Source organism: Gymnoscopelus braueri (genome assembly GCF_963280865.1).
Source record: "Gymnoscopelus braueri genome assembly, chromosome: 18".
NCBI classification, from domain to species: domain Eukaryota; kingdom Metazoa; phylum Chordata; class Actinopteri; order Myctophiformes; family Myctophidae; genus Gymnoscopelus; species Gymnoscopelus braueri.
In genome coordinates, this window is record NC_137618.1 from 31,783,201 (window position 1) to 31,844,148 (window position 60,948).

Sequence of the window (60,948 nt, forward strand, 5' to 3'; positions counted from 1 at the left end):
ATATAGCACATTGAATATTGTTGTTGTGCAATGATGCAGCACTAGATTGCATTGCTCGTCACACAAACTATGCATAGACACTTCTACACAGGATTCAGACAACAACACATGAATATTCTTACACTCCCAGATTTGTCAGACGGTGTGTTTTGGCTTTAGATTCAACATACTAATTAGCCCCAAGGAGATCCATCGAACAGTTTGCAATTTTTTCCCCTGATTTTTAATCAGTCTAATTTCTCTCTCCGACACACAGGCACGTTCACAGCCGCACACACAAACCCCCTTGTTTGCATAATGTGCTCTCTGTCTGTCCCTGTGAGACTATGCAGTGTTTGTGCATACATGCAGCTATCATTCTGTGTGTACTGCTGTCTCTGTGTATTTGTGTGGATGTACGCGCACGTCTGTGTGCGTGTTTGTATGTTGTGTGTGTGCACGTGCAGTTGTTCATGTTTATTTGTATGTGTGTTTTGGAATATAGAGGGTTCAAAACACACCCACCACTCTCCTTAGAGTATTGTCCTTGCTGTGGCAAAACCATGATTGCTCTGACAATTCAACAGGAAAAGAAAAAAACTAAACAAAAAAAGAAACACCTTCTGCCAGACTGTTTTCCTCCGTTCTGTTATGGAAATGAGATTTTCCATCTCACTTCATCCTCAGTACTTAAATGCTTCTTTGGTGGGTGTAGGACTGTCTAGCCTGTTAACACTTTTCCTCCTATTTAAGTACTCTGTTGTACTGAAAAGCTTAGTCGAAATCCTTGCTTTTGTTACCTGGGGGGGGGGGGGGGGGCTGTCTACAAATCACTTAAAGTGCAAAGTGTCATGTGAATCATTGTTATAAATCTTTGTTGCCAGGGTAGACCTGATGTCAGAGCTCTGAACTTGTATTTCCCTAAGCTCCCCTTTTCCCATTACATTTAGGCTACGTTTACACTGTCGTGAGGTTAGATCAAGACTCAAATTTCAACTATCAAGGGAAAGAATCCTCTTCGGGTTGAGCATTGTCAGGCAACAACAAAACATGCATGCTACTCTGACCAATTTGTGAAATACTATATCACTGAGCCACTATGTGAAATTAATTCCATACTTTAAAAATCAATTAAGCTCATTTGCCCTTTTCAGCAAACAAAGACATGGGAAATGTAGCCGCAGAGCTGGAGAGAGAATTTCTTAATCTCAGATAATTAATAAGTTGGCCTCCACAAAAACGTTCTGTTAGTTTTGCTCCGGAGAACCACAGCTCTCTATAAATGTACAGCAACAGCCTTCTTTATCGGCTCTTGTTCCATGAAAGCGCAGAGAGGAGATTCATTTTAACGAGAGCTTACAGCATTCTATTCATAGGGCCTTTTAGAAATAACTGTCGTTCATAATGGTCCTGGGATCTGATTAACCTCCTCACTTGCCAGCACAATGGCATGGCTACCCTGAGACTCGGTCTCGTAATGGAGTCCGCTATCACCAGGCGCACTCCAAACATTTCTCGCTCCACAGGAACTCGACCAGATTGGAATCCCTCAGCACCTCTTTGCACCAGACACACAGTGGGAGACAAAACATGCTCTAAGCTGATGCCCCTCAACATTAATCTATCTCTCCACTCTACACATACAGATTCTTGCACACAGTAAAATCCTCAGTTTTCATTCAACCACATGAACCCTAGCATCCCTATACTTTGTGGGTGATCAGTCGCCAAAAAATAACCGATCTACAAGCTTACAATCCGTTGCCGAGGTGATTTGGTGTCGACGGAAAAACGTGTGAACCAAATATAGACCCCTTGACCCCTGGTCAACAAAATATATGCGGTTTAAGTTGTTAAGAGTTACAAATTAACACTGAGGATTTCACGCACGCATGCGCGCTGCGCACACACACACACACACACACACACACACACACACCACACCACACCACACACTAGTCATTCTCTTTTCTTTTGCTTGTTTGTTCAATCTTATTGTCTCTCTTGACTTCCCAAGATATGAAATCCATAACTGTTCCCTGTGAATCTCCTCACCTCAATGTTGCCATCTCCTGGCCTAGCAGGATTAAGCAAGTGGATCACATATTAGGCCTTGTTTATTGTTGGGAAAATGGATCACTTTGTGCCAAATATGTCAGAGGGAGTGATTACACCCCTCAGAGGCCAGTTGGCCCAACAGTCTGCCCCCAGTGGCCAGCCCTGTGGGAGCTGTCAAGTCCAGGCACACTGGGAATTGGTAAGGAGCCAGTCCAGGGTTTAAGAGCCAAGTCCTACCTAGTCTAAGTGTCATCTGCCCCTGCCAATGGGAAGCGGTTCTCACACCCATCAGATAATGGCTGAGAGGAAATTGCTTCAAGGAGGCAACATTCTAGGATTGGAATATGGAGATACAAAATATATTCAAGGAGGAGAGGAACCTGGGTCCTTGAAAAGATACAAATTAGTATTCATGCACATGTGCGTGCATGTGTGCACGTGCGCACACACACGCAAGCACGTACACACATACATACACACAAGCAAGCTATACTTTATCTTTCCTGCTTTGAATAATACAACCGTCCCACAGAGAATACAATTTATTCACAGCCCGGACTACCCGGCAAATTTTGATTTACCTGCCTGATATAGTAACTGCCAACAAGCCACAGGAATATGAATCGCTAGTGAACATTTTAGCGGTAGACATATAAGCACATTGAAAACAAGGAGGTTGGCAATATTCTGAAATACATAATGACGATTTCATTGGAGACATGGGAAATCTGAATTAAATTGAAATTAGGATGGGGATGTCGTGTCATGTGACATACGTTCCTGCAGTCAACACGTGCGTAGCCTAATTCAGAATATTGCTGGAGGTAGAGGGAAACAAATATGTATGGCGCTGATTTTCAGGGTCCTTATCCATATAGCTTGGGGTGATGAAATTCAATATAGACCATGAAATGTAAAGTAGTCATCATAATTGGACTGAAACCCTTAGTGCAATGCTATACGGAAAGAAAGTGAAAAGCACACAGCAAGGCCCCACGCTCTGCTCCAAGAGTGGAGCTGATTTCAAAAGGAGCCCCACTGTTTTATCACATGATTTTGAGGTTGCCATGCAGTCTCCATTCTAATTAGCCCGTTCCATCCTCTGCCAGGACAAGATGTTCCCTCAGACAGGTGCTTCAAACACTTGTTTATCATTCATCAGCGTGGGTGGTGGTGGTGGGGGGAGGGGGGTATTGATCTGAGACTGTGTGGAACATACTATTAAATAGTGCACTTGCTCTGAGGATTTGTTATAGCTCTAAGCCAGCGTGTCATTGGATGATAATGTGGTTTTGTCCTGTAGATGGCACTCTCATCTCTGGTTTCAAAATCTGTTCAGCTCTCAGCCTGTTGAGATAATCTCTTCCCTTACACTGTAATATAAGGTTGTTTTGTCTTGCTTGTTGATGAGCATGTGGTTCTATCAGCATATGTATATATCACATAGGTGAAGGCAAGAGATGCAAGGTTGTCCCTTGGCGTTTACCTTATTGAATGATTAACATTTGCAGCTTAATGTATGCATCTTGTTTGCATACCATTTTCTATGGTTTGAAGCTGAATCAAACTGCTTAATGCATATTGGAGAGTATGTATCGACTGTTGTGAGTGAGATCTTTCGGAGGCAGAGAGTGTTAGTTCCGCAGTAGGGGAAATGACTGGAGTTGAGTGTGGGGCACACACAGGAACCTCAGCCAAACATGATTTGTCTCAGAATGCTAATGCCTCTTTGATCTGCTGCAGTTTTCAGGAGATTTAAACAACAAAAACAGTTTCTTAATAGCTTTTGTGCCCCACATGAACAAATCCTAGAAACATGTTTCCACTACATGCATATTAATGTTCTGGATTTGTCTGAAACATGTTACGTCCACTGAGATCTAATTACACAGAAACCCTTCATCGTTCATGTGGTCCTAATAGACTAATTAATTTGTCATAAAAATAATGCGATTTCGGAAAGATATTCTTATGTTATGCATCTAATTACTGAAACTGATCTTTGTTTTACAAATATCTATTAAAGTTATCCTTCACATGTCCTAAATTTGGAGTTTGCAAGAGAGATGTCCTCCCACCAGATCTGAATGCATTCAGAGCTGAGCCAAAAGAAAAAAACAATTAGACCCAATAACATCAAGGCTTGTGACTTTTATATGTCTCTTAAAGCCATTTAGGAGCACATGCAGTAAAATACTCAGTGTTCATTTATCCAGTTGTAACTCAGAGGGTATAAACATGTAACCAATGGACCCCTTTGGTTTCATTTTGTATACACTCTCAGAGTTAAACTAACACCGAGGATTTGACTGTGTACGCCAAACATTTGGCCAGTTGTAATCAGTTGGAGGTCTGTGAGGATGAGCTGAGATGGTGGGGTTAACTGGTCACTGTAGCACGTGGAAGGTGCCAAAAGCACCACTAGCCCAGGCTCTGGCACCTTCACAGCTGCTGCTCACACGATTCCTCCCTCTTGTCTCACCATGGGCTAATACCAAGAGCATGATAATCTTGTTTTATCTGCCTCTCAGACAGCCCACATGCCAGATTAACCCACCCTGTGACCCCCAACAGCCTGATCCGTGACATGTATACCCCCGCCCCCTGTTTATTGTTTTTTTCAAGTAAGTTGAGGAAACTGACCAGGGAGATGGACTGAAAATGACACGTACATAAACCGTCGATGCATGTGTATTTTATGTTTTATGTTGTTAATACACTTTCTTTCCTTGTCTAAAGAATCTCAAAAAGGTTCATATTTTCACGTGCTGTAGACTTGTCATAAGCATACAATAAAACTAAATTGGTTCCATGAAACAAAACAACAATTATTTCTTATGAGAACATAACACATGAGGAAAACTAGAAAAAGTGCTCCTCGGAGCACAGGTCTCCGCCAGGTCAGGTACGTTATTGTGGCCTCCTGGTGGCGCTATAATAGGCCAATGTGAAAAGGGTGCCATTTATTCTTAGGCCTTTCATGGCAATCGGACAGTGCATTCATGATTTGAGGCATTTTGTTCCAAAAATGTGTTTTGCTAAATTAGACCTGCTGGTGGCGCTATAACAGGGCAATGTGAAAAGGGTGGCATTTCTTCCTCAGCCTAGTGGGAATGTGCATGTGAAATTTCATGCAAATCGCAAGCTGCGTTCATGATTTGAGGCATTTTGTTCAAAACGGACCAATCCTGCAAACTTTGGAAGCCAACCTTAGCCAATGAGGATGGCATATGGGAAATCGGACAGATCCGTGTTGATCACATGACTATAGAGATACTGTGTACCGATTGGCATGATGTTTGGATAAAATCTGTATAGGAGTAATATAAAACAATGGGTTTTGCACAAATCAGCCTCCTGGTGGCGCTAAAACAGGCCCATGCCCATGTGGCAGAGGTTCTGAATTGGCATCCAGGGAGTGTGTGTGCACAGTTTCGCAACGACCGGGCCAACGGTGCCAGAGATTAGCTGGGCACGGACGGACAGGACACACGGACGGACGGACAGGGTGCAAAACATACTCTCTCGCCAGGCCGAAACAATAAGAATTGGGTGTTGGTTATCTGACACTGGCCATCATAGTTGTTGTCCAAAAGGTGCTTCTGAGACATTTGCTCCCAGTGGCATATGCTAGGATTACTCCTCCCAGAGCCACCAAAAGCTTTCACTGGCTGTCACCTTGCTGTTTGGAAGGTGGGGTGGGGGACATACTTTTGCTGCCTGTGCTCAAATCTTCCACAAATAGCCTTTATTATAGCCACATGTAAAAGGCATGACATGAGTCTGATTTCTGACCATCTACTGTGATTAACGTGGTATGGACTGCCTGGCCAAGATTAACATTATTCTAACAGTTAATTAAAATCATCTCAGTAAGGGAACAGATGGCCAAAGCCATTAATCTTGCGTAATGCTCCCGCTGTCACCACACACGTCTTAATCAAGCTGTGATCTGCATTAATCACCTAACTTAAGTGACAAACAAGTATCACTCCAGCGTTAGCCAGGCTTTGCTCTGTGGTGCAAACTTTATTGGTGAAATTATAATCATTTGCTGATGACAAATATACCTTGCTTATGTTATGGCAGTTACTTTGAGTTAGGGTGCAGTCCAACTCATCTAATCAATTTAATCAATTCTCAAAAGAATAATTTTTAATACATTTATAAATGGTTAAAAATACCACAAATTGCAGATTTATAAGCTCACTGTGTGTCGCATTGTGACACATTGTGAGCTTATAGATGGGCTATTTTGCTAGTTTTACGTGACACTGTTGTACGGCAAAGTATAAAATATGGCTTACGTGGTTAACCAGACTAGTCGATTTAGTTGATTACTAAAACCTTTTTCAAGTTGCTTCATTGATATATAAAGTAAAAATCTCGCTTGTTGATAATCTTTGAGAAGATAATCAATATAGTTGCAGCCCTAGTTCATGAAGGAAATAACAATCAAATAAATAAATCATGACGATAAACTATACATGTGTGATTGAATTGACTCATAGCATCCATCATAATTATATTTAAAATAAAATATTTTAAAATGTTGTAACTTTAGTGGTCAATACAGTCTCAAAATGAAGTGTCAAATGCGTGGGATATTTGATAAGATTAAACCTTAAACCTCTTGGTAGCAAGCAACTTAATCTGTCCAATCATTCTGTTACCTACTGACTCCTCATGCCTATAAAATGCACTCTGTCAGCATGGGGGTTGCTGTGTGGGAGGCTTTGCATGTGTATTTGATACTAAGAACATATCCTAATGATGTTTTAATACACATCCCTAGTGGCAGTAACTATATGGTTATGCTGTGAGAGGAGGTTGAACAATGGTATATGTGCCTTGGAGTGCTAAACCCCCTCATGTGTGATGGTGGTATGTCAGGTCCTTTGAGCTATTCAAATATGTTAGACTCACTGCCCAGTTAAGAGCATTATTAAGGTCTGTTTCATGCAAACTGACACGATAATGGCTTGTAGAATCAATGAACGCCCACTTGTTGATTTAATAAGTGGTATATTTCAGTGCAAAAACAGATTTCACACCTCCGAGGTTAGGATGTGAAGTGAACGAGTGACAAAGTTAGGCAAAATTTATTTTCTTTCTTCTTTTTTGTTGCAGAAATATAAAACATTGGCCTACTCAGTTAAGAGCTTTGTGATGCCATCCTGTATACACTATGGACACATTTTCTAGACAAATGTAGCTCTTGGAAAACCACAGTGGACCACCCCATACAGAAACACTCCATTTGCGCTTTTCCGTTTATCGTATGAAGTATAATAATAATAATCAATTTGGACTTGTATAGCTATTTTAATCTGGTATTTCAAAGCACCTTATCACCTTTAGCAGACTGACACATTCCAAGTGCCCCCGGCACACTCTCTGGCCCATTTTTATTGTGTGTGGTTTTTAACACCTTCCTGTATGGATGGCTCAGACACATTTAGCCCAAACTTGTGCTAGGTGTCAAGAGCTATTAGAGGGAAAGACACCGCTTTGAATCAACCATTGCACTTCTATGCTCAACAAAAACTGATAATAATAAATGCTGTCTTTTGTTGTCACGCCATATGCGGCATATTGTTAGTGGTGTTTTTTTATTTTATCTTTACCGCGCATGCTGCGGGGGTGGGGTCAGGGGTCATTTTAGAACAGCCTGTAATTGGGTGTACAAGAAAAGCATGCATGGTTTGCTCTCTCAGACCTTTAATTACAATTCAATTTAGCTTTCAAGTTATGTGGCTTTTAACAGGTTTTTATTTTTTATGTCGGAAAGGGTGGGATGTTATGACAGTTCAGATCATGGCCCCTATAGCTAAAAAGACAAAGCAAATGCTATGTTTTTATAATGTTTTTTTGCTCCATTTGTATGTAAATGATCTCCTTACATCACACCTAACATCAAACAGCATATCTCACGGTACATCAGAAGGAAAGGCATTTAGCTCCAGACTGAGGAAGTTATATTTATATTGTTTTTAGTGAAGACACTGTGGAGAGTTCAAATGAGAGTAATATTAGGCTATGTAATATGTGAAATAATACATGATGATAAGTATAACATATATTATAAGTATCACACAGAATAGCATTTCAGGGATCTTATTTCTGAGGATGATTCCAGAGTGACTGTCATAATGGTTTCCATCATGCATTATTCGTAATCTATACTCTGATGAAAGCCTAACTGAGCAAAGCTGTGTGCACTAATATGAATAGGCTACTGCACCGATCAACTAGCAGGCAATATGTTTTTCAGCACAATGATTGCTGTATTACTTCTTAAATAATGTAACTCTGTGGGGTTATTATGATGACTGTGAGAGACACACTAATCAGTTTCCCAGCCTTTGAAAAGGTAATGCCTGAGGTAGCCTACTTCTGAAGTGAGACAGGGCCAATTGAAATGTAAATGTTAACTTTAGATCCATTCATTAATGAATTGCCAGTCTGCCGACTGGGTAATAGTATTACCAATGTGATTAACGGTCTTCAGTAAGTTTATCTTAGGAGCCATTTGTATCCTAGTCACGGGCAGACAGTGGCAATTTGCTACTGAACCAAACGTGCCCCGTTTGGTCGACCACTGGCTGGCCATTGGTCGAGAGGGTAACTTATTTGCATAGACCAGGGCTTATAGGTCACCAGCAAAGTCCAGAAGGCTAAACCAGTTGTGCATCGACCTCACACAACAGAAGTACTTTGGCTGCAGCATTGATGAGGTTTTTTCTTTAGCAAGTAACCAATACCATTCAAAATGGGATTTAGTCAGAATAGAGGAGTTGGGCACTGCGCGGTCATTGTTCTGTTCTTATACACAGTTCAGTGTACAACCACAAGGTATTTCACGTATGAAGAGGATGCGCCCGGGACAGAGATTGGACATTTGTCCCAAGACCTAAAGATTGATCCAGCTGACGACCCTGAGACCTCTTTCCGCTTCATGCAAGTGACTAACTCGTCTGTGGTCGTAATGAGGGAGAACGATGGACTTTTGAGCGTCGGGGAAACAATTGACCGGGAGCAGCTCTGTCCCCGCTCACCGCGCTGCTTCATCACCTTTGACATTGTGGCCTTCTCCAGGGGAAAGTTTCAACTCATTCATGTTGAGATTGAGGTCAGAGACATCAACGACAACTCGCCCGTGTTCCCTCACAACGAGACGCATCTGCAGATTCTGGAGAATGTCCCGCTTGGCTCCAGATTCCCGTTGGAAGTTGCTCTCGACCAGGACGTGGGCTACAACTATATTCAAAACTACACGCTGTCTCCCTCCAGTCATTTCACGATTGAAGTGCGCGACAGAGAGGATGGGGTTAAATCTGCTGAACTCGTGCTGGTCAAAGAGTTGGACAGAGAAGTGGAGGATTCCTACACGGTCGAAGTGACAGCAAGTGACGGCGGAGAGCCACCAAAATCGGGCTCTATGAGTGTGAATATAAAAGTGCTGGACTTCAACGACAACAGCCCGACGTTTGAACACGACGCGCTGAAGGTCGAACTCTACGAGGATTCTCCGGTCGGCCACCGTGTCCTGAAAGTGCACGCCTTTGACCCGGACCACGGCGTGAACGGCGAGGTGGTGTACGCGTTCGTCGACGGCTCGTCTTCGGAGGCAACGCGCACCTTCAACATCGACCCCTACACCGGAGACGTGACTCTGAAAGCGCTGGTCGATTTCGAGCAGAAGAGATCCTACGAGCTGAACATCAGAGCCTCTGACCTGGGCACGAACTCTCTCCCGTCGACCTGCAGGGTGTTGGTGGACGTGGTGGACGTCAACGACAACGCACCCGAGATCAACATCAAACCGATGACATCCAGCAGTGACGGGGTCGCCTACATCACCGAGGCCGCGGCGTCGGAGAGTTTCGTGGCCCTGATCAGCACCTCGGACAGAGACTCGGGTCCCAACGGCTTTGTGCGCAGCAGCCTCCACGGGCACAGGCATTTCAAGCTGCAGCAGGCCTACGGGGACACTTTCATGATCGTCACGACCACCGCCCTGGACAGAGAGAGGATCCCAGAGTACAACCTCACGGTGGTCGCAGAGGACCATGGCACTCCACCCTACAAAACCATCAGGCAGTATACTATTCGCGTGACGGATGAGAACGACAACCCCCCTTTCTTTAGTAAGCCAGTCTATGAAGTTTCAGTTATGGAAAATAACATTCCGGGTTCTTATGTAACCACTGTCATCGCACGTGATCCTGACATGGGAAAGAATGCTAAAGTGTCCTACAAAGTCTTAGATTCAGAAATACCCGGCGGGGGTTCAATGTCAACTTATGTTTCTATAGATCCACTTTCGGGGTCATTGTATACTTTGAGATCTTTTGATTATGAGCATCGTCAGGAGATTGAATTGACCATCCAGGCAGAAGACAAAGGTTCCCCTCCACAATCAAGCACATCAACAATCAAAATCAGAGTTGTTGATCAAAATGACAACTATCCACGTTTCACTTTCCCCATCCTACAAAATGACTCTTCTGATGTCCCCCTGCTTTACAATGCACCAGTGGGGTATCTGGCGCTTTGTGTCAAGGCTGAAGACGAGGATGAAGGCATGAATGGAGAGCTCTCCTACAGAATCGTACAAGGTGACCCAAAGCTTTTTACAATGAATAAAGACACCGGAGAGATTGCCTTACAACAATGGCTGACAGCTGAAATTGGAGACGTGTTAGAAATGAAAATTGCTGTGAGTGACAATGGCAGGTCCCCTCTCTCTACAAGTGCAACTATTAGGTTTGTCGTTTCAGACATGCAGCCCTCTGAAGACCAAGTTGTTATTGTGTTACTACCAAGTGGTGACGAAAACTCCAGCTTGGATGGCTCACTAATAGTCATTATTATGCTCAGTGGGGGATGTGCATTGTTGCTGATTGCAATAGTGATTGTTGCCATCACGTGCATGCTCAACCAAGGAGAGCAAAACCACGACTCTAAGGATGCTGAGGTGTCACATGGACTTTTTGACAGGAGGTCTGTTTCAACACAGGGCTCGACAGAGCCAAACCTTTACAGTGGCCACGGAGGTTTCTTCCACGAGAGGACTTCCTCATCTCTCGATGACTCTTGCCTGTATGAGGAGAAGAGTGAAGACTCAGAGACAAAGGTGTGTACACTGCTGCAGATTCAGAATGTATTTAAATAGGCTTGTGATGTTTTTCAAGTGCTGCCCTGTTAGTGCCAGAAATGGAAAATAACCCCCTGTTGCCATTTTGTTTGTTCCCTCAGATGTTCCTGCCCTCCAAGCAATTCCGACCAACATCTGTGTGGCAAGGTGACAAATACTGCTTGCAAGTGAGGTAAGAACACAGACAAATATTATTTCTTGTCTCTGGTGGGAGGCGATTTATTCACAGTCACTGCCCTCAGTTCTGCATGGAGGGTACTTGACATGCACTAGGCATACATACAGTATAATTGTGGTTGTCCTCTGGTGTGTGGAGGGGGGCGGGGGGTAGTGTCAGACAGGCCTCATAAGTGGAAAAAAAGGAAACATCAATAATCAACCTAGAGTGGTGCAGTGGTTGATAATATGTGTTGATTGTGTTCACAGTGGCATCGGGAACACTGACCAGTCGAGCGTGAAGGACAGCGGCAAAGGGGACAGTGACTTCAATGACAGTGACTCTGACATTAGTGGCGATGGAGGCAAGAAGAACTTCAGTACCTTCCAGCCTGGGCCAAAAAGTACGTTCACCAGATTGTATTCTATCATACTGTAACTGTACATGTTGCACAATGCTATGTACTGTATAAACTGTTATGTTTATGCAAGAAATCAGTTTCTATGAAATATTGTTTCTTCTATTTATACTTGTGTCTATCTCTGTTTCAGCTTCATCCAATACCGCTAGCACCGTTTCTGAGGACTCGCACAGCACTTACTGTGTGATACCAAGCCAGAGCTTCAAGGCCCCGAGAGACAATGCATACACAATAGGCTTTTCTTCAGTACCAGTCTACAACAATCCCAATGCAAATCCCCACGCTTGGAAACTCTGTAGTTATGGCACAAATCTTCCCAAATCTAGGAGCACAATGCAGACCTTCTCCAGGACAGGGACCCTCCCTTCCTACTTCTCCCATCAACAGCGAGAGGTTGGCATTGGAGCGAGTGAAATAAGCAAGCAGAACACAAATATTGTGACAGTGGCAAATGCATTTGAAATCGCAACCATGTTTTAATTCACACAATATTGTGGTGTTGATAAGATAATACAGATGTCAACACAAATATGTAAATATTATTTGTAAATAATTGGTTGTTGCCGCATGGTCAGCAGATGTACATTTTCTCTTGAAGTGAATTGTATATATATCATCGCTTATTTAATTCTTATTATTTGACTGCCAGAATCACTGATGTAAATCTTCACTGTTGATATATGAAAAATAATGAAATTGTCTGAAAGAAAAATGACCAAAGTGAAAACATAATTTTGTAAGTTCTTTTTTTATACACCCAATTAAATCAAACAAATGTATTCCTTGTGTTTCTTGTGCATTTCATTTCCACTTTAGGAACTTACGTTATACAGCAAGTCAGTGTGAGCAGTAACATGTTCCATCAATATTTGTAAATGGGAACGAGTCTCTTCATTATCTAGAAACAAGATAATCGAGACTCCAGTAAGTGATGTCAACTAGTCATGAAGACTACTAATTCATACAGATTGTTTATTTTGCACATAAATTACAAAGCAGTATAGGTTCTGCACTATAACTTGTGTGCACCCCTGCAACATCAACCTATGGATACAACTGAGTCCAACTTTAACAGTGGTTATGCATGACAGGTCAGGCTATAGAGCAAACTCTTCTCCCCTAATAATGAGAAAAAACTATTTCAAACTGACATCCCTATTTTGGGCACATATTTATAGGCCAAAATTGTCCCAAGTTGTTTTAAAACGTTTTAAATATATATATCGTGAAAAATAACAGATCAACAAGCTTACAATGCATTGGCACACGTTGTGAGCTTGTAGATCAGCTATTTCAACACTGCAACCTGTACAACACATTTTAAGATAAGGCTTAAGTTAAATGTTTTACCTGTTCAAACTTCTCCAAGCTAGTCAGTGGTTATAAAATGTACAAAGGCTGGAATAGTGCTATTCTATAAATAGTCAGTTATATGCTTTGACATGAACAAGATGCTTGCCTGAATGCATTGTCCTTATCACATTTCATCATGGTACCAGTTCAATTCAAGCATGAATAGATGGCGCTGCTATCATAGATGGAGCTGTGTCTGCCCCTGGGCGATGTATTGATGTTGTAAAAGTGATTGATATACAGTGCACACACGCACACGCACATATATATATATATATATATATATATATATATATATATATATATATATATATATATATATATATATATATACTTAAAAACATATTTTTGTCAACATTTTAAAATGTCAAAATAAGACTCAATAACTGTTTATTTTGTGCATGCTGCTCAAGTCTTTCTTCGCTCTGTTTAGGGCGAACTTCAAACATACCAAATGAGGAAGGAATATATGCACAACAAATTAATAGTAGCTAGCTAAGGTTCATCCCAAAGGAGAAAACCGTTTCCACTGCTGTCAAGAAACTTCAGCGGTGATAGCTGAAGTTGGTATACGGTTTATAATCTAATTCATGAAAGGATTTCTTTTCTATTTAGTTGCAGGGAAAAGGGCAGGGAAAAAATGTATACTTACTGTAAATGTTGGCCTCTGCTTGAAGTGAGGAGCACTTGCAAAGAGTGGGTTAGATGTCTATTGAGAAGAATACTTAACTTGCAACTTACTACAGGACACAATGCACCCTCTTGAATAGAGGACAATTTACTTTGCCCATATCCTCTGATTATGGTGACGTGACCACCTTTGAATATCTTGTCCTTGTCATTTACAACAGAGCTACTGCAGACAAATTGTACAGTCAGAAATTCCACATTCTACAAATTCAAGAGTGTGCTGAACAACGGGAAAGCATTAAGAAGGAAGGTCATACTTTTGGAAATGTGCAGTGCCATGACAGATATCCAATTGAACATAGAGGGGAAAATGCATTTATCAATCAATACAATATTGCTTCTTTCATCACAGCTTTATATTTTCCTTGTAGGTCAAACAGCTACTCATTGACCCGATAACTTATGCCACAAGGTATGTTTTCATTTGCAGAGTTTGTGAGACGATGTCTGTTACAAAACCACATTGTAGGTCAATGTGTTCATTCGTGAGCAAAATGTCCAAATGGTCTTCCTTTTAATGACTTAGCAACAGGCTCCCTCCCATTACAATTTTGAATTCCCATTTTAGCTGATTTCACTCATGCTTTCTCCCTAGGCGATGGAAAATGAGGTGTTATAAAGTCAGTGCTCTGTTGTCGACAAAAGCGAGATCGGAGAAAGTCATTTAAAGCCTCAGCACCCGATGGGTTTGTTTGACAGATGGCTAATTTTGTGGTAATGTTTGTGTTATAATCACCTCTTGTCGTCATTACAAATCCCCTGAAGATGGAGGCTTTCTGCACTAATGTCATGTAGCCCTTCATCGCCATCCCACAATGCAATGCAACCTTTACTATATGTCTTCTTCCCCGGTGTGAAAGTTGGCATTTTTTAATGTTTTTGTATTGCCAGGCTGGGTTGAAAAAAGGCCACCAGGAAGCCAATATCATTACACTGTAAAATCATGAGAGTTAAATTAACTTTGAGAGTGAGAGTGTACAAATTCAACCAAGTGGACCCTTACAGGTCCAGGAGGTTCCATTTGTACACTCTCAGAGTTAAACTAACACTCAGGTTTTTATTGTGCATGTACCATTTCCACTGTGTCAGATAAGGCTTCATAAAGTGTCTGACCTTATTAGAGCTGACTGACATAGAAATTGTTATGGTTTTGGCCCCTCACTGGAAGCATGATAATGACTTTACTTGTCCATCCCCTCCTTATTATGACTCTCATTTTTACTCTATTACTTATACCTTTATTTACTATCAAATATTTATGTGCGTCATCTTAAATGTGCATTAAGACGGACAGTCCCCACATCAACGCCTGATGCTTTGATCTGTAGCATAAGAATATTTGTACACTAAAGCTTGATTTAAAATGTGCTATTTATACTTTAATAATTTATGCAAAAATATCAGATCTACAAGTTCATAACGTGCCGCAGATGTGACGTGTTGTGAGCTTGGCTATTTTCGGTGTGTGACACCATCGTACGACAAAGTATAAATCGGGCTTCAGATGAAGGCAAAAGCAGCACATTTTAGTGATGATAGGCCTATGATGTTATCAGCGGCGGGTTGTCATTCTTAAGTAATTAATATTCAGACCAGGTGCTGCGCCACTGTCCCAAGCCTGTTTGTACTTCGTTGTATTTGATCACCTCCTCATCATACAATATTTCTATACTCTGAAGCTTTTGGGGTGCATTCAATTACTGATAAGCTGACAGGCTGCTCTATATTTCAGTGCACTCTCTGAAAGCCAGTGGGGACTTTTAGGAATGTGGAGAGAATGTGGATTTTAAGGAGAGTGGAGGCCCGATCTTCAGAGACTGACTTATCAAAGAATCAAGGTTACCATTTTTGTCACACACAAATTAGGTATTTCACCGACGTTTGAAGCAGCATTGATATTCTGGCCTTCACTCTCCATGGCTTAAATAGTTTTAATTAGATAAATCGATAGCTTAAGGGTTGTCGGTGTGTCAAAAGAAGCCATTATGCCCGAAGTTGTTGAATAAACCAGAGTCTAGCGCTGACCACAGCTGCAAAGCTATATATCCACTGCAGTGGCCACTGGACCTGGTCCAGTTAACGTGTATGATTACAGTAAATAGACCAAGGGTTCTCAGACTTTTTTATACCGGGACCCCATTTTATGGGGGAACGTTTTTGGCGACCCCACACTTGATTTATAGTGCAATTTCAAAGTTGAAATAAAGCGTATTTAAAAAATAAAGCATAAATTGGTTTGGTACATTGGTAGCATTGGTAGCCTTGAATAGGAATATTTATTAGAAAATGCATTTACAGCGCTGTGATTCCCACTGATATGGTATCTTATCAATGTAGTTCAAAAGCTACGGAAAGGTGTTTCTGTGTACATTTGTAAATGGAAGCATAGTGTGCATTCAATGTGGAAGCCCACCTTCACCTTTCTGCGACCCCAAGTGGGTCCCGACCCCAAGTGGTATAAATCAGTATAAATATAACACTGCAACTCCACTGTCTTTGTAGGCCTACATAGTGATTTATCACAATGGTTCTCAAACATTTTCGTATAAAGGACCCCAATGTATTTGGCCGAGGACCCCCATCTCAAAAATGTTTTGTGCCAGGGACCTCCAGAAGCAAAGATTTGAGTAAAAAATGTCGCATTTTGAGATCACATGACTGAGGAGAAAGCTATAGTTATAAATTCTGACAGGGCAGGGGCCAATTTTTCTGGGTCATCCCCTGTCCTGTTGATACTGTAGTTCCACATCTAGCTCTGTCATGTTAATCAATCCATCACTGGGTTGATCAATCGATGAACAAGTTGTGTCTGATTCATCAATGAGATGCACTGCCTTTCAGTGGCATTAGTTAAAAAATATACACAAATAAAATAACACTATCAGTGATTTGTACAGATTATGCCAAATGTTTTTTTTCCCTCGGTTCCATCATTTTTTAATACTATATATGGGGGTGTTCAATTACCCCACTTCCCCAGTGCACCAAGCAGCTGTGCATCCTGCCCACACAGATATAATGCATTGTATTGTATCTGGAAAGGACAGTGGGTTCAACAACATCAGCTCGGCAATTTCTGGCATGGAATGCAATATGTTTGTGTAAAGGGTTTACACAAAATGACAAATTAATATTGCAGTCACATTTATCTCTTGACTAAAAGTCGTCATTTGTTTTTATGTTTTATTTATGTAAAGGAAAATACCCTACATGCTGTAACCTTGCCAGATAAACATAGATTTGCACAAAGAGAATAGGCTCTCATAGATTTTTATTTGCTGCTTGAGAAAACATTACTGCCTGAACCATCAATCGAAATGGAGTCTGTGCCAGCACTGTGCATTATTCACACAGTGTCTGTCGATTCTCAATTAATTCACATACCACTAGGGGGAAACATTATGCTATGAAACCTCACAAAATTATCAGGATAACAAACATTCATTAAAGTGGAGTGGTGAGGAACTGATCATGTATAACATTATTGCATGGAGAATAACAAACGACCATGTTATTTCAAAAGTTCATGTCTTCATGGCAGATTAGTCCAGCAAATCCTCCAAAGAGTTTTAAATAGTTTTGTTTGTGTTTTCTTGTTGTTGGTGTGCCAAAGGCACGCAGAGTGCAGTGTTGTCACAAGTCCTCCCAGCCCCATGGCACATTTCACCTTTTTTAAGGTGTACTGCTGAGTAAGTATTTCAGGAAGCCTGTGAGTAGCAAGAATTCAGTGATATCAAGTACTGTTGCAGAAATGCGGCACTACCTTTCACATTCCTGCTGCCATTTCTGATGTCATCATTGTACTGTCGATGCTTGCATTGACAAGTTAACCAAACGCTTGTATGCCTCTTGAGAAAAATAATAATTTGCAAAATGTGGTCAATGAATGAGATATTTGAGGTATGTCTGGAGCTTTGATAAGGATGCAATGCAGTCAATATGGTGCAGTACGTAAACAAACGTAAGAAAGATACTTTGAAAAGCATTTTACATTTGCTTGAAGTTTAAGGTAATTTATTTTCATTGAAGCCCATTGACAAGTCCACTAATGCATGTCAGGTTCTGCTCCTGAAAAGCACAAGGATGTGGAAAATGTAAGACCAAGACCCTTGGTCCCCTATAAATGTGAAAGTACTATTAGTATAAATGTATTAGATTAGTATTTAATATCCGGTAAACCATGATGAATGAATAAAATCTAATAAAATTTGTGATTCACAGCCATTTCAATGGTGATGATAATTGAACATAGAATGGAATGGAAGGTGCTCTTCCATTCACACAGTATTGTAGCCCATCCTGTCGAAGGTCTTATGCAGGATCCAAATCTATTTTTGTGCATCACAGATACTCTCGCATACATGAACATACTGTATATGTACATAATATTGTTGTGGAAATGGAACTCACATAGAACAAGCAACCCAACAGGAAAGACATAACATGTAAACATGCCTTGGTATTCGGAGTAACATCAGCACCCCGGGGGTGTCTGTCACATTTGGTTTTCTCATAATCAGGATATGAGCTTGTCTGGGATATTGTGTAAAGGATTATGGCATACACCTGTGGTACCACGTAAAAAAACAACTAGTGCTAGAATTTTAATGTGCATGCAAACACATCGACTGATTGCTATTTTCTCACCTCTGTAATAGATTGACCGACCTTATAGCAGCAAGCCTGAACCGTGCACTTGTTCTGGATATATATCTTTCTGTGTGTAACCTCGCTCTCTGTATTCCATGGTACATGCCACCGCCAGCGATTCTGCGTCCGTACACTATGTCACCCCTTAGATAGAGCTCTGGTCCTCGGATGATGATGATAAATCTATGCCAGTTGTTCACCAGTTGATTGTGCATACTGCTGAGCAGGGAGAGTGTCTCATTATGTCAGTGTAGGCCTTCATGGAGACAGCTGCCAAGGGAAACACAGTCTAGATGCTATTCTATTCTATTCTACATGGCAGAGGAAATTAGAGAGAGAAAGAGGAATAGAGAGAGAGAGAGAGAGAGTACTATAATATGTTCCATCAATCAGTCTAAATGACTTGCTTGCGTAATTAGCTAACATGTTTTGTTTCTCAGGTTCCCTGAAGTTATTAGTGGTTCACAGTTAGCCTTGGAAGTAATTGGAGTGCCTTGGAGACAACACTTGATGTTCCTCTATCTGTACGGGACTGACAGTTTATTTTTCTCTGTTGGTGACTTCCCTCCTCTTTCATGTTGCTGCAGTTTTTGTGAATTAGCTTCCTGTCACTTTACAGTAGAGCCTCATACTAATTGGCGGTGAGATGCATGCGTTATTCAAACCCCACTAGGCGGCAGGGTGTCTTCCTTGTAGTGAGAACTATGACAACATCGCTGAGGATGTTAGAAACTAATAAATTGGTGTTGCTGTGGTAATATTGTTACAGAAATTACAAAACATATGCATCCTTGAAAATGGCATTACCTCGTTAAGAAGTATAAACAACAGCAAGGCCCTTGCATCCATCCCTTCCTCAACCGGTGCCTGGCATCTTAATTTGATGCTTCATCTGTAATTAGACATGCACTGCATCGGCACTGACTTACTTTCAGCAGGAAGAAAACATTTGCTTCATGCTCTCATTACAGCCTCCATTTGACAAGTAGTGGGGAGCCCGGTTTGATAAAGGGTTCTACTTGGGGTGCCTGTGATGTAGAGTATAGACAAGTTGGACAGTGTTTTATTGAAAATGTAATTTGGCTGTCATGTTTAGGCCCATCCTTGTATTACTTGCATGCAAGTACATTATGGTCAGAATGCTGGGCCGGTTGTCATCTGAACGTGTTGTCAAATGCATGGTGACAAGCTGGATAGGCACGTATGGATGAGTGAATGGAATGATGTCGGAAAAGTAGGCGACTCAGTGTTTGAATTTGTGAAAAGATAAACATCCCTAGACAAAAAGCAATCTGGTGATGAACATCTTGGGATGTTTGCATAGCCTTCACTTTGCTTGAGTTTAGTTCCATTTTAATTTAGCATAGAGAATATGTGAGGTCCCTGTTAATTTATGGTAGTCCCTTGCCACACACAGTTTGCTGGTTAGAGGTATCTGCCCAAGAAGTTAATTTAGAATGATGATTGATCCATCGCATACTAAATGACTCTCATAGTCCACTTTGTGATCAGTGTGAGTACAGACAGAATAAAGAAACGCCACCAGCACTTTACCATCAGTGTTCTTGTTACTATATAATCACTGTTTTCAGCTCATTACTGCAAGCAGTGTATGTGCAATAGCCGTGACCTTACAATAATCCTACATACGATGTAGGGAAAATAGTGAGCAATTACAAATGTTCTATTAAATTTACAGAAAAGTATGCCCCACTGGTTCCACAATTACTTTCAATTTGGAACGAAGACTTCAAACGTTTTTTTTCATGATTCGGGTCTGGTACTTAAAATATACAACATGGGTTTGCAGCTCTGCCTCACACTGTCAACTGCACAGTAAAATCCTCAGTTTTTCTTTTTATTTATGGGGGGGGGGGGTTCACAGACTGGGTCATATTAGAGATGTTTTCTCCTCCTGTCAGTGGATAAGTTGTAAATTTCAGCTCCCGGGAAATGAGAGATATAATGACATGCAGAGTACAGACACCAAAGTAATGTCACCTTGAGTGAGCATTCCTCTTGACTGGACTGGCAGGTGGTATCAGAGGATAAACTCCACTTTGACCTTGTATTCACTCATCACAACAAAAACACAAGATGAGGACAGCACTGGTACACCCATCCATCACATCTCAAGTGTTATTGGCCACCGTCAGCCAATATCGCCAGACACAGTTGCAGATAACTGCAATTCATTCTTTTCCAGAGCGACGCATTGAGGGGTTTGGCTAAGATTTTTAACAGTCTTATTAAATGTATAAAGCTAAATATAACTTCATTCAGATTCAACCCATTCGGAGCTGTGATTGATTCCCCATCATCACCAAAGTTATTTTCATGGCCAGCACAGGAACATCAAACACCATGACCTCCATTATTTCCCCTTTGAAATTGCATTCACTTTATTCTCCTCTCAGGCTCTCCAATACCTTGAATCATTTCTCCTGGGAGATAGTTTTTTTTTCTAACCTGCTGCTTCTGCACCAGTCCAGAGAGTACTGTATCCACCAATTCTCTCATGCTCTGTATGTGGGACACTTGAGCTAAGAGTGAGACAAGGCATCTGGCACAACCTTCCTGAGACTGTGTATCAGTGTGCTAGTTTCTGATCAGTGATGTACAGACAGAGGCCCAGAAATAAAGTGGCACACATGTTATATTTATGTTTATAACACATGGGCCTTTTGGAGAGAAAAATAACCCCCCTTTTCAGTGCAGTGCAAATAAAGACCATGGCATGCAAGCACATATTTTCACCTCCAACATGAAAATGCATTTAAAACGTATTTGACTTTGTGTTATTTTATTCCGCTTTTTGTTTGACTCCATTTACGGTGATTGGATACATACAGAATAAACAACCTTCTTGTTGTTCTGTGATTTTGATTGATTGTAGCCACACCAACATCATGCTTATTTGTTAATGGTGTATTTTGGTACACTAGAATCTAGACATATTTTGTTGCTTTGCTGTGCCCAAGAATGACCATAGTTAATTTGGTTGACTGACTGACTGACTGACTGACTGACTGACTGACTGACTGACTGACTGACTGACTGACTAATTAGTTAATATTCAATCTACCAATAATTAGAAACCAACAGTAGGTTTGTTCCTAGTTTGTTCCCATGTTAAGGCATGAAATGCATACCAAGAAGACAGAGTACAGTAAAGGCTACAAATTGGATTGTTGAGTACTAATGATATAACTTAACTAGCTGCCTTGGATGTAAAGTCATTAGTAATGAGAGGGTCATACATATTGTTATGGAGAGCTTGCACCAGCTTCCCAACTGGAGCAAGCTACCTCACTAGTTTACAATTAAAATGTCATAGTTGCAAATACAAACCATACTAGCTTAATAGAAATCTTACATAGCATTGTTGACATCATTAGATTGTATACAGTACATGACATTTAAATTAGTGTATATGTTTAAGTTTGTATCTCCATTAGTACTTCTGAAAATGTTTGTCTGTGCTACTTTGTAACTGACATTATAGTGTAGCTGCTTGTGTTATTTACTGCACAAATCAGGACTTAGTATAGTTAATAACCAAGCCTATAATCTGCTGTGTGATGAAGAGATAAAGTGAGTCGCTGCACCACTGGCAATAAATTGAAGACTGACTTTGTGGTTTGGAGTTTTAACACCCAAATGAGGTTAAGCCCAGCATCACTGTATCCAGTCACCTTCTCGTTCATTTTAACCATACTGTAGCATCAATTTGTACTGATGACATAACAAAATGATGCTCTTTGGGAGGGGGCTGACCAGATTCAACTATAATTACCAGAGACTATAATGATACCATTTGAGTTCAACTCATTTATCTCGTTTCTGGTTGAGGCAGTTCATTGATTCCACATATGTTTTATGAAGTGATCCGATGGTAATGCAATGGTTCATAATTGCATCCATGGTGGCTTTAAAGGCATCTTGTCGAGCAGAGAGATGTCTCCCATGGATGTATTTATCAGGCCAAAGGCTGCTGTCAGAATTGTTCAAATAATAATAGTCAATTGGACTGATGATATAGAATGTGGCTGGACGTTTAGAGGCAGGTTTATACATTTCTATAAATTCTTATCAAACCACTCCGCAAAAATAGAACTTTAGGGTAGCTAAAATATATTCAAGTCAGAGTTTTAGTTTTTGAGAACACAATGGCAGCCTCAGGGACAAGGTTGTCTTCAACATATGGCAGCAGAGCCCTACAGAATATCTTTCAAATCCAATGCCAAAAACTTTACTGTTTCATACATTTTGACTCTTACACTTATGAGAGTTTGGTTTGATACGTGTTTTCTGTTTGAGTTGATAGGAACGGTTTTACCCAAGACCTTCCTATTCATCAGCCAATGGAGATGAAATTGGATGAGTTTCAATTATCCAATCCCCTCTGTTTGGTGATGTTTAAAAGGGATCCATATTACCTCTGTTTTTATCCTGATGAAGGTCCCTATGTGACGGAAACGATTAATAAAGTAGAGAAAAGTGTGTGTGGGAGTAGCCTGTGCATTTTTGTGTGAATGACCCAAGACCTTTTACATTTAAATGCAACTCAATGGCTGATCTAGCAAAAAAAACTAATTATACTGTCCTATCCTATCCTATCCTATTCCATAGCCATGGAGGGTCGTTGGGTCAGCACTCACCACAGACTATCTATTGACTAGCTCTCTCCATCCCTCTCTGTCCTCGGCAGCTCTCATTGCCTCACTGAGTTTCATGTAATAACAAATCTTATAACCGTCAGTTTATTCTGCACCAATGGCCAAATTTGCGGCTCAGTCACCTAAATCCATCAGTTTCAAATGATGGTTATTGGAAAACTCACTTGGAGGAAGTAGTACTTGTTGACTATTTAGATAGACTATGCCGATGCCCATTGGAGACGCATACCCCTCCTGTTATGCAATAACCATTGTACCTGTTGTACCCGTTGTCAGAGTACTTAGTGTTGTGCAGTACCGATTATCATAGTACTTGGACGCCAGCCTATGATGTCAGTACTATGATGTCATATTGATAACATCAGTGATCCTCATATATGGGCCTAAAAAGGACACAGACAGACAGATGGACAGACAGATACAGAGATATTTGGATTTTCGATTCTGGAAAACCACTCATCCGCCCGACTTCCCAATTGGTACAACACACCCTCGGGTCTTCAGCAAGACACACGGCAAGTTTGAAGTCAGCTTGTGTCAGATGGTCCTCGAGATATACAGGGGAAGGCAACACACGCACGCACGCACACACACACACACACACACACACACACACACACACACACACACACACACACACACACACACACACACACACACACACACACACAAAATGTGGGGGGAATGATTTGATGTATGTGATGCTGATTAGCGGTTTGCAAGATTAACTCCTGAAAAACACACAGACCATATTATAGATGGCCAGCCTCAGAACAAACAATCTGTAGCTTTTGTGCAGGTTCTATCTTAAAATAAAGTTCTGCTCTCGATGTGCATAGTTAAACTTTCACTAGGCCATAGCCTATTGGACTTTAGCCTATATAAAATAATTATAGTTAGGGCAACCCATGGCAGAGATGAGCACGTGGGTGCATTACAAAGGACGTTAGGGAAAGATGAAGCCGTTTTGGGTGAAATCATGAACTTGCTTTGACACACACACACACACACACACACACACACACACACACACACACACACACACACACACACACACACACACACACACACACACACACACACACACACACACACACACACACACACACACACACAGGTGGACACAGATACCATAGATGCTAGTTATTTAGACAGATAATATGTCAATATTTTATTCAAATATTTGATTAATCTATGTGATTTATTTTGGCCATAACACAATGGTAAAATTAGGCAATAATGTACAAAATGATGGTAAATGCTCATCAAAATGATGATGGGTAAACTTTTAGCCCAGCAGTCAAAAGCGTCACTTTACATTTTATCACATTTACATGATATACATTCCTAAATATATTATTTGATTACTATAATTTCATTTGATCAATTTGCTGTTGATAGACTAGTTATGATAGATTATTATAGATGATTATGATTAACCGTTTCACCCGTAGTTATGTTGGTTGTTTATAGACATATATTTTAAGTAGTCTATATGTTTTTTTTATATGGCAGGTTTGACGTGTACGTTTTATACTAATGACGTTGTGGTACATTCTGTACTCTGTTTTCCTATAGCACTCTAATTCTTCAACCACGTACCTCGTTGCTGATTGACAAAGGTTCATGGTGCTTACTGTACTCTGACCTTGCACCTTATAAGTCACTCGGGGATAAGAGCATCTGCTACAGTAACTGCCTAAATTGGAAATTGTAATTAAGGTAGCCTGAGTCCTGGTCATACTAGGATACTCACTGCTTGGTCCTGACATGGAATTGTGTTACAGGGTACTGTATGAGACAATTTTGTGGAAGTAGGCAACAGACAAGTGAGTCAAAGGGATACAGGAAGAGTGGGCACCTGAAAAGTCTGGACACCTCAATGTGAAATTGGCTATTTTTTACCAAAATGTGAAAAAGTTAAGAATAAAAGTATGCTTTGGAAAATGGCCTGAAATAATGTAAAGTATACATGATTAGAACATGCACAGTACATCATTGTCAGACCTAAATCTAACCTTCAATTTATTGTTTATGCCATAATGACGTACGGTTTTATAGAAATGTGTTGCAATTGTTGAAATATTAGGCCTTAAATGTCAAATGTTCAAGCATGTACAAATCATGTACATACTTTACCTTATTTCAGACAATTTTCCAAAGCATACATGTATTCTTATTTTTCCTTACATTTTTGAAAAAAATTTAGGCAATTTAACATTGAGTTTCATAGACTTCTTAAGGGGCCCACTCTTCCAGTTACCAGTCAAGGATAAGTATCCTTTAGCAGAAATGTTCCCATAAAAATCTCTCTAACGTTTTATTTTGATTATGTATGCATGTTGCTGGACAGATGCCAGAGAATATAGAATGTAAACATAGGCCATGAACCCTCTATCTTTATCTCGTCATGCTGAAGCTAAATAGAAAAGCTTTATTAATATGATTGATGGCAAATTAAAACAAATCGTAGCAGTTATTGAAGGATAGTAATGTAACCTTAGACCTTTGTTGTCAATACATTAACATTTACAGACCGGATTTGGAGATATTGAATGATGAACCTCGAATAATGATTTTTAAATGGATAATGAAGTCTTGGTTCTTTGTGGGTTTGCTTTGACAGCTTGGAACATTGGAGATGTTGAACTGAATGAACTTCCAACTATTTCAATTTGAACGTTAGCAAATGATTGAAAAGGTAGACCTACTCAAATCTTGAACTGCCCTCTACACATGCTTTTGGAAAGCTAATACCATACATATTTATAATATATATATAGATGTATGCAGATACGTCTGATGAAGGTATTTGGTCCTGCTGTGAAACAGACCCATTTCTCTATCTTGGACTTTCTATGTGATCAAATTTAGTCACGTGATTTTCACCCTAAAGATTGTAGTGAATTGCTTGAGGTGGTACTACACCCGGGAATGAGCTCAAATGCTGAATGATAAGCAGTTCAATCTCACCTCTAATCATGCTTGTGCAGAGGTGGCTGAATCACATAAGAGACATACAGTACCGTGCCAATATATTGTACTTATGCTCAAACAAGCATAGCTTCTGTTTAGCATTTCAACCTCTGTGAAATTACAGAGGGTATATGTATGATATTGTATCCAGCAACATTATAATGTGTTCTCGACTGAAAATCAATTCATCATGAAGCAACTGATGCATTCATGTCTTCTTGTTGCCTGTGATAGAGAGCCATGTGGTTCATTACAGAGCAAGGCATAATTATCTAATTAAAGAATACCATGAAACCGTGCTCAACCTATATAGCCCACAAAATGCATGAAACCAGGCCCGCACACTGTGAATGAATTCTGGGTATTATGAACTGCTCTCTCATCCAGGGAGTCCAGATCATATGAAATAGTATTGAGAGTGACAATGCAAACACTATTGTCAATAGCAGTCCTTTCCTGAGGTTTCAACAGACTTGAATGATAATTAGAGTTTCCCTTTGTTGCCCTTATCGGGTACCTGCAGAAATAGCCAATTTATGCAGACTGAACCCTGGCCAGGCAAAGTTGATGCTCCCCAGAGGAGGAAAGCAGCCATGTTTCAGACAATGGAAATGAACTCAGGGACAACTCAAGGTTGATTTAGATCCAGGGCAACATGAAATTAAATGAAGAGTCGAGCTGCACTGATCTCGCCCTGTGTTGATACAGCTCCTTCTAAAGAATACAGCTATGCTTTTTGCATATACCTATATCACCAGGGAGACAAGCGTCACTCAGATCTGGTCAAGTGAGAATAAAAATGCAAATGTCATATTGTCGAACTGCTGAGTGGACTAAATGTCAATCCATCTTTTCAATTTAAGATATGAGATTCGTGAGGATGGCAGGTGTGATAGCATTGTATGGAGGGGGAACACCATGCCAACAGTGATATTTGAGCTCTGCAATAAGCGAACCTTGTTCAGATGGACAGACGATTATCTTGTCCTTTTGGTGAAGTTAGTTATCCTGAAACACTCCATGCCTGTAATTATTAATCTTGCAATTTAATCCACTTAATTATGTAATTATGACAGCCAATAAAGAAAGAGCTAGGGAGAATTGTTCTCCACATTTAGAAAACACAGTGGTTATTAAAATCCTGTTATAATCAAAGTATTTTTTGTCATGGCACCTAATTTGGGCTTGCCAAGTCTCAGCCAAATTGACCACTTAAGTTGTCACTAAAATGACCATTTGCCAAACACCTGCTGATCCCAGTATATTATTCTGCCCTCCCTGTTTCATTGATCTATTCATAATCACTGTTCCACATCCACATATATTAAGAACAACATCCACCAGCACGTTTTCATCATCTGTAGCTCTGCTCTAGGCGCGCACATCAGTAACTGAATCACGTAGCACTAGAACAGCCCTTCTTCATGCGATCTTGCCAGACCTATTGGAAGAAACCCCCCAAGGCAAGATCTGTCACTGTTTCACTCATTGGCTGGAAGACGATCAGAAACTATGTTAAATGCACCAAGCTTGATGCACTGGGGTCCGTTCTTTTAAAGCGTCGTGAGGATTCCAGTCAGATCTCACTGCGACCAGAGCAGGTTTCAACAGTTTGACGTGGGGAAAGCTGAGCGTATAGCAAAGCGATTAATTCTGATTATCTGAAATCTCGCAACATCGATCGATGATCGCACCTCTTTGGATTTCTCACCGTCCACTCGAGCAGCAGCAGCACAGATGAGCATAGTCCGGATGAAGGATGCGATCAGTGCGCTGCTGGGTCCAACTGGACTGGATTACGGGATTATCGGACTAATTACAGGACAATTATCGGGGCAAAAGTCGCAGTCGCGCCACAGATGCTCGTGAATGACGGGAATACGAAAGGTTGTATTCGAGGGGCATCTTTATTTTCGTCTTTTAGCCTACTTTGTGTGTCGAGGGGCTGTCCTCCGTGTGTGAGTGTAAAAAACCCCTATATGCAACAGTGTGCCGCACAGAAACAAAGTCAATGCATTGTGAATGGTAATATTGGGCAATGCTGCATTCTGGAACGGGCATGTTTGTCAGTATTCTGCTCTGTAGCCTAGGTGTAGATGTCGCAGGAGGGCAATGCGCTTTTGTACAGGCTACAGTCTAACCTTCACACCGCTCAGATTCAAATGCTTTTTTAACCTTGATGCGAGCAGGGACTTTCATCAGCACCGCGATGATTTATTTAGCCGTCCTTAAGGAAAACGGAACATGCCTGGCACACCATGTTGAATTTGATCTTTCATCCATGCATTAGGTGTCGTTGCAGGGCGGTCATCTTTGTTTACAGACAGAAGAGTTCATCCTAGCTGAACGGTATGTGAAAGAAGATTTTTTAAAAACAGGACCACCGATCAAAAGAGAGAAAGGGGTTGATACATCGATTGAATACCCAATTCGTCTTGGATGAGTGTCAATTCAAACCGCACGCCTGGCTGGGGTTTGAGTCCTTTAGGTTTGCAGTAAAGCTAATCAACAGGTTGAAAGTCAACGCCGATTTTTTTTTTGTACTGTACACCTTCCCTCTTTCTACCGCATATATATCCAGTTGACGGGATGCGTCTTTCTGCCCCCTTTTTCTTTCTCCTGTGGGTCAAAGCCCTAACATTGAAAAACCTTAATTATTCTGTTCCTGAGGAGCAGGGACCAGGCACTGTCATCGGGAATATAGCAAAAGATGCTGGATACGGTGCTGTGGAGAGGGGGAAGAAATCGAACTTTCGGGTTTTGGAGAATTCTGCTCCACATCTGGTGGATGTGGACTCGGAGAGTGGACTGATCTTCACCAAACAAAGGATTGACAGGGAGACGTTATGCAGGCGCAACCCAAAGTGTCAGCTGTCCATGGAAGTGTTCGCCAATGACAAGGAAATATGCATGATCAAGATTGATATACTGGACATAAACGACAACTCGCCTGGTTTCCCGTCAGATCACATCAACATTGATATTTCAGAAAATGCAGCTGCGGGTACGCGCTTCCCTCTGACAATTGCGCACGACTCGGATTCGGGAGAAAACGGAATAAAGACTTACCAGGTCACCAGAGATGACTACAATACCTTTTCTTTGGATCTAAAAGTGAGGGGTGATGGAACTATATACCCAGAGCTGGTTGTCCAGAGACCACTGGATAGGGAGGACCAGAGTCATCACACCCTCTTATTAACAGCAATTGATGGAGGTGAATATCCAAGATCAGGTTCCATGCAAATCAATGTTAGAGTGACTGATTCAAATGATAATAGCCCAGTATTTGAAAAACCTTCATATGTGATAGAGATTCCTGAAAATTCACCACCTGGTAAAGTACTCATAGACTTGAATGCAACTGATCAAGATGAAGGGAGTAATGGACAGGTGGTCTATTCTTTTACTGGATATGCATCAGAGAGAATGCAAGATTTATTTTCCATTGACCCCAACACTGGTGTCATCAAGATTCAGGGAGAAATCGACTATGAAGAGAATCCAATCATTGAGTTTGACGTGCAGGCGAAGGACCTTGGGCCCAACCCAATACCAGGCCACTGTAAAATAACTGTCAAAGTTCTTGACAAAAATGATAATTGGCCAATAATAAGTTTTGTGTCTGTCCGCCAGGGAGCCATCAGTGAGGCAGCACCTCCAGAATCTGTCATTGCATTGGTGCGAGTCACAGATAAAGATTCTGGGAGAAATGGCCAGCTCCAGTGCAGAGTATTGGGAAATGTCCCATTTAGACTGCAGGAAAACAATGATAATTTCTACACGTTGCTTACAGACAGACCTTTGGACAGGGAGCTGAAAGACGAATACAACGTTACAATCGTCGCCAGAGACAATGGAATCCCCTCATTGAACTACACCAAGTCATTTTCTGTTAAGATATTGGATGAGAATGATAATGCACCGCGATTTACAAAGTCAGTATACGGACTTCAGGTGCCTGAGAACAACATCCCAGGAGAATATTTAGGTTCTGTCCTAGCCCACGATCCAGATATAGGCCGCAACGGAACTGTGTCTTACTCTATTCTGCCGTCGCACATCGGAGATGTTTCTGTGTATACCTATGTGTCTGTTAATCCTACTAATGGAGCCATATATGCCTCGAGGTCTTTCAATTATGAGCAGACTAAATTCTTTGAGTTCAAAGTTCAAGCTAAAGATGCAGGGTCTCCACATATGGAAAGCACCTCTACAGTCAGGGTCAGTGTGCTCGATGTCAACGACAATCTTCCGGTTATAATTTTACCGCTCCTGCAGAACGACTCTGCGGAAATCCCGGTGCCTAGAAACGTGGGCATAGGTTACATTGTGGCCACCGTCAAAGCGGTGGACCATGACCATGGCGAAAGTGGCCACCTGACCTATGAGATCTCTGAGGGAAACGAGGATCACCTGTTCGAGATGGACCCCGTGGCGGGGGAGGTCCGGACGGCCCACGCTCTCTGGGAGGAGGTGGCCTCGGTAGTCGAGCTGGTCGTGAAGGTTACCGACCACGGCAAACCCCCGCTGTCTGCTGTGGCGAAGCTGATCATCAAGGCGAATACGGATGCAGTGGCGGGTGGGGGCTCCAGGGCCGGTGGGGAGCAGCAGTCCTGGGATGTATCCCTGCCTCTCATAGTTACCCTTTGCATCATCTCCGTCATGCTCTTAGCAGTCATGACTGCGATCGCTGTCAAGTCCAAGCATCAAGATAAGGAGACTGGGAATTATAACTGCCGCATGGCTGAGTACTCCAATCCTCCAGTGGGGAAAGGCAAAAAGAAAAGGATCAACAAGAGTGACATCATGCTAGTGCAGAGTGAGATGGAAGAGAGGGATTCAGCGAGCCGAATGAACGTAGTCAGCAGCCCCTCACTGATCACCTCGCCCATCTGCTTTGACTACCAGAGTCCCCTGCCCCTGACCTTACCCAGGTCAGAGGTCATGTACCTTAAAACCACGCCAAACAGCCTTACGGTCCCCCGGGCAGCCAGCCACACCAGCCACACCAGCTTCGCCGGGCTCAGCACAGACACTCCAGTGAATAGGATGTCAGTGATACAGGTAAGGAGCACGCTGGATGCGTTATCTGGCCTCTATTCTCTCTTATCAGCTCTCCCTGCTTTCCTGTACAAATCTCACAAAAGAAAAGGCAATCGAATAGAAAAGGGGGGAAAAAAGAGAGGAAAGACTGCAATCAGACATGCTCACTTTTTGACACTATCAAATACATTTAGGAGATATAGCATCATATGCCACCGAAGTGTCACATATTCTGCTGAAGAGGCAGTGTCACAGGCTATTCATCTGCATTCATAGCGCTTCGAGCCGAACCGGGGTGTGGGGGGTGGGGGTTGGAGGGATTTGAAAATGGTCCATTAGGAGTGTCCTCCCTCAAGACAGTACAGGTGGTCTACATAATCAGAAAGTCTTTTCAGTTAGACATGCAAACAGTGTGAGTCTTGGACAAGACTGCTGTGCCCCTGCCAGGTCCACCACTATCGAGTGAAAACAAAACCCTGCCACAAACGTGGGATTGGACAGGTGTTTGAGCAGCTTGTCCGATCACATTACCCAACCGGCGTGAGCCAGACAGCTAGATGCACACAGCATAACCTTACAATCGTGTTTCTCGCCCCCTCCACAAACATGGGCCAGTTCCACCAATCCGCATCCAAAGTTGGCAGGGTAAGGCCAATAATAGGGTTTTCCAGCCCTTCCTTGCAGTGATGGCTGGGGTTATTTCTACAAGCCAACCAGCATAGGAAATTGACAGTGAGGTCTTGTAGCATTATTTAGCACAGGAGATTTTTTGTTGTTGTAAATGATGTGGATATCTAGGACAGTCTCAGAGACAGACTCATTTAGAGATGATAACACAGATGACAAGGCCTGGCACTGTCACCAGTTGCTAGGGCATGTGGGTGTGAGAAAACACAAACACATTACTCTCAAGATAGAGGGGGGAAACGCATGCAGATGACAGTGGATAATGCATTACTGCTTTGCCTTGCCAAAGACACACATATGGTCATGAGGAAGATTTGTGCTTATCAATGCCGCTGCTGTTGGCAGCTGTTGTGTGACGGAAACATAGTATTAATACGTTTCACGGGTTTCCACATGATTCAGTTCGGAAGGATACTCCCGATCCTTCCGTCAAGCTCACAAAAGTCTCATACCCGTGCAGGGAAACATCTGAGTTGGCAAACAAGCAACATTTTTCTCCTCTCATTTTCAGACGGATAATTTTCCTTCGGAGCCCAATTATGTTGGAAGCAGGCAGCCATTTGTTCAAAGGTAAGGCCTGTAACCAATAGCTTCCTTGGCCACTGAATTTACATTCATCTCTATATCAGGCAATCTGACCATGACTTGTCAAATAGGAGCGCTTACAGAGAGGCTCTGGTGGGTTATGTATACTCTCTCTCTCTCTCTCTCTCTCTCTCTCCCTCCCCTCTGTTCTGCTGCAGCTCAACATTTAAGGATGCAGAACGTGCGAGCCTCCGAGACAGTGGCCATGGTGATAGTGACCAGGCTGATAGTGACCAGGATACTAATAAAGGCTCACACTGCGACACGTCTGCCAGGGAGGCCCTCAAGATGAAAGCAACAGCGGTTAATGGCCAGGCTCTTGAGCAGGGTGAGTGGACGCACCCTCTCTGTCTGACAACTTGAAGATGCCTAACTGATTCTTGTATCAGATCCTTGTTCATACAGTTCATATTAAGCCTGGTGCACCGTGCGCACGTGTACTTAGTACTGCCCCGTCTTGGTAATGCTATACACAGACAGATGTTTCACATTATCGACATAATAATGCTCTTCGTGGAATGAAATCTTAGCTCTCCAAGGCAGCTGCAGCAGGTAGGCTACCATGTTCAAGCCATTGCAGTAATCCTGAGCGTGTTGCCAAGATGATGCGACGGAACCAGAGTGGAAAGCAGACAATAGTTAAAGAGGAAAAGCTGAAAAAGAACACAATCAACTGTCTGATATTTTTTTTGCATTGGAAAAGTGTACGTGCGTTGGCTGTCTCTTTTGATCATGTCATTATTTGTATGTGAACTCTGCGTATCCATGTCTAGAAAATGACATAACGGAGACAAGAAAGTATGACAGACACTTTCAGTGCAAAAAAGACAGTTGCTTTTGGTGAAACATGACACTTGTTTCCACCTTTCACTTGAATACATTTGATCAACTAACAGAGACTTTTCTGCTGTTCGTGTCTTCCGAAAGAAATTTAGCAAAGCAAAAATAGAAATGTTTCATGCCCCGACCCCCCAAAAAAAAGAAAAAATTACAAAAAAAGGATTTAAATGATCCACGCTGCCTGTGGTGTAATCGTTGATGACTGTGAATCTCTTACAGACATTCACAACCCTTTCAAATATTACACTGTGACTGTAGGGATTTATATATTTAGCTTTTTCACGTGTATAACTCCAGAAAATTTGTAAGGCAAAAAGAAATTACTGCGCATTATGGTTGGCGTGTATTCCATACCATACCAGATAATGGTGGACTTGTGTGAACTGTTGCTGTCTCTCATTTCCCTGTGTGAGAGACAGACGCCTTGGAATAAAATGGGCCTGGCCATCAGGTCCCTATGCAGTACTTTCCACACCATTTTGCATGGCTATGAACTGTTTGTTTGTGGCAAGCTCAGGAGACCAAGGTTACGAACAGTCTTTTGGCTGCCAAAAGGAAATATGAATCTGTGTGTGTGTGTGTGTGTGTGTGTGTGTGTGTGTGTGTGTGTGTGTGTGTGTGTGTGTGTGTGTGTGTGGTGTGTGTGTGTGTGTGTGTGTGTGTGTGTGTGTGTGTGTGTGCATTCTGTGTGTGTGTGTGTGTGTGTGTGTGTGTGTGTGTGTGTGTGCTGCCAGCCAATCCCAGCATGCCAAACTTGCTCTGTGGGAGGTGTAAATTCAATCACAATGTTGCACATTTCTGAATCAGATTTTTCAACCCAAGTTCAAAGGCCAATCAAATGGAGATATATTATAAGAGATGTTTCATATGCGCCGAGCAGGATTTACACACAGCGCTGATGCTTGCTTGACTGGAATGTCAGTTAATTTATATGCCTGCATTTATAAGATAAGAGAAATGCAAAGAAGTGGGGCATTGCATTTAATATTAATGGGTTGTGCTAATGCTTTTTCCCGACATTCTCTCTTTGCATGTGAGAAATGTTGTTAAAAAGCAAAACCTATGGTCAGTCTGAATGCATTCCCTTGGGTTTGGCAAGTTAAAGATGAAATGCTATCACTGCCTGTTGACTGCAGCAAGGAAGTTCCATATTATATATGGAATATATGCTGTCTCCGCATAAACCTTGTATCTCCATATTTCATCTTGTTATGTTTTTTCATACGTGAATGCCCTACTTTATACTTTGTCCTAAGACAGAGACAAGCAAAAGTAGTGAAAGCAGCTGATTTACAGGCTCACAACGTGTTGCATCATTGTGAGCCTGTAGATAAGCTATTTTTGTACATTTTGAAAATATGTCCAAAATAGAGACACCAGGTTGAAACTGAAAGTGGTTAAGTCTGTGGGTTTTATAAATATTTATCCAATGAAAAGTAGTAACTACTAATGTAACTACATTGGATCCATTGGAATACAGGTTGTTTTTTTCCATTTCCTGAAAAGTAATGGTTTTGGACATAATGCGGTTCCACCCGACAGCGACCATGTAGGAAATGTTAGCAAAACCAATGGTCAGTCTGAATTCGTTCTCTTGGGAAACATGAAATGGTATCACTGGCTGTTGACTCGGGAAGGAAGATCTGCATTATGCAGTGTAGTTGTAGATAACATCACACATACACAGAACTCACCCACACACATGTGCACCTGCCCACACAGAAACACACCTGTGTGTGGGAAATGTAGTGGGTACGGAATGTGCACAACTCACCCAATTGGTGAAGTGAAACTATGCAAAAAAAAACAAGAACATTTATTGAAACAAAAGTGAGTATATGACTTTTTTTTGGCAGGAAAGCACCATTATCTAAAATGAAGTACCTCCTAATGAATCACCATCGCTCCAAACACCTCAATACAACGGCCCATGGGTTAACTACTATAGCATTTTATGTTTTAACCTTTATCAACCTCCTCAGTTTCCCTACTGCTTTGATACAGGTAATACATGCACCTAAACGATTACTACCAGCTTATGAATATGTATTTGCTCTATTAAAAAAAAGTAGAGGCACAGTTGGTATGTTGCTAGACTTTCATTCTGTTTCTATTTAGAATGCCCTGGTTGCAGTAAAAAACTAAGTGTGGATTTACTCTAAAGTATTTTTTGTATTTAGTAGCTTGTCATTGCTCCATTCAAACTTGTCCATAGGATATACCCATGAAACAAGTAAGGTTCTACCGTCTGCGGTCGCTACACACAAGCACTGAAGCATAATAAAGCATCGAATAACCTGTAATTCTATACCTATTAGAAACGATTTAGTGTTGTTAGGGGAGACGGAGCGGAAAGGAAATGGAAAGGAGACAACAAGATGGAAGCTAATTTTTATTGCTAAACTTTTATTAGTTGGTCAAAGATGATTATTACAGTCAGAATCAGAATACAGTTAATTGCCAGTTATGTTTGCACTTGCAAGAAATGTGTATGGGTGAGATTGGTGCATTACACTGATGTATTGAACCATGCTGAAACATTTACAAATTATCAACGACTATTTACTCAAAATATAAAGGTATAATGATGAGCATAAAGAATATATACAATATAGAAACTATACAATATGCTAGAAAGTAGAAACTATACAATATGCAGTATACAATTTACATTATAGTATAGACTATCTCCAAAATGTTACTGTTTCATAGGAACTACTCAACATAGCTTAAACCTTGAATAATATCCAGCAATGTCACATTGCTAACCATTTTCTTGTCACATTTGTCACTTTTGTCTTTTTTTAAACCCAAAACGGTAGATATCTCATTTTAACGAGCCTTCATGATCATCCACTTATCAGCTGTATCTTATGCTGCGTGCACAGTAGGGGTGACAAAGCAACAGGCTACAAGTCCTTTTCGATGGAAGCTAGTGACAAGAAGCTACAAACTGATGCCTGACACTTAGCGCTGCATGACGGGCGTGACATGTTACAAAAAAGTCGGCTTAAACCTTTATCAGCGCTCCAATAATGCAGTGAAGCGTCAATCTCGTTCCCCACAATTCCTGCCCCGTTCCATGAATGGAAGAACCATTTATTCTTCCTGTTAACCGTGTGGCTTGTGGCTTGAGCATCACTTCAACAATGAATCGGCAACAGTGTAGCTCAGTGGTACTCAAAGTTAGATCCAGGGGTCCATGGGGGGGTGTGGGGGGGGGGGGCTTTCCACGGGCTCCCCAGCAAAATTAGTTAATATAGCATCAAAATCTGTTTTACCACTTAAACCCTATTTTATACCTCGCTATTATGCCTCGCTATAAAATAGATAAAATATACAAGGGTTGTGAGCTTGTAGATCGGCTATGGGAAAATCTTGAAAATGTTTTGATAACTTCGAACATTTTAAACACAAATCTTTGGGGCCGCTGGCACTTTGCATGTGTCATTTTTAGGCATTAAGAATAGCATTTTATACTTTCTCCATAGGAACATAATTATATTCCCTCTATTATGTATGGTTGTATAGTCAGGCAACATAGAGCAGTGACAAAAATACCCTAGCGTGTTTATCCGGAACCTTCTAGGCACATGCATCTCTTTGTATCACTGTCATCTTCAAGGTTCTCTATAGTGTGATAGGTACTGTACCTCTGGAATGGATTCAACATTTCTCTCTACTGTTTTGCTTATTGTTATGGCCTTGTGTATGTACAGGGATGAATAAATAAAAGTACTTTATTTTCCTCTGATAATAGAAGTAAGAGAGAAAAAACTAGCATAGGCCACAATACTGTAATCTGTGCAGGAGATGCTTCCAATCACTAATTGTAATGTGTGGAAACTGTGTTGCAGTTCTTCCATACTTGTCGTTTTGCTCTCCCTTTTGATGTAAAATGCATTTTGAACTCAAATGCATATTTTCTCTTGATCTTATCCCAGCAGAGAATAGAATTGTGGTGGTTTGTACTGTGCATGTAACTATTTGCATATGATATGGTGGTGCAAAAAAAGCAACGCTATACATTTTGAAACACACTTGTAACTTGATATTAATTATATCTTTTGTTGATTTACTTAGTAGTAACAAATAGTAGTAGTAGCAAATTAAGGATTAGATTATAATTGCGCCATCGTATCAAAAGAGTAAGACATTGTCTTATGTGTTTGTCTTTCATTTTAAGGAAGAAACAGATATCCTACCCTAAATTTTGTTGTATATACTGTATCTAACGGAACTATGAGTTGTTTGCCTAAACTACTGAGTTTTTGCCTGAATTAGTAAATTAAGACTTTTTTTTCAGGTAATACTTCATTTGTAGGGAGTTGATTTGTTGCATCATAGGGGACACCTGTAGTACTGTAGGCCTGTCACAATTACATAATTGCCTAATCACAATTATTCTAGATATTCTCAATTATTTTGGATCATTTTCATAATCGTTTTCATAAAATTGTTCATACATTTTCAAACATTTTCCAAAAATAACTGCCACTATCTTAATTTTTTTTTTTAATTTATATTTAAATTACTGTTTTTGTTTACAAAGCCTAAAAGACAAGCATAAATGTAATTCTTATTTATATATTCCAATGTTCAATGCCAAAAACACAATTAAATAGTTAATAGCAATTATATGTATATGACAATTAAGCGTCAAGTAAATTTCGTCCAGAAATTATCGGCCACTTAGCAAAATAGCTTATTTGTTTGATATCCTGGATCTCGAAAGAACAAGTTTTACTCAATTTGTATGTGTGGTAAATTAATTAAATAATGTTATTGCATGTGGGGAAAACTCATGCAGTTCTTGTAATTAGTATTCTATGCAAATGTATGCGGTTTGTGAAAATATTTGGTTAGATTTCATCTAGTGTGTGTGGTGCAGCTTGTGATGTTTTTGTAAATCAGAATGACATTGCAACGTGGCTATTTGTGAACTCACTCACAGCTGGTGCAACAAGCTCCGAGGTCTTATTTAATCATCGGAATGTATTTGTTTTGCATTAGAAGACTAGACTTTATTTTTATGTAGAAAGATAAAATACTTTATTTTATGGGATCTCTAAGTTATGGGATAAATTTTTCTGGAAATTTGTCCTCATTTCTCTCTCTAACTTGACTAAATATGAAATTCATTTTGAGTCAGGCTGTTTTCCCTTTCCCCGTGATAGTACACTAACAACTTTATAACTGTTTTTGTAGGGCAGGACAAATCAGTCCACTGCACTGATGAATGTCGTGCGCTGGGACATTCTGACAGATGCTGGATGCCAAAGTTACGGGTAGGAAGCCAAGCAGACAGTGGCGATAATCGCACCAACCTTTTCATCCCCGTGGGAATGGAGGCCATGGTAGAGACAGAGATTTATGGCACCATCAGCCGCGGCAGCAGAAAAACCCTCAGCACGTTTGGCAAGGAGCAGCGGGACAGTACAATCTTAGTGGCCAACGTCAAACCCTACTTAAAATCCCAGCGTGCTCTGAGCCCCCCACCGCAGGAGAGTCCATCTGCGTCCGGCAGTCCCACCAAGAAGAGCGTGCCCCTAGACTTACCCGACCAAGGCTCCAAGGAAGAGAGGGATGCGGGCTCGGACGGCAGTGCGTACGGTCCGCCAGATGGTCAGTGCTCTCCGCCGCACACGGAACTGGAGGAGCCCTCCTACTTGACCTCCGAGCTCAGGCCCAAGTCCCTGTCCGGCAGCCTCGTTCACAGCTCTGTCATCAGCCAGGAGTGCGGAGGGGTGGAGTGCATGCGTGACCCGCGGGACGCGGGGAACTGACAGGTCAGCTGATCCTGCTTGCTCACACCTGACAGGGGGTGTGATAATGATATCACAGATTAATGGCCAAGAGGTGATTTCCTTTGACCCACTGAGGGTTCAGACACGCATTGTATAACCAAAAAACACCTGCTTTGTATGTTTTTGTTTTGTTTTTGTTTTTTTTAAAGTTTGTGACCTGTCGTGTTAAGGTGAAATAAGTGTGTCCTTGACTGCTGTGAGGGGTATGGGGAGAAAATCATTGCTTACCTGACTTCAAGTGTTCTCCATGGTGTACTGTACGTGTCAATTTAGGTGTCTGTGTTTTACACATTTCAAGCTCCGATTTTGTGAGGCTGTTGAACGAATTGCTACTGTAGCTATTGAGTCCTGTCTGCTTTTGTACAGTGATGCTTTTTGTCCCCACGTAGTGTATGAGAAACATCTCTTTGAATATTGCAGGCAATTGAAATACATATCAGTGACGTCCAATACAAAAGTGAAGTGTCTTATGAACTATTAATGGTGGTGCAACAGGGGATGTCCCTTTTCATAAAAACCATTTGAGGTTCCTTAAAACTGTTTTTTAAGAATGTATTTGTAATTTTATCGTTGTCCTTGTGCAAATAAGCTGAGCTTACAAGTGAATGTGGGCTACTGTACTTGTTGTGTGTTTTATTAAATTTGTATACACATGGCTTCCTGTGTGCATGGAATGGTATTATTTTTGACAAATGGCGTCTCTAAAGCTGTCATGTTTTTTTTTTATGTTATGGAATTGTACTTCTGTTTCCAGGGTATAATTTAAAGCATGACAAGATTTATGTTGTTTAATTTACTGTCAGAGCAACGCAAACCCAGCAAGCGTGCCAACCGCAGCCACATACAGTATATGCATGTAAAGTATATAGGACAGTAACAATGGAATCAGGACAAGTTAATACCCCACACTATCACAAATGGCGTCTTTTACTACTGATTGTATAAATGGTATGCAAATAAAGTGGGGCTCTATGAAGTAGTACTGTACCTGAAGAGGTGTTCAACTCAGCCCTGCAGCACACTTCATTAAACATCAAATCAAAACAGACAGTGCTACCAGATCACAGTATTAAAAGGAAGAGTGATCTGCACTGATATTTTGGAATTTAAAGGCAATGACGCAATATGAATGCAACATTTGCTGATAACACGCAAACACACACAACAGTTTGTAATGAGCAGCCACCAGCAGTTGCAATCACAGAAATGTTTTTGTTGTTGTTGTTTTCCAATATAGGAAAAGCACATTGACGAAAGGTCACAAACAGAGTAGCAGGCAGCTCCAACCGTTTCAATCCATCCACTGGTTAATCTCTTTCCAAACAGAACCTGTTATTCGCCTGTGACTGTCACTTATGCACTCTAGCAGCATGGAACCTAATTGTCCCTCTGACAAGCGCGTCACGACTCAGAGCGGCTGGATCACGTCCAAGATCATGTTCTTGTCATAATCTGTGTGCCGTGTATTTTATGTATAATCTCATGCATGTTTACTGTGATAGATCACCAAACAAAAGTAACATGTAAATATAGATTTTTTTTTTTGGTATATCAAGCTCACACACATGCACACACACAAACAAATATAATAGGTGTTCCACTTCACTTAACATTCCTCCACCTTAAGAAGCAGTGACTCTTTGTACCCCATCTCACAGTGAGTGGATAGAGAGTGCCTTGTTTTGCCTGTGTTCTGGGTAACAGAATCCTGTCATCTTCTGGGAACTGACTATAAGTACGGCTCAGTTTCTGCTCGGGGAAAAACATTAATTTGGAATTTGATTTGCATTTGTTTTGGTGCTGGTATTGACACAATTCCAGACCTAGATGTCTCATATCAGCAGGCAGCTCTGATGAGCTCATCTGCATAAGTTGAAATACTCTTTGAGAGAGAAATTGCGTGGGTCACAGCAACTCATCCTATTGAAATACAGACAGTAACATCACATTATTTTCTTCGCATCAGTCCCAGAGCTTCAGATTGCTGCAAATGAAAACAGGTGAGCAGAATGTCAAGTGGAATCGGAGCTGAAAACCATTTGGTGTAACATTTACCCCTTGGATTATTAACACTATACCTCTTAAGGGTGGGGGAAAACTGGTTAAATTCCCACTTCAGTCCTAATTATGCAAAATGTTTTCTTTGAAGCAACCTCTTTCTTAATTAAACAGCGCTACAGTACTTTTGCTTGACAAAAAAGTACTATGTTGTTGTGAGGAGCTGAATGCAGATTAGGGACTAGCATGCGCTGGTGAATGAATATGACTTGTCTCTCAGAATGATTACAGTCACAATGAATGGGAATTACAGACAATGAAACTGATCTGTGTAATACCCCTATTCTCCAACATTTTACATACACAAATGATCTATTCAGATGAAAATGGAATGAGCAGTGTACCATTCAGTTGTGAAAAATTGACATGCTCACCCTGAGTACTTAAGCTTTTAATTCAATAATTCAATAACACAGGCGATTAACAGCTTGTCTTCCACCTCCACCAAATGCTATGGGAGATGGTTCCACTTGGCTGGGAACTGTTGGTGGGGAAAAACTGTGAACACAACACATAAACAATATGAGTGTGTTGTGTTAATTTCAATTTAGAGACATCATTGAACATAGCCTCCATGCCTCTGGGGCAATAAATAAATACATGTTTTTGGAGTTAACTAGCTTCTTTAATTTCAAAGTAAATGTAAAAAAATGTGCTCATGAAAAAGATAAAATTGCATTCTACAGTTGCATGGTAATAAATTGGGAACAACCACACAGAAAATATGTTTTAATAATTTGCAGTACTTCCATTGCAGATGAACCCGAAACTGATCGAGGTGTCACAAATGTGTCAGAAATAGCATGTGGTGGAGTGACACTTGGTCATGGTGTTGCACCACATCACACCACGTGACAACCTTGTTTCACACGGTCTTGCAGGCATGTCCAAAAGATGGTGTCAAAGGGTTATTTTTGGAAAGGACTTTTGAATATTTGCGTTAGTTAAAATATTTTTTATGCAATTAATGAATCTTCTATGTGTATGCATATTTTTTAAAGGATTTTGTTGAAATGTTTTGTTTAAAATGTTTTTAAAATGTCTCCTCACGTCAATATTATATATCTGTTTTGAACCATTTGTATGTATTTAACTATTTCTACCTATTTTAATCAATCAACGCCTGTTAGACTTGGCCCACAGAAGTGCATTACAACATTAAAAATTCAGCACAGGAATACCTTTTAGTCTCACAAGCCAAACTATAAAATGCATATTCAGCTATTGATTTGTAATGTCTAATTTAGCTTGGTCTTTGCTTCTTGTTTGCTCATCTGCAGAGGCAGGACTGCAAGAGAGGCAGACTGCACTGACAGCATAGTGTTTAAAAAGCAACCATAAAATTAAATCTAATTTTGCCTGAGTGATGCTAACTTTCAGCAACATTTGCTCTGAAAAATCCTATAGGAGTTCAGCAAAATTAGGCAAATTAGAGGTTGAAGTGACTGATGTTGAATAACAGTAACACAGGCGCTATTCCAAGGTTCTCTTGAAGTGTTTACTTTTCATTTATTGTGGCAGTGTGATTTTTCTTCTTCTTAAATTACAGCCTACCATTATTCAGTAATGATTTCCTTAATTTGGATTCAAAGTAGTACTCTAATCGTATGCATGAGTGATATAAATTGCACATTCACAATTTATTCTGAATGAAGCGAGAGTGGGCATGCTGGGCAGACTTGACAAGGGAGTCTGTTGGATGTTTGGCAAAATACTGGCAGGGTAGTCTGGGAGGCTTGGCAAAATTCCGTTCTTAAAATATTGTCGCTCTGCTCATATCCGCGGAGTATGACACCGTTGACTGCATTTAGTTTTCATTCAGACCCGTGGGAATTAACACTCCTTTTTACTGACCCTGTGTCAGAAAAAACAGCAGGCAGCACACAACTGTTTCATCTTGAAGGCTTGTTAGAAATGTGTTACTTATGGCATTCTCCCCTGGGAGGTGTTCAAATACACTCCAAGCTGTCAATCATGGCTAAGTATTTAACTTCAAGAAAAGACATAGTATTAAAGAAGATTCGTCAGGACAACACACAGGTTTATTATGTGTTACTAGGTCATGGCACACTTCCTTTGCTTTTAAATAGGAAAGAAATAGTTTTATACAAGCCTTTCTTTTTTTTCTTTTTTTGGGGGATAAAGTAGGCCAGTATTTGCATGTAGAGAAAGGGCTAATGATCTCTGCCATGTGCTCAAAAATCCTCAATGGCTTTCAAGCTTTTTAGAGGTTTGTCTGCCATCATGGATAAAACAGAATGTTTAAGGTGAGGCAGAGAAAGAAAGAGAGAGCGGTGGAGAACAGGTGGAGAGAAAGAGAGTATAGAAACAAGGCTAGCCTCTTGGAATCAATAGACAGTTTATTGAATCAATACGGTTTGGTGTAGTGCAAAGCCCGTCTTTCTCACAAGAATGGCACACCTTGAATAGACTGGCCCGATTATACAGTATGTCTCAGGATACATTTATGGGTCCATTTGTGTCAATGTTTACACTCTCAAGCATGTTTGAGAGTGTAACGTCATGATGCCGTGTTCACACCGACGGGAAGCTGAGCTCAGAGTTTACATAAGCATTGAGGATTTTACTCTGTGGTGGTATGAATAAAGGCTCTTCATTCTCAGCCACACTGAGACGAAATTGGAAACATTTTGATGTAGAATGCATTTGAGGTTAAGATTTTACTTTTGGATATGTTTTACATTCTCAAAAAAGGAAAACAGGATTAATCTTTTAACATGTTCATGTTGTGCTCTGAATAACTTTATCTACCCTTAGTTTGGATACAATATCGGTTAGGCGTTTACTTTTAACTAATACAATTGGTTGGCAAAAGCCACATATGACTACGGAGACCGATTCCTACCTGTAGCAAAAATGGCACTGGAGCTATTTTGGCTTTTTATTCTCAGCCTGTTTGTTGTAACTCGTTGCATCGTGTGCACAGTTTCTTTCTTCTTCTTTTTTAACGGCGTGGCGCCGAAGGGGCCAACCGTCTAGAACAGAGTTTGTCTCTGTCTGTCTCTCTGTATGTGTCTATCTCTGTCCCTACAAAGCAGCAGACCCATCACAGAGAACCACACAGCTCAGCTCACCCTGCTACACCAATTATCGTTGGTGCTTAGTTCACAAACTGCACACCTATAGGAACTTGCTATCCATAGCTACAGATTGCGCAGGGAAGCCAAGCCATTATTAGATGAGTGTCTTGCTTTGTTTTTATCTCCTGTTTTACCTTTACTTCAAAGTGCATGGTCTGTTTATAGTTTGATTTAAGATGATATGCTGTTTACGAAAGGTGTTATATACATCGGACTGGATTCATATACTACATATGGCTGTGCTACAGTAGGATCCTCTCATTTCACTAGCATGGTGCATTTATAGAGGTGTAATGAATGTACATGTCCGGTTACAATAAGTCACTTGCAAGAGCAGCGTTCAACACGTTACAGTACAATGTGCTGACACCACCGTTTTGGTGGTAACAGTGCTGTAATCTTAGTAGAAAGTCTAAGCCCGTAAGGGTCTACTGTGTAGGATAAGAACTGATATGATTTGGCTGAAGAGGTGCATCACAATGTGCCTTGGTAGTTGGGTGGACTGGCATTGCCTCCTGGGAAATCAGACATATACTGCTCCTGAATGGGTCTGAACATTGCTATGCAGTAGCATCTTGCTCCTCTTTCCTGTCCTTTTGCTGTATTATCTGAAAACCAAACTGAATGAATGAATAAGGCCCACTCTACCCAGTATATGTCCCAATACCAGTGATAAATAATCTTATTAGTAAGAAGTTGCATTTATCTTAATCAGATCTCCACACATTAGATCCATAAACACTGTTGTTTTACACACAGAGTAGCCCTACTGTATTGGGAGATGAATAACGCAAAAGTTGCACTGGCTTCTGGGTTATCCTCCTCATGAGGTTCCTTTCTAATATTATTCATGGGCAGTGAGCTCAGAAAGGATATTTAGTCTAGGAGAGTACTATAACAGGTCAAATGGGGGAAGACAGGGTTCACTTGAAAAGCTCCAGTGACCTGTCTGTAAACCAGAATTTTATGATGGTCTTACATTTATACCAAGCAGAGGGTTATATATAGGTTCTAAGATCTTTTGCGTGCGCACTTGAAGTCGAGGCCAACCGTAAAAAGAGAATTTCACAATATCCAATTGATATCTTTGTCAATCAATCACAGGGAATTTAGCAAACACAATTAGGCTTTGAAATGTAGAAACACTTCAACCCCATCAAATTTGTGCTGCTGGTAGCCTTGGAACTCTTATCTGGTTGACAGAGGAGAACGGATCACAGACGTGTTCCTTTCACCAGTTTCTTCTTTATTTCAACTTTATTTCAAGCCCAATGTATCGACGTGCGTCTTCATCAGAAGCTAAAGCCAAGAAGAAAGTTGTTTTAGGCATTACCTTTTATAAGGGTCAGACAAGTACATTAGTGTTCAAGGAAAGTGCTCAACAGGAACAAGTCAGTTTGCATTGGAGCCAACAGCTGTTAGCTTTCGTACCTTTTACATTAGCAAGTCTACTAGACCTGGAATTATGGCTAAAGAAAAATAGGCCATATCTTGAATAAATTCTGAATACATTAACACATTCAACTGCAAGAGTTAGTCACAGTCAAATGTCAAGGTCCTTCATTTACTGTAGCTAAAATAATAAATATTTCCTTACTTAACACCTACTATTCTTTGTCTAACATTCAAATCTAATGTATTAGTCCTCTGTACTGATCTTCCCATTGACCCTCCAAAGCAAGTGTATTATTAGGCATATTATATTGTTATTATTAGGCCTATTATATTGTTCTAATGTTATTATTATTATGGACCCTCAGGCCAAAAACAACTGTAATAGGTTACATTCAACAAAACATAACTAAATTCTTACATCAAGCAGCTTGTGTTAACTGGCACCAACTTCGAATTATTTTCAATCAACACAGTCTTCCAGTTGAGTCTGCAACTCTATCCTGTCCACCTCATTCGTTTGATCGTTTCAATTCTGACAGCTGCCTATCCCCAACACAGTAGCATTCTAACCCAGAAACTACCACAGTTTATATTGTCTCTCAATACTCCATAGCTTAGTTTAAGATGTTATCAATGTCAACAACTGGACTAAATAACAGATGTGGATCTGTTATCACAGAATCCTGGATTTCATTCCATTTCTGAAGCTAGATGCCTTCTTTTTCGCCACTACCTTCCCTCTATACAAGGTCAAGGTGCAATCCTGACAATGCATGGATGAAAGTTGCAGCCAAAGAGGAGTTTCATTCTTCATTCCCTTGTTTTTTTCTCTCTTCAGAGAAGGGAAGGAAATGGCACCTTCCCATGTGTCTTGAAATGACCAAATCAAACACATTTAGAGAAAGAAGTCAACCCACAGAACAAAACAAAAAAATGCTGCAACAGCTTTTGCAAATTTATGGAAATGGTTCACTACTTTTAAACGGGTCAGAAACACTAAATATGCTTTTAATCAGTGGGGTATAGTATCATTAAAGATACACCAGTGGGTGTAGTCTCTACAGTACATCCCGAAGAAGGCACAAACCGATACACGTTGGTGTATTTTTAATGACTATAGCCCATTGAATTTAAAGACCTTTTACATTTGTCAAGCCTACCTTGAGTGTCTGTACCTGGATTATTTATGGCAAAAGAAATGTGGTCATAACTCTCCCTCTCTCTTTGAATAGTATTCACTACCATGAACACTGGTGGGACACTAGTAGCTCTCTCTCTCACACACACACACACACACACACACACACACACACACACACACACACACACACACACACACACACACACACACACACACACACTAAAATAATGCTTATTTGAGGTGTTAATTCATATGCAGGTGTTGTTTGACATATAGACCATAATACTTGGCAATTGGCATTACCTCCAAAAATAAGTGTGTACGTTGGACTGCCAATGTTTTAGGCGCTTAAAGTAGGTGGACATTATGTCACTGATAATGTAATCAGTTATACAGGTGACGATAGTCCCTGGTGTTTCATCACTTATGGGGTATGTGTTTATTTTAGATTGATGGTTTTATTGTTTTTACCACATGAAATCTTAGTAAGTAAGTGGTAAGAATTTCATAATAAAAGACACTAGCTTCTTTATTCTGTGGGGGAGGGGGGGACATTGCTGAAAATAGCAGATCTACAAGCACATGACGCATCGCAGTGCATTATAGATCAGCTATTTTTGGTCAAGATATTTAGTGTAGCCCATGGGAATACGGCGAACTAAGTATAGTGTCCATGGGAGCACGATCAACATCAAGTATACTGTAGGTTTCAAGTGTAAATATTCACTGTATCATCTGGGTTCTTTGTGCTGTTTATGTCCTCAAAACTGAGTTGCTTTGGCAAATGGAGTAGATGTTGTAATTGCCATTCCAGATGAGAGGGTCATTTAATTTCACCTGACCTTGTTTCTGTCCCCCGATCACTTGGCATTGCACAGAGGAGCTTAAATCACGTAGTTGTTGGTGTGCCAAAAAAACATCACGGGTGGATTTACTCAAAGGAGGAGAAGAGGGGAAGGGGGTATGCAAAAGTGGAATTGAATTTAGCTGTTGTTACAGTATTTGCTCATGGGAGACTTGACCTTCCATTTTCAGTGACAGCCACAAATCGTATCATCAAGCCTAAAAATGCAATAAGAAATATTCTATATTGATACTGTTAAAATACTGGTGCAGTGAACTGTTCTTTTCTAACTATTGCAAAAACAAGCACCAAACAGTGTGGCCACACTGCATTTTTACTGTAGTTTACTGAAAGTTCTGGTTGGTGTGGTCAAAGCTCTTTTTTCCCCCCATCACCACATTTTGATTTGAAACTTTCTGCATATCGATGCAAGTGTCTCTGGGCTGGGCATTTGGAACATTCTGTTTAGACAGTGTACCTTATGATAAGCAGAGAGCTAACAGTTTTCAGCTTGAGAATGTTGTGAATTTAAGCAGTGCAAGCTCTGATTTCACAATTTAAAAAAAAAATACAGTACAGTACACAGCATTGAAAATCCCACTGCAGAAACAAAAACGTTAACAAGAGACATAAAGTCCATTTCATGTGCCCTTGGACTGTCAGAGCTAATTTCGCTGACAAACCTGATATGACATTTTAAATGTCTGGGGTTATTCTGTGAATGAGAGTTCAATCATCACATCATTAATGTCCTTGGAGTGGGGCCAGTCACTCATGACACTGAGCTTTATAGCTTTGCCAGAAATCTCTATGCTGAAATGGGAAGGTCGTGGATATTTACTATAGAGTCATTTACTGGCCAGAGGGTGCCTTTGATTAATGACTTTTTCCTGTGAAAAGCCATTAAGGTAATCCAAAGGAATAATCATCTGAGGTAATCGAAATCATTGTCTATTGGCTGCCCAGTCTGCCCACTTCTACTAAATTGGTTGACCAATTGGTGTTTGTGGTTTTAGTCAGCAAGGAATTGTTTTACATTTAATTTGTATTAGATTTTGTTGGTGTTTGTTTTATTTAAAATGCATGTGTTATATTGTGTTAATGTATTATGAAATATCCGGCACTGCAATATGATCTACTCATGAATTGGTATTTGGGATGCATTGCATTACTTTTTTCATTTGTTTCGGGAGGAGTCGGAGTGTGGAAAAAGCCAACAACTTGTTGACTAATGAGCTGTTCTGTTAGTAAAAAAGTGGTGGCTGGAGCAGTCAAATGATCATTTTTGTTGTTACTTAAAAAAATCCAACAGTCACACTTACCATCAGTATTAGCCTTTATATAAAATTGGGGGAAAAAACATAAAAATAGACACAACAACAACCTCCTTTCAAACTCAGCTGAATGTGGCCCCTGACTGATTGACTGGACATTGCCTGGGAGACTTGCAGCCTCAGCTCTGCACCACAAGTGTTAACGCCAATTAAACCCCTGGCACCACCCTGTCATTCTCTAGCTTGGGTGACACATGAGTGATAACACAGACCCTTACCTTCAGCTCTCATCTGACACGCATTAAATGGCACTAGACTCTTGTGTTTCCTGACATTTGGCAGAAATCGATTGCAATTTAATCAGTGGGGAGAAAGCAGCGCTATCAGCCATGCTTACTCCAGCATGTTTTCATACCTGGGGTAAGGAGGACTCCATGCTGAAAAGCTACTCAGCGTGATCACATTCTAACAATATCTAATCATTACTAAATAAACCAAACGGAAGACATATAAGTGAGTATAGCACGAGAGAAGAAAATGAAAATCCCAGATTTGTTGTTCCTGTGAAACCATGTTTTCCCATTTCATTTTTACCCTCCAAGGTTTGTGGGCTCCCCTTACATCCTTTCTGTTCTCATCTCTTTCTCACCCCCACCCACTCTCTCACTCTCTCTCACTCTCTCTCTCTCTCTCTCTCTCTCACACACACACACACACGCATGTATGCACACACACACACACACACACACACACACACACACACACACACACACACACACACACACACACACACACACACACACACACACACACACACACACACACACACACGCACACACTTTCCTCCCCCCTGGTGATAAGTACAGCAATTATCCCATTATCCTTTGAAGTCTGTATAGAATCCAAGGTCCCAAACAACCCCCTAACATGTGAATACATGGTTTTTGGGTTGTTATTATCCTTAAAAATAGCCTACTGTCATTTTTTTTCATCCATTACTACAGGCCACAATAACCCTAAAAAGAACCTTACTTTAGGCGAGAACAGAACATCTCGAACATCGGAAAAAGGGTTCAATTAGGCTCAAATGAAAGTATGTTGTTGTATATACTTTTATATACAGAAAAGCCATTTCCCCCTTGGGACGATACAATCCTCCTTTTTTTATGCCCTGGCCCTAGCCCATTAATAATGTTCAATCTAGCAAAGTACATGTTTGACTACACTACCCAATATTCCAAGGCAGCATCCCATGTGGATGTCCACGTCAAAGGCCGGCTCTGGAGAGTCCATGCTGCTGGCCAATTGGCCTCCCAAAGCAAATAACATTGACCAGAGCACCCCCTTTGTGTCCTGACCAGAGCCATGGCCTACCTACAGTGTGTAAGCTGTGTGCCTTTCAGTATACCGCTCACACATAAAAGGATATATGCATCCTCCATTGGCTGGTCAATGAGGATAAGCACATGTGGGACTTAATGCTCCCCTATGTGTCCTTTGCCGCCCCAAGAGATACCCCAGACCTCTGTATAGCAGATAACCCAGGCCCAGAGTCTACTCCATATCACAGAAGACACCCAGGAGCAACAACTATCTCTTCACCTCTCTCTAATCAAACACGTGGAGCAGATGAAGGAGCGGATCGATTGTGTCACTCTGGCAGCGAGGGAGCACATAGAGAGGATGCCCAGCAGAGAGTCTACAGCTGTCCTGCACAGCCCTGAGATTTCCCTCTCTGTCAGGTTGTGGAGACTGGACCAGCCAGCCAGGGAGACAGAGGAGAGAGCAGGTGGATCATGTTAAACCTACAGTTTTATGTCATGTCTCAATAAAAGAGTAGTGATACCACATCACCATTCACTGCAGATCATTTCTCAATAGAAGAGTAGTGATACCACATCACCATTCACTTCAGATGTGCTAGTTATATTGTATTAACATACTCTACATTGTAGCTTTAATCTGCTAAAGAAGTGGACTGAGCTGAGCTCAGACCTATAGTGTCTATTCTAACCCACTCCCATGATGCCTGGTGGCCGAAGACCTGGTGGCCATCAGTGACTATCCCCCCTTCAACCTCCCCTTCATCATCCAGAATTACGAATCAGAGCCTTGGCTCACTATCACAGGACTTTGGAGCGGAGGAACTCCCCATCCTGTCCCTACAACTGTTAAACTATGTGCAGCACTGAGGAAACGACTGCAGTGAAGCAGTAGGCCCTGATGCTAAAGTGGAACATCACAATGATCATAACTGATTCCCACCCTATCAGTAACCTATTATAACTTGAACAGCACTGAGTCTGCAGGAGCTGACAGCGCATCTGCCTTGATGCCATTGTTTTTAACTTGTGTTCAGTGTCTTTCATTACATTTTATATGTTAACTCTACATGGTCCACATTATTCCTGCAGTGTCACATTCTCACCCCACTCGTCAAATTTGACCTCGTCTAAAAACGGCCGCTTGGTCAAATCAAATGTGATGGGCTGGGCTGGATCGATTGAGAATATGTTGTTTTTCGCCTTGCAGGATTGGAACTCCCACGTTTGCGCCTCAGCACGGCGAGGTGGAGGGCCTTTTTACAACCTCCATGCCGCCCTCTCAGCCTTTTGTGTCCAGAGGACCATTCTGTGGGGGAGGGATGTTCCGCGCACATCCTCAGGAGGGCAGCATTGCTCCACCAGCAGGACAGGCCGCCGCTGTCCTTGGTGCTGAACCATTCTGTTTCGGCCGCCTGTCAAACTCCCACTTAGTACACCGTCTGCAGCTCATCCAGCCTGCTCAGGATCAGGACACCATAAAAGGTCAGCAGAAGAACGTTTCGATGAGCAACATTCGGTACGTTTTAAGTCATCGCACACAGGCACGTTTTCCATCTCCAGACAGCTAGGATGATTTGTGGTTGCCAGGGGGTTGCAATGACCGTCGTCTACGTCCAAGCAAGTTCATCATTTCGCTCCTAAAACGGCTTCAACGTTCCCCCACGTCCTTTGTAATGCACCCACCGTGCTCATCTCTGCCCTAACTATAATGGTTTTATAGAGGCTAAAGTTATTTAAAGTTATTTATCCAACTGAAAGTTTTAACTATATTCACATGGAGTGCAGAACTTTATTTTAACATAGAACCCACACAGCACACTGAGCTATAGTCTACATGTTTGTTTGTTCTGTAGAAGATGCTGGCCATCTATAAAAGGGTCTGTGTGTCTTTGTGTTTTTCTGTGTGTGTGTGTGAGAGAGAGAGAGAGAGAGAGAGAGAGAGAGAGAGAGAGAGAGAGATAGAGAGAGAGAGAGAGAGAGAGAGAGAGAGAGAGAGAGAGAGAGAGAGAGAGAGAGAGAGAGAGAGAGAGAGAGAGAGAGAGAGAGAGAGAGAGAGAGAGAGAGAGAGAGAGAGAGAGAGAGAGAGATTTAACTTAAAGTCAATGGGGCTCTGATCGGTCTGAAACCTTGCCCAAGTTGGGAAACAGGTCATAGATGACTGATGTCACAGGCTGGTCCCATGAAGTCTGAAATCCATATGGGGGCCAAGCTGTCATTAGGACCCGTCCTGTTAAATATACTTTATTCATCAAACAACATTTTGATACATGATGGATCTTCTCAGGTCAATTAAAAAAAACACCTGCTCATTGCTTCCAAATATAGACTCACCTGTTACATGATGTCCCTCCAGGAATAAACAGAGAGTTGCAGCTCTTCACTGATGAGCCTAATGCAAAAATGACTGATGAATCACCAGTCATTTTTGCATTAGGTATATATGGGCTAAAATTAACTAGATTTCTAGTGAACAGTTGTAGCCTATACGCACTCATACATATAAGTGTGTGTGTGTGTGTGTATATTCAATATACTGTACACTGTATATATACATGGTTCAATATGCACAAACCAAGAATTACACCAAGACTCTTAAAAATAAAATAAACCAGATACATTACTTAGCTAGGGTTACCATTCATAAGAAATATCTCACTTCATTTTCTTGATTCAAACCTTTTGGAGTGCCATTGTTGCATGCAGTTTTGGGGTCTTAGACTTGACATTCTCTATACCTACAGTACATACCTCAAAGAAACGCTGTACTGTTTGTCTGTGAAGTGCAAGGCCACAGGACTGCATTAATCTTGAATGTGTATGTTGCTTGTGTTCCGCTATCCTGGTCTCAGGAGGTATCTTAGTCTTTCAGGCAAGACCACAGGGGCACTTAATTAAATAAATAAATGTTCTTTTAAGTGCATTTGACATCCCTCTTATTTTCATTTTCGTCCCTGTGTGTGGGTGGTTATATGTAGTACACATCATAGCATGCATGAGCCATAACAATATTATTGGAATATCATCTGGAAAAGTGCCTTGTCTTAATACATTAGGAGGTGAATCTGATTTTACCTACATTTGACAAATATTCAGAGGGTATTTATAGACTCCTTTTTGGGTCTTTAAAGATATTAGGTATTTGTGGGTCTGTGTTTACTACATACCACTGTTGCCTAATAATGTTTTCAAAATCCTTTACAATGGGAGAAAGTAAGTGAAATCAGTAAGTGTTCTTTGTTTTATGTGTCTTCTTGTCTACAATCTTTGTTATGCCTAGGCTAGCTGCTCTGATCCCCCTGTTCCAGGATACCCTTTCTGTCTGAACCTTAAGTCTGAATCATCAGCTTGCTTCTTGAAGTCTTCCGTTTTGCTGCAGATCCTATGTCAGAATATGTCAGTATGAACCAACAAGCAAGCTTCTTTTCAAATATGGGAGAATCCACATAAGTGTGTAGATATGTCTTTTTTTCTTTCTATATATTAATATAGCTCTGTCACAAAACTATTGCCTTCTTGTTTTATGAGAATATCAAGGAGATGTATTTCCTTAGAGTCATGACTTATAGTGAAGTTGAGGTGTTCATGGTACCTTTTCAAATATTATATTTTAAAACCTCCATTAAAGCATCCTCAGAACCCTGCCAATATTAAATACATCATCTACATCTCGTCTCTGCAGTGTAATGAGCTGGTGAAAAGGATTATCAAGGTTTGTCACAAAATCATTATCAAAGAGCGGCTAAATTGAGGAGTCGTTTTACTTCCCATTGAGATCCTTTGCATTGAATGAAGATGAAACTCTCAAACATGAACACATTCTTTTTCAAATCAATCTCTGCCAACTCTCTAATGCGCTGTGTGCTGGGCAAAGCATCTGGAGCTCTTTGACTGAAGAGATGTGTACAAGCTTCTAAACCTCCCTGGTGGTCAACATTGGCAAACAGCTCCTCTTCCACACATACATAAACACATGCATACATTGATGGCCATTCATTACTCTACCGTATCCTATGAAGTTAAGTATGCAATACACAATTACTTTTTAATCTTTGTAGCAGTTACTCTGAAAACTTTGGCAGCATGAACAAATGTTAATGTTGAAATGAATCACTTGAAAAGACAGCTAGAATCTGTATAATAGACAGGTGAAATACCTTCTCAGAAACATGCCCTCTCCATTATAATTGAGTACACTGTAAAATCCTCAGTTTTAATTTATATATGTGTAACTCTGAGGGTGTACAAACGGTAACCAAATGCATTTGGTTACCGTTGTACACTCTCAAGGTTAGATTAACACTGAGATTTGACTGTGTAGAGGTATTAAAGTGTCAGTGATGTACAAGTGTCTTAGTCCATTCTGCCACCAGGTATTACTCTGGGTTACAGCCTAAGGCTATAAAAGTATGAGCAAAAAATGAAGGCAACTCTATAACAGTTTGGCTGGTCTGATAAACGTGATAAAAATACTATTCTGTTTATGTCATTTCAGCCGGTGCTCTTTCTTGCTTTATAACTAAATCCACATGGAGCAGAGAGAGAGAGAGAGAGAGAGAGAGAGAGAGAGAGAGAGAGAGAGAGAGAGAGAGAGAGAGAGAGAGAGAGAGAGAGAGAGAGAGAGAGAGAGAGAGAGAGAGAGAGAGAGAGAGAGAGAGAGAGAGAGAGAGAGAGAGAGAGAGAGAGAGAGAGAGAGGGGGGAGGGAGATGGTCAACTGAATGATCACCACTGGTGCGGAACAGGAACATAACACCAAGCAACACCAAACACAGTTTCATGCATGCATGCAGGCACTCTCTCTCACTCTGACTCAAACACCACACACACACAGGCTCATAAAGGCACACACAAACACGCACAAGCACATGATTTATACAAATTTACATACACAAACAAGTTACACAACAGAATGGCAAATTCTGAAAGTAACGTGTCAGAGGATATGTTATGTAATTCATATGCTGATTAATCCTATATTACAATTGGCTTAAGGGCAGATCACTGACGTCACGCTCATGTCACCATGACTAAGCCATAACCATATAAGGAGTTCCCAATGCAGCTACGCCCAAATATGGAGTGTGTTGTCTAACCTCAATGTGTCTTCATGGCATCAGGCGCAAACACATCAGTCAGCTTCATATATGGGCACAAAAGGGGGGAATGCCCATGGGCATATACCTGATGATATCAGGGATCTCCATATATGGACATAAAAGGAACAAGGACTGACAGATACAGAGATCTCCATATATGGGCATAAAAGGGCCAAGGACAGCCAGATACAGAGATCTCCATATATGGGCATATCAATCGGATCCGCGGTGCTACGTACATGTGAGGGCCGCGTATAGTGGCCCGAACCTCTAGTATGAGAAATCTGCGTTGTGGCATCAACTGGGTGCCATGTTGGGTGCAATCTCAGATCAACCAGGATATGTAGTAAGCAGAGGCTGTCACAAAAGACACAATATGTGTGTTACCGTGGCAACATCATACATAAGTGCTTATTTAATGCTGCTGCTGTAATCAGGGACCTGTTGTGTGTGCAGTCAGTCTGTGACGCTCCCAGGCCTCCAAGGAATTAAAGACACATGGCTAAATAAAGCTCTGAGTACCCCACTGCCACACTTTTGAAGCCCACCATTTGTCTGTTCTCCATGGGGAATTTTGTAACAACCTGGTGAAGTAAGTAAAGTACAGTATTAACACTTGACTTTTAAAGCACGCCTGTGCATTATGGCTGGAAGTGAATTTCAAAGTGTAGCACAGTAGATCTGCCTAAAGCCCAGAAGCCTAAAATCTTGCTTGGCCAGAGGTGACTCCCCTTTGAGTGATTGGTGGATGTTTGATTTTCCACACAGGAAAACCAGGTTGAATCCTGGTGGTTACAAAAGCATGGCATCATCTGAACCACTTAAGCCCTATTTTATACTTTGTCTTACAATGGTGTGGCGTGGAACAAAATAGCCTATCTACAAGGTCACAACGGGTCACATTGCTTTGCCTTGGGAGCTTGGAGATCTGCAAACAAAAATTCAGATTTTTTGCCTATAATGACATGCTCAAAAGTCAAAATAGGGATGCCAGGTTGAAAGTGTTCAAAAGACAAAATAAGTAAAAAGTTTTGGTCATTGGCATGCAGTGCACATCACTGTAATGCCACAACCCAATTCTGCTGCATCTGTGTGCCGTCTTGCGTTGACTGATTTAGCAAGCTCACAAAGCAGACATAAACCCCATTCCCTTGAAATTCCATTTAGTGTCTTTCCTCATGCTTGGTTAAGTCTAACTAAGTCCAAGTCCCCACACTGCTACTTTCCCATTATGCTCCACAATGCCCTCTCTGACCAAGGTAATTACCATGGCTCCTGAGTCATCTTCAGTTAAAGATAACGACTGGAAAGATCATCCTGCATCAGATTAAAATGGTCTTGTACTTTTCTGAGAGTGAAGTCACATAGTGTAGTAGCACAGAGCAGGACTGCGGTGGTGATTTTTATGTTGTTGCTTGTTTGTGTTATTGACATTTGATCCATCACCAAAATAAAAAATTGTCTGTACACAACAACATTCTGAGTGCTAATTTAACTGTTTTGTACGTAAAAGTGGACTCTTACACGTCCAAGTTTACACTCTCAGAGTGAAATTACCACTCTGGATTTTACTGTGTGGTGTGGAGGAGGCCATGTCAGCATGAGAACAGGAGATAAGGTGAATGTAGTATTTAATTAAGAGTGTTGCAAGCCCTCCTGCTATCTGGACACATACAGACACCACACAGCAATTGACTCCAGTGAACATGTCACGACTTTATCTCGCTCCCATCAATAATGTGCGAGACTTGTGAAGAAACCAAACAGAAGTCGTCACAATGAACTCCGCTCTGTCCTCAGACATTAAAACATTTGTTAGTGGTGCTTTATTTTATGTGAGTTAAACTTCAAATGCATATGTCAGATGGGACAGTAGGCCCTCACAATGCTAGGCATAGTCACTAGTGGGGGCATTGTCATCTAGCCTAATTACCACATTATTATGTTTGGTTTTGTTTTAATTTAAAATGAGGTGTGGCACCATATGAATGAAGTGCAATCAAGTGTTACAATTAGGAGAGAATTTCCCTGGTAGCAATGACAATGTGTCAGCTCAGCTGAGATGTGCAGCAGTGACACACTCTATCATTAATGCACTGCCAGTGTTGCGCGGGCAAGATTTGTTTCTAAGCCAGCAGTGACACCTTGAGGTATGAAGTGTAATCACACTGTTTTTAATAATACATTTTTTTTTTCTTTCAGCTCCTTGGCTTGCCTGCATCTGTGAAAGTTTCTATCAAATATAGTATTTTCATGCTGGAGTGGTCAAGGCCAGAAGTTGCATTTAAAAGCATACAAATACAAATAATAAACACAATGAGGAGGAAAAGGAGGGGGAAGGAACTAGAAAACAACACACTCTGTATTCTCTAGTCTAGTGAGGCAGGATAGGAAAGAGAGGAACATAATTGAAGGGAGATGCCTCTTTTTGTTTATTTGAGAGACTGATGAATTTAGAACTAAATGCAAGCAGTTTCAAACCCATGTCAATTTTACCCAAATATATCAACAGATTTTCTGTCCTTAAAGCTGATGCTGGTTCTGTTCTGGCTCTATTCTTATTTCTTTTTTTATATTTATTATTTTAACTGATTTTTTTAGAACTTGTGTAAGAGAGTTTTTCCTGATGTTTAGGTCACATCGTTTCCAAAAACAATGAAGAACATATTTTGTATTATTATTCTATAATTTTATAATGTAGATTTATAGTTACAAAATAATAATATTTCCCATACTGGTAATAGAAAACATAAATGTTTGTTCCCATTTGTTAAAATGTGCTTTCAATTGGTAATTTTCCAGATTTTCTCTGACCAGCCCAACATATCCCTGAGCTACATCCACTCCACTTGATGGGAAGGAATCCATGCATTTTGTTTGAGATGTCATGCCTCAGGATTTAATATGAATACGGATTGCCTCATAAGTATAAAACTAGTTATTTCACCATTGATTTCCACTAGTTCAACAGATATATGAATATCCTTGAGACGTGAAAACATATTGAGCTTTTTGTGATCGTTACTTTGGCACTTAGGCTGTCTCCCCCCCAAGTGCTATTGAGGTGTTGATTGGACTGAAGTTAGCCTATATGTAACATACCTCCCTCTACATCAAAAGTTGCATAATTGATTGATTGATTGATTGAATACTTTATTTAGAAAGACATGGTAACAGTACATGGAAGTACAATTCACAATACAAGGTCCTCTAAACTGGATCGCTCATAAAAGCACTTGGCTTATTTAAAATGAGATCCCTGTGCACTCAAATCATGATGACATTTAAGAAGACATACAAATATACACTACTATGCAGAACATCATACAATCAGCTTACAGGTTACTGGTATGAAAAACAAGAAATATGTACAATAGACAGTTTTAGGAGGAGGGGAGGGGGCTATAAGGGGTTTGGCCCCATAGGCTGTGAGACCGATTTACAATTTAGAGAATTTGGGAATGTGTTGTATGAAACACTACCAGCAGATGGTGCTAAGGTGGCTAACAGAAAGCTACTACTACTCCTGATGTGTTTCAAAAGAAGCTATGCCTTGAGTTCCTTGTTATCTGAAGGATTCAAGTGAGTCATCATGGTTGGTGTGCAGACCTGCCAACCCTTCTGTTCTCACCAGGAGAATCCTGTAATTTGACCCCATCTCCTGGACGTCTCCTGTTCTTCCATTTCTCCTGTTCTTATCCTGTTTTGGGGATTCCACCCTGTTTGTGTGGCCCCTCACTGATATGCAGCCACAGCCATTCATGTTAATTTGATGTGCAAATCACAATGGCAGTATTTGATTGTTCTTTTTGTTGGAAGGTGTGAGTGGGAAAGGTGTGAGTGGGCTCTCTCTCTCTCACTCTTTGATTCTGGCACACACACCCAAAAAAAACTCTCTTTCTGAGAGAATGGGAATGTTACTATTTTACTGTCGCTTTATGTCTGGATAAACTCCAGTCCAATGCAATTTTAAAGAGATAGTCATTTTTAAGTAATTAGGCTAGTGGTTATTATTAAATATGGCTCTTTTATTGCTACTTTTAACTTGTTAATGGATCCTATCTATGTAAGTAAAGGCTGATAAAAGTGTCAAACTCCTCAAATCCACCAGAATACTGGAAATTACATCTACTATGTTAAAAAATCCTGGGGGGGGGCACTTGGGGGCGTGGTCAGTATGACTCCGCCCCCCCCCCCCCGCCCCTCCCCCTGTTATCGGACGGTCTGAGGTTGGCAGGTATGGTTGTGTGTGTGTGAGTGTGAGTGTGAGTGTGTGTGTGTGTGTGTGTGTGTGTGCGTGCGTGTTGCTACTAACGTGGTGGTCAGTGGGCGGGGCCAGCAGCACACATCCACCAGGGGGCAGTAGATAGATCGGTACTAGATGGGTCCCAGAACACCCCGCAAGTGTCGTGGATTTGGACTCTTTGGTCTGACCTGTTACCCCTGACCTCCAGGGATCAAGGGTCACAGAGGCACGCAAGCCTCCACGCCACGACAAGGCAGAGTCCATGTGGAGGGAGATTTTTTTAATTTACCAATTTTTAACCATTATCTTATACTTTGGCTATTCAAAAATAGCAGATCTACAAGCTCATAGCGGCACCGAGTGCCACGCTATGAGCTTGTAGATATGCCCTTTTAAAAAAAATCATGAACATTTTTGCAAATCTTATTTGAAAGCGAACTAGTAGTAACTAAAATCTTTGCTTCTGGGGGGATTCTACAAACAGTTTTTGAACGGAGAATCCCGTTCCAACACACAGGTTTAAAAGAATGTGGTTTAGCCACACCCCCATGTATGAAGAGAAGTGCACGCCCCCAATTCAACCAGAGAGAGTGAGAGAGAGAGAGACACACAGGGAGTTGTGTCCCCTGTGTCCCACCACGCAAAAAAACTACGAGCAGCAGCAGAGAGAGAGAGACACGCAATTTGTTCCGTATTTTCATAAACATCCCGCCCTGTTCATCAACACTGAATTTAACAGTAATGAACAAAATAAAACACAAGAAGAAGGCCAGTAAGTTTGTCGTAGGACCCAGGTTGGACCTCCTGCGCCATTATGTTCAGTCTGAGCTCTCTGCTCAGTGTGCTTCTGGTCGCACTGTCATGGAAACGGTAAACGGAAGACTCGCCCCAAAACACGTCACCCCCATTTCTTTTGCAGACAAGTGGTACATGGAAAACTGCAATCAGGAAATTGATGAAAATGAATTTGAGTTTATGAAAATCGAATACCCTGTCACCCCAGTCATTTACACGCTGCCCAAAATACACAAACAATTGCAGTCGCCTCCAGGCAGACCCATTGTGTCCTCAATAGGGTCTCTAACAGAGAAAATCTCCACATATGTGGATTCCTTTTTAAAACCACATGTCACTTCCCTCCCAGCCTATGTAAGAGACTCAATGGACATGATTAACACCCTGAAAAAAATGGGGGATAATGAAGGAGAAGTGATCATGGCCACTTTGGATGTGGAGAGCTTATACACCTGTATACCCCACACAGGGGGACTGGAAGCGCTCACCTATTATTTGAACAAACGTGACACCCAGCTCTCACCAAGTAAAAACTGTATCAGAGAGCTGGCCGAATTAGTTCTAACAAGAAACTTCTTTATGTTTGA

General features: G+C 41.0%; 2 protein-coding genes across 2 annotated transcripts; both read left to right on the forward strand.

The window, feature by feature from the left end:
* Positions 1-8,809: 8,809 nt before the first annotated feature.
* LOC308073323 (protocadherin 8) lies at positions 8,810-12,621 on the forward strand (the record flags this gene model as incomplete). Its single annotated transcript, XM_080412198.1, has 5 exons — positions 8,810-11,176; positions 11,299-11,369; positions 11,624-11,757; positions 11,906-12,168; positions 12,592-12,621. 5 exons carry the CDS (start codon positions 8,810-8,812, stop codon positions 12,619-12,621), a joined length of 2,865 nt encoding a protein of 954 aa, XP_080268324.1.
* Positions 12,622-28,712: 16,091 nt separating this feature from the next.
* Positions 28,713-39,067, forward strand: LOC308073632 (protocadherin-17-like; the record flags this gene model as incomplete). The annotated part of the gene is made up of 4 exons (XM_080412652.1): positions 28,713-31,190; positions 32,368-32,426; positions 32,600-32,769; positions 38,490-39,067. The coding sequence occupies 4 exons, from the start codon at positions 28,713-28,715 to the stop codon at positions 39,065-39,067; spliced, it is 3,285 nt and encodes a 1,094-aa protein (XP_080268778.1).
* Positions 39,068-60,948: the final 21,881 nt, after the last annotated feature.